Raw genomic sequence first — 72,089 nt, 5'->3', positions numbered from 1 at the left:
TTAATAGAAACTGCTTGGCTCTTGCACATGAGCCTCAACTCTTCCAATTCAGATTTTTCATTAGACTATTGCAGCTGGAGTTATTGCCTTGGTGCATATTGCGGTTGCTGAAAACCAGGAGGGTTGTACTACTTTGCTGGATATTGCTGATAAAGCTGCTGAACCGCATTCTGAGTGTTGCTCTAGCTAAATTTAGGATGATTACGGTTGTTGGGATGATAGGTGGTTGGTACAGGTTGCTGCGACCTATGAAAGTTGCTCACAAACTGAGCTGATTCACTAGAAATGGCACACTGGTCAGTCTCATACGCACCAGCACAAAGCTCACAGACACTAGTGATCTGATTAACTCCATAATTAGACAGAGAATTCACATTCGTCGTCAAAGCCTTAAGCTTAGCAGCTATAGCAGTAGCTGCATCCAACTCCAGAATTTCTGCTACCTTGCCCTGAGATAGTCACTGAGTAGGATTCCGGTATTCATTAGCAGCCATCAGTTCAATCAATTCATAAGATTCATCGTAGCTTTTACCCCAAAAGGCTCCTCCCGATGCTGCATCAAGCATGGGTTTAGAAGTAGCACCCAAACCATTATAGAAACAGTTAATGATCATCCAGTCAGGCATCCCATGACGAGGACACTTCCTAAGCATCTCGTTATATCGATCCCAAGCCTCACATAAAGATTCTCCAGATTGCTGAGCAAATTGAATAAGTACGTTTCTGATTACAACAGTCTTCGCCATAGGAAAGAATTTAGTTAAGAACTTTTGAGCAAGATCCTCCCATTCGGTGATAGACCCTGGTGGTAGAGAATGTAACCATCACTTCGCATTATCTTGCAGAGAGAATGGGAAAAGCTTCAACTTAATAGCATCTTCAGAAACTCTATTGAACTTGAAAGTGTCGCATATCTCGATGAAATCTCTGATGTGCATGTTGGGGTCTTTTGTCAGAGAACCCCCAAACTGAACTGAGTTCTGTATCATCTGAATCGTGCTCAACTTGATCTCAAAGGTATTAGCCGAGATGGCTGGTTGAACAATGCTAGAATAAATATTATTGATCTTCGGTTGAGAGTAGTCCATCAAAGCCTTTGGATTTGCTTCTGGTTCTCCCATTGCAAGCAGAACCTCTTCTTCTTTCTCAACTAAGATCTCTTCTTCAACTTTTTCCTCTATTATAACTTCTTCCTCAGCTTGATCCAGTGTTCTCTTATGAGACCGAGAACGCGTATGCATACACGCTCTCTAGATTACCTGAAACACGTCAAGGAAACAAGTAACAATGTCTGAGTCACTGAACTTTAACGACCAATGATGACAAACACATAAACTAAAAACTAACATCGATGTCCCCGGCAGCAGCGCCAAAAACTTATTAGGGCTAGAACACGCGGTAATATTCACGCAAGTATACATGATCGCAATTAATATAGAATAAATTCTAGTTTATTCCCACAAGGACTGGTTTAGGTTAATTCCAATCAATGTATCTATGGAACACTAGTATGGTTATTATCCAATGCTAAGACGAATAATAAATTGAGGTTGTTTATAACTAAGATTAACTAAGAATTATACTAAGAACACAAACTAAGAGATTAAAGAGAGTTGAATAATATATGACACAAATATGGGATTCTAACTTCATTAAATACTTCATTCAATAGCCTTTTCGTTCTTAACCTTAGCATGTAATGGTGATGACACTAATCAGATAACACGAAACTGATAAACACCAACTTTTGTTATACGAATACCATACTACCAGACATCCACAAAAGAGATAGAAGCTGAAAAGACACCAATTATATTGAGACCCTATATGTCTATATACTTTGACAACATAACGGTTTAATGCACAAGTTATCTATCGTGATTACATAGGGCAAGTAAGATGGTTAAAATTACCCACAAATCATGCATATCACATACATGAACCTATGCTAGCATGGCAAGTTCTAAACCCTTAAATTCACTTTTTCTTCATTAAAGATTAACACACTATCTTATAAGTTCGCGATGCTCATAAGACGAATAAGCACAACCAAAACTAGGTTATCATACAATCACCACACACTAAGGTATCAAAACGAATTAACTAAAGAAATCCATAAATAAATCCGTTAGAACCCCACGATAACGATTAGCCCATAATCGGACTCATCATCAATGTGGGTTCCGATGAAAGCATGGTATAATAAATGTAGTCTTTATACTGAATAAATAATAAACCAAGTATGAAACAAGAGTATAGGTTCATGAATAAGAAAACTAACATCCAAAGTTACAACTTAAAATAAAGAATCACAGGTATAAACTAGATCTTCTTCGCCTTGGTTGAATTGTGCTCTACGGTCTTCTTACGCCTTCTCCTTAAGCTCTAGTACATCTTGTTATGTAAAAAGAACATAAGTGATGTATATATAGCAGCCCATGCAGAGTAGAAGTCCAAAATTTCAAAATTCTAGAAGAAACAGGATTTTATTTTCTCCACCTGGCGCGGCGGCGCGCTTCAACAGCGCGGTCGCGCGGACATTCTGCTCTTTGGGCGCGGGCGTGCGCTACTTCAGCGCGGGCGCATCGTCTTTCTAAAGAAATTTCTGCCTTCTTTCTTTTCTTGCTGATTTGAGCTGGTCTTTTCATGAGCTTTTATTCTAGACACCATCCTAGTACCACATTAGCATCCAAACAATGTTAATTCACCTGTATTCCTGAATAATGCCTGAAATGCAAAAACACTACAAACACGTTAAAAACACCAATAACTTGAGTACAGAACACAATTCAAAGCTTCACGGAGCGTTATAAAGTGTCATAAATTCCACTCAACACCTACTATCATGTACTCTAGCCTCAAACCCTTGTACTTCTTTCTAAGTACTGTCACTTGAATATGATGTACTTGCCTCCCCCATAGCAGGATCATTGGAAATTGAACTCCTAGATTCAATTGTGAGAGCAATTTCAGCTAGGGTTTTGAGGGGAGTTGTTCCTGCAAGAGGAACCTCCAATTAAATTGGAGAGGATTTAGATAGCTCCCCCTCAGGAGTACTACCCTCAAACCTTGTAACATGTGAAGGTTGATTTGCACATGAAGGTGCATTTGAAACTACCATAGGGTCTTTAGTAAAAACTGATGAAACCCTTGTGTTTGTGTCGGTGTCATCAAGGTCTACCCTAGTATGTAGCCTCCCATCAACTAAATTTGGGTCCTGGGTGGTGAGCACAGTTTCATGAACCATGTCATATGATATTGGTAACACTTGAGATTCAGATTCAAGTATTTGATTGAATGAAGAAGAAATTTGAGAAATTAGATTTTGAATTTCAGAATTGAGTGTTGGCAGCTCCACCTGAGTAGATAAGGAAGCTTCAAAAGATGTGCTCTCTTTGTGTGTGACATCCTTATTTCTTCTTTCATACACTTGAATTTTGTTCAAGTGTTGGTGCAGACTCTTTACATGGTGCACTAGGGAGAGTGCTCTTTTCAATAGAGATATCATGTTGAGAGGATGCCCCTAGAGTCTGTTTTAATCCCTCTTTTTCAACTACATCCTTTTGGGAGGATACAGAGGTAGCTTGAGTGGTCAACTAAGTTTGTTTTGCCTTGTTTGGTTTCTTGACCAAGGTTGACTTTAGTTCTGTTTGATCCTCACCCCTCTCATTTATTACAGTTAATGGTGCCTGCTTTCTCTTCTTTTTATTCACTTCACCCTTTTGAGAGGATTAAGTCATTGGTCTAGGTAAAGAAGAAAGGGTCTCAGCATGGGAAGGTCCCTGTTGGTGTTCATGTATTTGTACTTCCACAAGGACATGAGCCATTACTGCACTAGATTCAATATTAGACCTCATGCCAGGCATATGGTAAGGGTAAGTACTGAATCTCTCCAGCATAAATGGAGTGATTCTAAGACTTACATGTACCTTGTTCTTTGTAATGAGTGAACCAAATAGAAATTTGGACACTTGTTTACAATTGCCTATTTTAGTTCTATCTATATCATTAAGCATATGAATGTCATGCACTTTATGATTTAAAGCAGACATTATAAATCTAGGAAGACAAATTTCTTTACCTCTTGATGTCAAAGGCATTATGAGCCTGGTGCTGAGCTCCCCCATTATCAGTTGTCCTACATTAAGCTGTCTGTTGTGAGCCATAGAAAACACCAGCTTTTGAACAATACTTTAAATATTGTCATATCATGTCTTCTTACAGGTGAATGCCCTCACAATAGAATCAAACAAGAAAGACCATTCCCTCCTTATGTACTTCTTGTTCAGGCTAGCCAGGTTGATTCTTTCACTGTAGTTGATGAAGTCCATAAACTCAGCCATCTCATCTTGTGTTGGAACCTCCACCAAATTGTCAGTTGGGATTCCAAAAGCTACATTGACATCATCTTCAGAAAATTCCACCTATTGGACTTGAATGGAGCAATTAACCATAATGGACATAGTTTGGTTCTCATGCACCACTGTTCTTATCACATCTGTGTTCCAAAAATCCCTTAGAACATCTAAATACAGTACTGGTTTTGCTGTTATAGCATCTGCAAAGTAAGTTTCAGAAAGAAACTTCATAAAGCTCTTGAATGTCAGGAGCATGATTTGCATCAGTAAAAGCAAGATAATTGGTGCTCTCTTTTGGGATGAAAGGTGTAGCTGTGTTTGATGTCATTGGAATAGTTTGAATTTGAGTGGGTAAGAAAAATTAGAGAGAAAGAGCTTGAAATGAGAGAAAACGGTTTGGATTTGGAAAAATTAGGTCACTTAGAGATCTCGAAGCCATAAAGAGGTGTATGTCGAGATGTTTGGGTATTTATAGTAAAAGGTAAATGACTTATCGAAAACTCAAAATAAACATTTGGAATTTGCTTATCGAGAAGTCATATTAAGAGAATATATACATATGGATCTGTCATTTTCCTGATTCTTATCGAGAACTAGAAAATGACTTATCGAGATGTCAAACAAATATCTAGTTTGTCCAGAATAGACTGAAATATTCCAAATTTTGATTAATTAAATCAATATAGAATTAGAACGAATTTATTTCAAAAGTATCATACTGAAAATAATTTATTAAATAAAATTATATCTGTCTGAGTTAAAGATAAGTGTAAATTGTACTTGTAGAGAACTCAAGATAATTCACTCGAGATTTACAAAGCTTATCGAGAAGTCATAGAATGACTTATCGAGATGTCCATTCGAGAAGTCTGGTAATAACCTTATTCGAGAAGTCATTCGAGAAGTCATAATAACTTATCGAGATATCCACGAGAAGTCTAACAAAGACTTATCGAGAACTCTATCGAGAAGTCAAAATAACTTATCGAGATGTCCACTCGAGAAGTCCAAAACTGACTTATCGAGAACTACTTCGAGAAGTCTCAAAATGACTTATCGAGAAGTCATTTATACTTATTGAGAAATCAGTCCCTATGTACTTTTGCTGTTTTTTAGGTCTGTCTTTATTAACTTCATATATTGAAGATATGAATTAACAAAGAGACAGTTTACTTAGAATTTGAAAAATTCTAAGTTAACAAAAATAAAATGAAAAAATAAATATGCAGAAAAATCTAAAATATTTATAATTCATATTCTAGTTAATTTACAATTAATCGAATGGAATTTGATTTATCAGAAATTAATCTGCTGTAAAATATTAGTTGAGTTCTTTCCTTTAGGATGAAGAATTTAACATTCCAATTTCACCAACAAGTCTGGTGAAAGTTGCTTCATCCAAAGGTTTAGTAAAAATGTCAGCTAATTTTTTTCTGTTGGAACAAAAATTAGCTAACTGGTACCATTTATAACATGTTCTCTAATAAAATGGTACCTTACATCAATGTGCTTTGTTCTAGAATGATTAACTGAAATAGCCACAATAGCACTAGCACTAGTATTGTCACACACAATTGGAATTTTGTGTAACACTAGGCCATACTCTATTAGCTCATTTCTAATCTAAAGCACTTGAGCACAGCAACTTCCAGCAACTATGTATTCAGCCTCAGCTGTGGAAGTTGACACATATTGTTGTTTCTTGCTATATCAGGATACAAGTCTTTGTCCAAGAAAATGACAGCTTCCACTAGTGCTCTTTCTGACAACCCTGCATCCAGCAAAATCTGCATCTATCTATCCAACAGCTTCAAATCCAGTTCCCTTAGGATACCATAATCTCAAGTTTAGAGTCCCCTTTAGATATTTGAAAATTCTCTTCACAGCCATCAAATGTGTTTCCTTTGGATTGGCTTGAAATCTTGCACACAAACATGTTGCAAACATCATGTCTGGTCTACTAGCAGTCAAATACAGCAAATATCCTATCATTCCTCTATAACCTAAAATGTCTACACTTTTCCCTTTTTTATCATCATCTAACTTTGTAGCTATAGAACAATCAACCATACCAAACTTCTTCAATAAATCCTTGACATATTTATTTTGGCTGATGAAGATTCCATAACTTCTTTGACTGACTTGAAGTCCAAGAAAGTAACTCAACTCTCCCATCATACTCATTTCATATTCACTCTGCATGATCTTTGAGAATCTTTGACATAGCTTTTCATTAGTTGAACCAAAATTAATATCATCCAAATAAATCTGAACTAGGATCATATCACCACCATGCAGCTTGTAGAAGAGAGTCTTGTCTATTGTTTCTTCTAGTGAATCCATATTTAAGCAAAAATTCCAACAGTGTGTCATACCAAGCCCTAGGTGCTTGCTTTAGTCCATAGAGAGCCTTGAGTAATTTGTATACGAAGTCTGGAAATTTTGGATCTTCAAAGTCAGGTGGTTGTTGCACATAAACTTTTTCTTCCAACTCACCATTAAGGAATGCACTCTTTACAATCATTTGATACACCTTGAAATTTGATTCTGCAGCAAATGCAAGAAAGATCCTTATTGCTTCAAGTCTTGCAACTGGAGCAAAAGTTTCATCATAATCAATTCCGTATTCCCGTGAGTATCCTTTTGCAACCAACCTTTCCTTGTTCCATGTTACAATCCCATTTTCATCAATTCTATTCCCGAACACCCACTTTGTTCCAATTACACTTTTGTTCTTTGGTGGAGGAACTAATTCCCAAACTTTGTTTCTTTCAAACTGATTTAGCTCCTCTTGCATAGTAAATATCCAATCAAGATCAAGTAGAGCTTCCTCAGTTTTCTTAGGCTCAACTTGTGAAAGAAAACATGCATGAAGACATTCATTTATAGTTGCACTTCTAGACCTCACTCCAGCAGTTGGATCACCAATAATTTCTTCTCTTGTGTGACTCATATCCCATTTCCTAGTTTGAGCTTGCTGACTTGAGTTTTCTGCATTTTCTTCACCATTGGCATGACTTGCAGAACTTTCTCCTCTTTCTCCCCCTGAGTTTGTGCTATCAAATTTAGGTGATTAAGATGAGTTTCCATTCTCATGATTCACTTGTTTAGTTGACTCTTCATCCATTCTGTGATTTGTGTTGATTTCATCTTCATCCTCAGAATCACTATCAATGTTGAGATTTTCAAAATTTCAGGGCCTCAACTTCACTTTCATCAAGGCATTCCAAGCATGGACACTTGTCATCATCAAAAGTTACATCTGTGCTTTCCATAATTTTATTTTTTTCAAGTACATAAACTTTATAGGTAGTTCTCTCCAATGAATATCCCAGAAAAATTGCTTCAAAAACCTTAGAGTCAAATTTTCTCACATATTCAGAGTTGTCTTTCAAAACATAACACTTGCTTCCAAACACATGAAGATGCTTCACAATAGGCTTTTTTTTACATAAGATTGAGTAGGGTGATTTTCCAAGAGTTTTGTTGATGAGATCCTATTTTGAGTATAGCATGCAGTGTTGACAGCTTTTTCCCAAAAAATTGTTGGCAGTTTGGCATCCTGCATCATTGTTCTAGCAGCCTCTACTAGTGTTCTATTCTTTCTCTCAACTACCCCATTTTGCTGAGGTGTTCTAGCAGCTGAGAACTCTTGAACAATGCCCTTGTCTTTGCAGAATTCTGTTAAGGTTACATTTCTGAATTCTGTGCCATTGTCACTCCTCAATCTTTTCACACATTCCTGATCTTCAGCCTGCTTCTCAATCTTCTTGATGTGTTCAATTATGATGTGTGGAGTCTCATCCTTAGAATACATAAATTTTACATATGTGTACCTTGAGTAGTCATCCACCTTCATAAGTGCATACTTGTTTCTTGAAATTGATAAGACATTTACTAGTCCAAATAAGTCCATGTGAATAAGTTGCAAAGGTGCACTTATAGAATTTATAGTTTTACTCTTGTGACTTGATTTCTTCATTTTTCCTTTTTGACAAGCCTCACAGACCTCATTCTGAGCAAACTCCAAATTTGGCATGTCTCTTACCAACTCTTTTTTACTAGAGTATTGATTGCCTTGTAATTCAAGTGATATAGCTTTTTATACCACAACTTGATTTGTTCTTCAGATGCCTTGGTGTAGAAGCAACAAATTCTATCTTCATTTACTGAGTCCAGGTCTACAACGAATAAGATTCCCTTCCTTGCTCCTTTCAAAGCAGTTTCACCAGTCTTTTTGCTGATAATTTTGCATTCTCCTTTGTCAAATAAAACATTGAATTCTCTATCTGTAAATTGGCTAACACTCAGAAGATTCACCTCAAGACCAGCTACCAGTGCTATATCTTCGATGACAACATTTCCAGACATTATCTTGCCATATCCAATTATGAAACCTTTGTTGTTGTCTCCAAAAGTCACTAATGGGCTAGCCATCTCCTCAAATTGTCTATGATTCATATGACCTTCTTCACTTTGACCTGCACACAATGAGGATTAAGTGTGTTTAGCAACCCAAGCAGTGTTTGGTACTTTCTTCTTGTTAACAGATTTGGTAGAAGTAGAATTTGATAATTCAGAAAGAATAGCATTCATTGATTGATGTACATTTTCCTTTCTAGCTGAGGACTCAATATTGACTTCCTTAATATCTACTCTCAGCTTGTGGCAACTTGTTATTACTTTCATATTGCAAGGTACGCAATCAAACTTGTCACAAAATGAGTAGGGACCATCAGGATTTGCTTCATTATACTTGCATGCTCCCACTCCTGGCTTGCTAACAACCTTTTTATAAATGTGAGTAAAATGATTATCAGAGCCACACTTTTGACACTGTTTCCTGGGAGCATCTACAACAAATGTAAAGTTATTCCTTTTGTTTATTCAAACTTTCCCATTTCTATTTTTCTTCTTCTTTCCTGCATTCCCAGTCTTAACCTCCTTGATTGGCTTCTTGGGGATTTGATCCACCATGGGTTTCTTCTTAGTTTTAGAAGGTGGAGTTGTTTCTGTGCAATTCTTTTCTTTTTCCTCATCAGCAAGTTCTTGCTTTATGATCAACTCCTCTTAACTGAAATTTACTTCACATGCTTTGAACAGTGGTAAACCAACCTTTCTCAGCATAACTGGGACATCTTCACTTGCAGTTGATTTTCCTTTGTCACCTTCAACTTTCTTGTTGTTGTTCAATGTATCATAGTCCAAGACAATAGCTATATTTGCAAAAGGCTTGTTCTTCTCATGGTACTGACCAACTAGCTGAGATGCATTCCTGAATGATTTCAGTCTCACCTCATTCTTTTCTAGTTTTTCTTTTAACATAACTTCTATTTCACTAGCACACTTCAGCTTGTTCTTTAGATATTCATTTTCTTGCTTGACTGTCTCAAGCTCCACAAGCAGTAGCTCAAACTCTTGTTTCTCATTCTCAAGCTTCTCATTAGCTTTTGATAATCTACTGACCTCTTCAGTAGCTGCTACCATGCCAGTGTGGATGTGGAATATTTCTATGCTCATCTTTTCAACAGTTTCCTTATATTGACTTTCATTTAAATCAATATTGGTAAGAGTTGGTACCTGTGTTTTTGATGATTATGACTCTCCTTGCTCCAAGGCCATGAGTGTATAATTTCCTACTTCCTCATCATCATCATCATTATCTGAATCATCCCAACTTTTTCCTTCTACAATATAAGCTTTACCCTGTTGCTTTCTTTGAAGAGCCTCATACTTTGCCTCCAATTCAAGATAGGTCGTCCTTTTTCACTTTCTTAGGCTTCCTACTTTCTGTAGCAAAATGGCCCAATTCATCACAATTGAAGCACCTGATCTTTGACCTGTCAACAGATCCTGTTTTGTACCCATTTTTGCTACCAGAGTTGTACTCTACTTTTGCCTTCCAGCTGTTGTCCTTGTTGGATGTTTGTCCATTGTTTTTGAAGAACTTTGGCTTCTTTACTCTAATTTTAGAGAATCTCCTTGCTAAGTAAGCCATGGACTGATCTAACTCATCCAGTTCATCCAAGGTATAAAATTCAAAGTTCAAGAATAACTTGCTTCTTTGTTTCCTTGTTCTTTTGCTCATTACTTGAAGCAACTGGAGTCTGGATTTCTTGTTCATCATCAGATGACTGGCTGTCATTAACAATTAGTGCAATTGATCCATCAACAAGGTGCCCTTGACCATCTCTTAAAGATTTTCTTTGGATCATTTCCAGTTCATAGGTTTTTAGAATACCATACAAAACCTCCAGTGTCATTTTGCTCAAGTCTCTCCCTTCTCTTATAGCTGAAATCTTCTGTTCTAGATGGCCAAGAAGGGTGAGCAAAAACTTCAAGTTAACCTCCTCAGCTTCATAGTATTTGTCATGAAGCTGCAAGTCATTAATCAGCTTATTAAATCTTTCAAAAACATCAGTTATAATTTCCTTTGGTTTAGCCATAAAACCCTCATACTAGTATACCAGTATTCTCCTTTGGTTGGATCTAACTTCCTCTGTACCTTCACACAAAATTACTATTTTCTCCCAGATCTATTTAGCTGTGTCACAGTTGAAAATATTGTTGTACATGACATTGTCAAGTGACTCTATCAGAATTAATTGCAGACCACTGTTAAGAGAGACCTTTTCATTTTTAGTTTTTATATATTTAGAAGGATATTTAGGAGCATAATGAGCTGGGATGACCATATCTCCATCTGTAGATTCCTCAACTCTTTCCATGGGAGTGAAAGGGCCATTCTTGAGAATCTGAACAAATAATAGGTTGGCCATCTTTATAAAAAGTAACATCTTCATTTTCCATAATGTATAGTTAGTCTTATCAAATGCTAGTATCTTTATACTTCTAATCTTCTGTGTATTCATTCTTCCAAGATCTTTAATCTGTTTACTTTCATATTTTGCTCTGATACCACTTGTTAGGTAATGAATACAACACGAGGGGGGGTGAATGTGTTTTGGATATTTTTAAGGTTTTTTGAATGTTTGTTACTTGGTTAACAAAACAGATTAGAAATGCAGTATTATTATGTTAACGGAAATAAAATAGTGCACATATTACTTCAAAACTCACTTAATTTTGTATTAAAATCAAGCTAGTGTTTTGCTACAAATCCTGAGTTCTTTTTAAGTAAAGACCTCAGCTTCTTCCTTGAGAGCGTTACAAGAAAAACTAGATCTCTTTAATTCAACTAAAACAAAGGACCAGTGTTTACTTTATAGATTAGTAAACACGGGTTTACACAACATGCAATAAGATATACTAAACCATACTTTAAGTTATCTCTAAAGCTTTCCATTTCTGGCTTAGTGTATCTTTGCAAATCATGTAGGTCTATGACTTTCCTTTGTCAGTTAATCTTCGCCTTCGATCTTGCACTCTTCAAGTTACTTTTGTAGAATTTTCAATCTTAGTGATTAGTGTTGGATTTTAATCGCAGCGGAGGCATGGTAAAACACTTTTACACATCTAAAATCCAAATAAAAGCATATAAATCGTGGTAAAAAATGTAGGGATCGATTACTAACCTTTAATATGCGATCCAAGAGGAACGATCGGAGATCCTTAGCAGCTGCTCCTCAAATGTGAAGTACTCCACCTGTATTTACCAAGAAAATGACGTTAAGGAGGAGGAGGAGGTGGAGAGAATTAGGCTTTTCTAAAAATTGGGGTTCAAATAAAAATAGGGTTTATAATAGTATATTTATAGGCAAAATTTTCAGCTAAAATTTTCCCATAAAATATTATTATTATTAACCCATTTATTATTCTCATTAATAATTAAAACACCTTTTAATTATTAATCCTTTTTCTAAACACTTTAGAAATAATTCTCTCTCTTGATTTAATTTCCAAAAATTAAATCCTTTAATTAATAATATTAAGAACTTTTCTTAATTAATTTATTATCAATTAAATCTCATTTAATCAATTATTAAATTTGCCAATTAATTATTTATTTCATAAATAAATAATTATTAGCCATTATTAATTAATTCCCCCACCATTAAATCATTCTCTTTGTATGGTGTGACCCTGTAGGTTCAATATTAAGCCGGTAGTAGAAATAAATAATAATAAAACTATTTTATCATTATTTATATAAATTCTCTAATTTATTAAATATGATTAATTAATTAAATCACATTTATTCTACATCGTGAGGGATACTTCTCAGCATATCGCGACTATCCGGATAATACGAATTCACTGCTTAGAATACCAAGAACCTATTCAGTGAATAGTTACCGTACAATAAACTCCTTCTACCCTACAATGTCCCGATTAAATACAAGGCATGGATCTCGTGTCAAGCCTATCTAATTCAATCACTTGCTTACCATTTACTATGCCTAGTTCTATGCAAATTAGAAACTCCTTTCTAATTTCATTCACTCTGGCCAGAGATTCCTGAACTAGCATAAGTGGATCAGCCTTGAACATTCGCTTCCTTCACTGGAAGGGGTAGATCCTTTATTGATCATACACTATCTTCGTGTACAAATTCCTATACCCAGTAGAGCCCTAATAATTGTCCCTGGAGACTAAGAACTAAACCAAAGCATAGTTCAGTGTACACAAGATGACTATGATGACCTCAAGTCTAAGGATACTTGTACAACTATCACTATGTGAACAACTGCTGACACGTGAGTGAACTCCATCAGTTGTTCAGCTGTGCGAGTCATGTTCAGTGAACTTATTTTATAACAAGCACCTACAGACTAGCTATAGTGTCACCACAAAAATGTCTATGAGAACAGACATCCTTCATAATGAAGCAAGCATAGTATGTACCGATCTCTGCGGATTATTAATTACCAGTTAGTAATCCTACGACCAAGAACTATTTAAGTTTAGAGTTATCATCTTTTAGATCTCACTATTATGATCTCATCATAATCCATAAAAGGCTTTACTCTAAACTATGGTATATGTTATTTAAACACTTAAATAGATAAAGCCCGTAATAAAAACAAAACAAGTCTTTTATTAATATCAATGAAATCAAAACAGATTACACAGGAAGTTATTCCTAAATCCTAATACATGATTGGACTTAGGACATATTCCTTTCAATCTCCCACTTGTACTAAAGCCAATCACTCTGGTATCTAATACCCATCTAGTCTTTATGACGATCAAAGTGACTTTCAGAAAGTAGCTTTGTGAGTGAGTCTGCTATGTTGTTATGTGTGTCAACTCTATTTCAATACAATACAAGAAATGTTACCGCGCTCCCACTAACCCTTTTGTAGACGCATGGTTCATCTACATTTTTGATAAAATCAAACTCTTTGATTGTCTCATCAAAATGGATGTTCCATCTACGAGAAGCTTGCTTTAAACCACATACGGTTCGCAGCAGCTTACACTCTAGGTTTTCATTTCTCTTGGAAAGAAAACCATCTGGCTAATTGCCAGATCTCATAGTCGTAGTAAGCAGCATTTGCAAGCAAAATCCGAACTGATTTTAACAGGGCTACAGGTAAAAGGTTTCATCAAAGTCAATCCATTGCCTTTGTTTGAATCCTTTTCCCAAAAGCCTGGCCTTAAAGGTCTCCACCTGGCCATCTGCTCTAATCATTCTTTTGTATCCCATATACATAGATTTCATTCCGGATTTCATGGCACTATGCCATTTCTCTGAGTCAACACTACTCATAGCCTCATTATAGGTCACAGGGCCGTCATCATCAATGATCGATAACTCATTGTCATTCTCAATGACAAGGCCATATTACCTCTCAGGTTGGCGAGGCACTCTCCCTGACCTACGAATGGGCTGTTCCACAGAAGGTTGTTCAGTCAGAACAGGTGTTTCCACTTGATCCGTAGTAGTTTGTGCTTCTTGAACTTTATCAAGTTCAAATTTTGCTCCCACTGTTTCCTTCAAGGATAAACTCCTTTTCCAAGAAGGTAGCATGTCTGGAGACAAACACCCGATGATCGGTGTAAAAGTAATACCCTAAAGTCTCTTTAGGATATCCCACAAAACTACATTTTACGGATCGATATTCCAGCTTATCTGGGTCAACTTTCTTGACATAAGCTGGACATCCCCAAATCTTAACGTGTTTAAGACTCGGTTTCCTTTCTTTCCATATCTCATACGAAGTCTGAGGAACAGATTTTGGAAGGCACCTTATTCAGTAAATATGCTGAGGTTTCCAATGCATAACCCCATAGGAATACTGGAAGATTTGCATAGCTCATCATGGACCGAACTATGTCTAACAAAGTTCGATTTCTCCTTTCAGATACCAATCTGGAGGAGTCCACTGGGAGACTATACCATTTACTTTGAGATAATCTAGAAACACTTCATTAAAGTAACCACCTCGATCTGATCGAATAGTTATAATACTATGTTTGGTTGTTTCTCCACTTCATACTTATATTCTTTGAACTTTTCAAAGGCCTCAGACTTGTGTTTCATCAAACACATATCTGAATCCAGATCTATCATCTATGAAAGTAATGAAGTATGAAAATCCACCCATGGCTTGCGTAGACATTGGTCCACATACATCTGTGTGTACCAGTTCTAGCAAATTTGCAGTCCTCTCTCCATGTCTACTAAATGGAGACTATAGTGCCACTATAAAGTGAGATTTTCATCATCCCTTTTCTTTTATTAGTTTGTTCAATCTGAAGTAAATTATGTCACATATATACATACCATTATTTAAAGCACCACGTCCATAAAGAATATTATCTCTAAGAATAGAATATTCATTATTCTCGATAATAAATGAAAATCCAGCCAAGTCTAACATGGGAATAATATTCCTCACAATCGAGGGAACAAAATAACAATTATTTAAAATAATAGTCTTGCCCATAGGCATATGTAAATGAAATGATTCTACATCTTCGGCAGCAACTCTTGCTCCATTTCCCATCAGTAGAATCACCTCCTCTTCTTTAAGAGTCCTACTTCTCCTTAGTCCCTACAACGAATTGCAGATGTCAGAACCATAGGCGGTATCTAATACCCAAGTAGAAATTTGATTTAATGACATATTCACTTCTATCATGAACATACCTGAATCAGAAGCGGTAGTCTCACTACCCTTCTTCTTCTTCAATTCTGCAAGGTAAACCTTGCAGTTCCTCTTCCAGTGCCCCACCTTGTTACAGTGAAAGCAAACAACTTTGCTCTTGGGGTCTTCAGCTTTTGGTGGAACCGGCGTTTTCTCACCTACTTTCTTCTTCTTGGAAGGGTTCCTCTTCCTTTTCTTAGAATTGGAACCTTCACCAATTAGAAGAACAAAACTCTTCTTAGGGGAAAAATTTGATTCCGCAGTCTTCAACATGTTGTGGAGTTCAGGCAGGCTGACATCCAACTTATTCATGTGAAAGTTCACAACAAACTGCGAGAACGGACTCGGAAGCGATTGCAAGACCAAGTCTTGGCTCAGCTCCCCATCCATGGCAAAACCAAGTTGTCCAAGACGTTCAATTAAATTGATCATCTTAAGTACATGGTCATTCACAGATGATCCCTCAGACATCCTACAACCGAACAGCTCCTTCGATATCTCATATCGAGCTGTCCTCCCTGCCACATCATACAACTCTTGTAGATGCATGAGGATAGTGTGAGCATCCATATGCTCATGTTGTTTTTGTAGCTCAATGTTCATGGAAGCTAGCATGATGCATTGAGCAACATTTGCATCATCTATCTACTTACGATACACAACATGTTCATCATTATGTGCATCACTAGCAGGTTCAGTAGGCTTAGGTGAGTCAATCACGTATTCCAGCTTCTCAATCCTGAGAACAATTCTCAAGTTTCGAAGCCAGTCAGCATAATTAGGACCAGTCAATTTGTGAGCATCCAGTATGCTCCTGAGTGATAGTGCAGAAGACATAATGTATATTATAAATCTATAAATGATAAACAAATAACAACACTTAGCAAATATTTGATTTCATTTTAAAACACTATATGAATCGGGCCTTTATTCATAAGTGGCTCCCACTAGTTTACCTAATTTATTCAACCCCCTACGTGAAAAATTAAGCATTCATAATGCTAGTGGGAATAGGGATCCTACATTCCATTACACAACCCCGGCTGTGGCACGAAACACCATGTAATGTTCAATAGGCAGACAACTCTTGTCAATTACATCTAATGTTATTCCCTAATCAAACTTTAGCCTCTTGAATAATTGAGTCACGGCTGTGGCACGACAAACTCAATATTCTAAGTCAAGTCTAACCCAACATTCCGTACAATTGAATCAGTCCCCAAAGGCCCACGGCTGTGGCATGTAACGACCTTTAGATTCTTATTCAATGTACACATCTCTATGTAATAGACAAGTATTTCTTATTTCGAAATCAAAGCCCTCGGCTGTGACACAAAACGATAATGATTTAAAAATAAGAACTACTTTCTATAATGTTGGAAGGCTATGACCGACACAAGCCCGTTGTGTCATTGGCCAATTACTACTTGATATTATTTAATTTTAGAGGGATTATATTACGTTACAATCATAATCATATTATAAAGAGATTCTTCCTTTTAAATTAAATATTTCAAATCAATAATCAATAATCAGATGATTCCCAGATCGGGTGGAGCATTGTCAAGAGACGTCACTTAATAACCCTTTCTTACAGATATAAATCTGTTGTTGACAGAATCATCCTTTCTCTCATATCCAAAATTCATATTCAATTACGTGTTTCATAAACACAAGAATCTCATGATTATATTCATAATATTATTCTTAAGGTTATGAAACAATTTCACTATACTAGGTTGTCTAACAAACGCCTTATGTTCATTTAAGTTCACCTAAATCTATCATCACATGATAAACTAAGCATATATCACATATATCAACATGAATAAACATCAAGGTATGCATGTTACATCATCAAGCATATTGGTCTAAGCATTATACATCTCTATGTATCACATTAAGCATTTAAAAGCAATTAAAACGGTCAAAAATAGCTTAAAAACACTTATGTCAGCTATAAACAGTTCGAAACAATTTCATAAAATATCATATAATATACCATTAGAAGCGTCTCGAAAAGACGAATCCAACGACACCAAAATCACGTAATTCTGAGCTTCCACGCGCCCGCACGCGCCGAAAGAAGGTCTCCCACACGCGCACACGCGCCTGACAGCGCTTGTCTGATTTTCCTCCACGCGCCCCACGCGCCACACGCGCTCCACGCGCCCTAACCCCTATGCTGACGTCAGCATGACGTCATCTGATGACGTCAGCAGATGACGTCAGCATGACGTCAGCACGACGTCATCAGCGCGTGTCTACCACGCGCCGCGCGTGGCATGCCAGCGCGTGAGCCCCATGCGCGCGTGGTAGACGCGCGGTCCTATGCCCCTCTACGATTCGCCGCCGACTTATCTTTCTCGGTTGTCGCGCCTGACATCTATTCTCTGTCTGCTTTTCTTTCTTTCCGTGCAGCAGCATACAACACAGCAGCAGTACAGATATATATATACATACTAACAAATAAAATATATATATATATATATATATATTTATTTAATTACGAATTTAATTGCAAGAACTTTAAAAATTCATAATAAAAAATCTATACATCATAAAAATATAAGAAAAATACCCAGACGATCTACAACACTTGTAGAACCCAGATCAACATTCAAAATTATTCTGAGAAATGATTTCTCATCAGACATAATTAATCCATGATATAACTTGTAAAAATCATAATTAATTCATACAAGCACATAAAATTCTGAAATTTTTACCACAGATCTATATGTATACAACCTAAGCTCTGATACCATTGTTGGATTTTAATCGCAGCGGAGGCATGGTAAAACACTTTTACACATATAAAATCTAAATAAAAGCATATAAATCGTGGTAAAAAATGTAGGGATCGATTACTAACCTTTAATATGCGATCCAAGAGCAACGATCGGAGATCCTTAGCAGCTGCTCCTCAAACGTGAAGCACTCCACCGGTATCCACCAAGAAAACGACGTTAAGGAGGAGGAGGAGGTGGAGAGAATTAGGTTTTTCTAAAAATCGGGGTTCAAATAAAAATAGGGTTTATAATAGTATATTTATAGGCAAAATTTTCAACTGAAATTTTCCCATAAAATATTATTATTATTAACCCATTTATTATTCTCATTAATAATTAAAACACCTTTTAATTATTAATCCTCTTTCTAAACACTTTAGAAATAATTCTCTCTCTTGATTTAATTTCCAAAAATTAAATCCTTTAATTAATAATATTAAGAACTTTTCTTATTTAATTTATAATCAATTAAATGTCATTTAATCAATTATTAAATTTGCCAAGTAATTATTTATTTCATAAATAAATAATTATTAGCCATTATTAATTAATTCCCCCACCATTAAATCATTCTCTTTTTATGGTGTGACCCTGTAGGTTCAATATTAAGCCGGTAGTAGAAATAAATAATAATAAAACTATTTTATCATTATTTATATAAATTCTCTAATTTATTAAATATGATTAATTAATTAATCACATTTATTCTACATCGTGAGGGATACTTCTCAGCATATCGCGACTATCGGGATAATACGAATTCACTGCTTAGAATACCAAGTACCTATTCAGTGAATAGTTACCGTACAATAAACTCCTTCTACCCTACAATGTCCCGATTAAATACAAGGCATGGATTTCGTGTCAAGCCTATCTAATTCAATCACTTGCTTACCATTTACTATGCTTAGTTCTATGCAAATTAGAAACTCCTTTCTAATTTCATTCACTCTGGTCAGAGATTCTTGAACTAGCATAAGTGGATCAGCCTTGAACATTCGCTTCCTTCACTGGAAGGGGTAGATCCTTTATTGATCATACACTATCTTTGTGTACAAATTCCTATACCCAGTAGAGCCCTAATAATTGTCCCTGGAGACTAAGAACTAAACCAAAGCATAGTTCAGTGTACACAAGATGACTATGATGACCTCAAGTCTAAGGATACTTGTACAACTATCACTATATGAACAACTGCTGACACGTGAGTGAACTCCATCAGTTGTTCAGCTATGCGAGTCATGTTCAGTGAACTTATTCTATAATAAGCACCTACATACTAGCTATAGTGTCACCATACAAATGTCTATGAGAATAAACATCCTTCATAATGAATCAAACATAGTATGTACCGATCTCTGCGGATTATTAATTACCAGTTAGTAATCCTACGACCAGGAACTATTTAAGTTTAGAGTTATCATCTTTTAGATCGCACTATTATGATCTCATCATAATCCATAAAAGGCTTTACTCTAAACTATGGTATATCTTATTTAAACACTTAAATAGATAAAGCCCGTAATAAAAACAAAACAAGTCTTTTATTAATATCAATGAAATCAAAACAGATTACACAGGAAGTTATTCCTAAATCCTAATACATGATTGGACTTAGGACATATTCCTTTCAATTAGATCATTTGTTGATTGATAATCTTTAATATTTAACCTGACTACATTCTGTACTTGAGCTTCATATCGAGATCTCTAGTTTGTTATTATAGAGAACTGACATCTCGATAAGTATAATGGCTTATCGAGATCTCTTAGTTCACTACAAGTGTTTTAACTTGTTGAGGTCTCTGAGTTCTCTATAAGTGAACATAATTTGTCGAGGTCTCTAAAACTCTGCATGTAGAAATGACTTGTCAATATCTTTGAGATCTCTATAGTCATTTTGACTTGTTGATATCTCTAAGATCTCTAATGAGAAAATTGATTTGTCGATGTCTCCAATCTTTATATCTTCATTTTAACTTGTCGATATCTCTGAGTTTTCTATATACAAAGTGACTTGTCGATATCTTCAATCTTCATATCTTTATTTGACTTGTCGATATCTCTGGGACTTCTCTATAAGCCAATTTAGACTTCTCGGCAAGTCATTCTGGAGTTCTCGAATGACTTCTCGATATGACTTGACCTGTGACTTATAGATATCTTGACTTAGAACATTTTTCCCAAAACAAATTTATTCAACTCCAAACTTCTTCACAATTTCTCTGAGGCATGATCTTTTTGATCTTCTTCTAGAGTTTATTCTTAGGCTTGAGACTGTTTACAGATTAATACTCCAGTCTAATCTTTCACATTTTTACAGACTCAAGTAATACAATACAAAATACAAATTTAGATTATCATACAACTAATTCTTAGGGCTGTCAATTTGACTTAGTTTTGTTATAGTACAGGCATGTCTTGCACAACACTTACCTTTTTTATAAATACCCAGACATCTCGACATAACCCCTTTTTACACTTTCGAGATCTCAAGTGACCTAATTTTTCCAAATCTTAACCGCTCTCTCAAATTTCGAACTCTTTCTTCTTCAAATCTCTTACCCAATAAAATTCAATCACTTCAAATGGCATCAAACACTGTTAGATCTTTTATCCCAAAGGAGGGCACCAACTATCTTGCATTCACAGATGATAACCAATCTCCTGATAACTTCAAGAGCTTTGTCAAGTTTCTTTCTGAGACACTTTTTGTAGGTGCTCTAACTGCAAATCTAATTCTGTATCTGGATGTTCTCAATGACTTCTGGAACTCGGCTATGATCAGGACAGTTGTTCATGAGAACCAAGCTATTTCCATGATGGTTAACTGCTCTATTCAAGGCCAACTGGTGGAATTTACTGAGAATGATGTCAACATGGCTTTGGGCATTCCTACTGACAATATGGTGGAGGTCCTAACTCAAGAAGAGTTAGCTGAATTCATGAACTTTATCAACTACAGTGAGAAGATCAATCTGGATAGCTTGAAAAAGAAAAATTTGAGGAGGGAATGGTCATTCTTGTTTGACTCAATTGTGAGGGCTTTCACCTGCAGAAAGACAGGCTATGACAACATCTCCAGTGTGGTCCAGAAGCTAGTCTTCTCCATGGATCATAAAAGACGCCTAAATGTGGGGCCTCTGATTTTATAGGAACTTAGCACAAGGCTCACAATGTCGTTGGCTACAAGAGGTAGGAAAATTTTATTTCTTATGTTTATAATGTATATTTTAAACTATAAAGTTCAAAACATTCGTTTACTTAATGATATTGATAGAACACGGATAGGCAATTATAAACAGGTGTCCAAAATTCTATTTGGCTCACTTATTACAAAAAATAAGGTACCTGTAAGTCTTAGAATCACTCCATTTATGTTGGAAAGATTCAGGACTTACCCTTACCCTATGCCTAACATGAGCTCTACAATAACTCTGATATCCCATATTTTTAGAATTATTATAATTATTATTTGAATACATATATGTGCTTTTATGATGTAGAAGGAATAAAATGGTGGATATTTTATTCCTGTTTGATGAGTTCATGTCGTTAAATGACTCAATATGCTAATTGTTAAATGGTGTTAGTCCCCGTTATTTTAAAAGCTGATCGTTTTATTGATAGCGGTAAAACTGAGTGTATTTTCCTGTCTTGAGGATCGAGTGGATATTTTGCTCGCCTCAATATTTTATCTGTGTTAGAAATATTATCTGGTATTTTAACCATGTTCACCCGGGTATAGGGTGAGGTTTGAAAACATTTAAAAATAATATTTTACGGCTATTTTGTTGTGTGTTAAATGAATTATTATGTGGTAATATTATTTAAAAATGTGTCTTGCCATGATTTAACATGCGGTAGATCTTTGTGTGGTCCTGTAAGGACCAACATATTTGTCGGGTATTTATTATGCGTTTAAAATGCGTTTATATGAGAGTATACGCAATCTGGACACGTGTTTATTTGCATCTTTATTGAGGTACTTGTTTTATCTCGTTTTAGGTGTGTTTGAATGTACTTTAAGTGTTTTCGGCATTTTCTGTTAATTTACAAACTATTTTTGTTTTTCAAAAATTAATGGATTTAGACCCCACCGAGACGTCAAAGCCCAAAAAATCTACGTTTTTATTTTCATAGAATCATTCGTATTTCAAATACCCTTTATTTTTATATATTTGGATTATTCGCATTTTTGGGGAATTTTGATATAAATTTTATATTTTATTGCTTTTAAAATTATTCCCCGTAATTATTACTTTTGGGCCTAATTATTTTAATTATGGGAATAAAAACACCTAAAGTTGATTTTTGGGATATTATTTTTGGCAAATATAAATAGCATATTGTATCATTTATTTTATTTTATTTTTCATTTTATTTTCAGAAAATCCAAGAACAAGTTTGGGGGTAAAACTTTGTTCCAAAACTTTGCCTCATGATTTCTGGAGCTAGAGATTACGGTTTTTGATGCCTATATATCAAAATCATCCTCTCATCAAGCTCTATCCATCCATACTAAAATCACGATCTGAGAGTAAGTATTGTGAAAAAATCGATTTTGTGTTCTTGAACATGGAATTCGTTTTTGACTCTTGGGTACTTGTTTGTTGTTTTTGTTAATTGATTAATGTTCCTGAGATTGCAAGGATAGTTTTCATATATAGGTTGTATGTTCCTGAGAGTTTTAGTTTTTTATATAATTTTGAATCGAATTTTGGAGTTATTGTTGAATTTGTGATTGTGTTTGAGGTTGTGAATAGATTTTAAAGATTTATGGGATTAATTTGAGCTATGAATCATCGGATTTGGTTCAGAAACGGAGGATTTGGGTGGTGGCCGGAGTTAGCCGGCGTTAATGGAGGTTGGGGACGGAATCGTTTGATTTCGAGTTGTGGATCGATGTTTCTGTGTTAGTCGAGTAATAGGAACGATTCAGAGCTGTTTGGCATTGAAATCGGGGGTTGTTCTATGTGTTTTAACAGCCGTCGAAGGTTGGCCGGAACCAGGCCGGTAAATCGACCGGTACTGGAATCTGCAGATTTCCGGCCGGTTCTTAGTTGACCCGGAATGTTCATCCTTGACCCGGTTTCAACCCACTTGAAAACCCAGATTTTATCCTCGTAAACCCTATTTCCCAATAGCAATTCTGTTTCTGCAGATTTTTAGTTAAAAATAAATCAAAATTCAGTTTTAATTCCTAAAAATCATTTTAATTTCCAAAATTAATTTGGTTAATTATTTTAATAATTAACTGAATTATTTTTAATTCCTAAAAATTATTTTATTTTATTATTTTAAAAAATCAAAATTTGATTTAATTTTTTATAATTTATTTAGTTTATTATTTATAGATTTAATTGAGTGATTAATTCATTTAATCAATTAATTTTACTTATAAATAGTTAAATAAAATATAATTATTTATAATTAAGCCAAATAATTCCTAAAAATTATTTTTGAGCTTTTAAAATTATATTTGAGTATTTAAAAATCAATTAATAATATTATAATTGATTTATTCTTATTTTATTCGTAATAAATAAACCGTTTGTCCGTTTAATACGAAATGAGCACCTCTAGACTCAGAAAAATATTACGCTTTCAATAAAAATACTTTAGAGACCCAAATATTTTTGTTTCGAAAGGTCGCTTGTTTTGCAAATCAATTCTAAGTCGCGTAGTGACTGAAAAGTCTTATTTTGACCAGGTTTGGATTTTAAACGTACCAAGTCGAATATGTTGACGAGACGAGCCATGTGTTATATGAATTATATGATACGTGGATTATGTGCTTATGTGCTATATGAATTACGTGCATATGTGAGTCATAATTCTTATGTTTGACTGTTTCCTTTATGTGTGGACTGTCGTATGGGTAGATAATAGGATTTTGACGCGCAGTTCGTTGAGTAATTATTATTTAGAAGACTAAAGTTGTATCTTTTAATTATAGATGCAGTTAGTCACGAGTGTGACTAACTGCTAAAAACCCAAAGGCAAGTATCCCAATCATCACTTATTTTTCAAGTGATATTTATTTTCCAACCCTATTATGCAAATTTTCTACGCTATTCTAATTCCAGAATAGTTAGATGGTGTCCATATCTCACTGAATTAAATGTTTATTATGCAAGTACTCTTCTGTTATTCTCTGTTCAAAATAGTTAAATGTTTTACATATCAAATTACTGGATTTATAAATGTTTTGGATTTTGAGAAAGATGATTTGGTTGCGAGTATTCCTACCCAAGTAAATGGGGGAATAAAATTATTTTGGGAGTCAATTATTATGACCCTTTTTCAATAAAAGGTTTTAAGATTGGATCAATGTGTAAGTGACCGGGGCAGGCGGTCCAGCGGATGGCTATTGCTAAGTATTATATGAAATATTATGACACAATTTATGCCACAGGCAGATATATTGCCTTTTTATTTGAGTACTCGTGTTTTGGGGACATATTTCTATGAATCATGACCTTATGCTATCACACGGGCTGATCAGCATGTGATAGTACATCCGTCGATGAAAGATCCCAATATAAATTATTATATTATTTTTTATAATTATAAAATAAATGATTTATTAACTGTTTCTATTTTGGATTAAAGGTGAAATGTTGTTTTGATTCAGTTTCTGATTTATGCTGATACTTTGTTGTTAAATATCAAATATGGTATTAGTATAGATGATTGATGTTGACTTCAGTATGGGATGTTGTGAGCAATAAAGTTCGTATTGATATCTAATTTGATATGACAACAAAATAAGTATTAATATCAAAAGTTCGGTTTTCAATAAGGTTTATAAATTATTCCATAATCATTGTTTTATGTTAATGTTGTTTACGATATTTCTGTAAAAACTGTTTTACAAGTTTTATTCTCGTCAAGATTCAAAGTATTGCTAAAGCATTTTGCTCGAAAATATCAAAAAGAGTTTTGAATACAGTGAGAAATAATTATCCGAGTCTTTAATAAAATTTCTATTTCAGCAATTACGATTTTAAAATGTTCTGCGCTATTGCAGATGTCGATTATATATTAAAACGACCATATATCGCTGAACATTTCTTTCGCTCATACTTACATGTTTTCAAATTTAACCTCCAGTGAGGATTAACTTGCGTTGTTTAGCCGCGTAATTCGAGGAAGTAAAGAAGAAGCTATTGGAAGGTGATTGGTCCAGGGTTTGCAAACTAGTGTAAGTTTTTTTGTGTAAAGTTGTTTATATTATATTATATTATATTTATGTATTCAATAGTTAGGTCTAGTATACATTTTTTCGAAGTTATATTAGCGGGTTAAGTTTTGAAATTGAGTATTATTGAAAAGAGTTTTAAAAGAAAGTGAAAATTTGTTTATGGAATTTGGATATCTTATTTCTAGAACTGTAACCTTAAAAGATCTTGGATTAGTTTGGGGTCATGGATGCTAAATATCTTCCGTTGGCATTTGTTTATTAATTTATCAGATTATTTTGGATTGAGATTTCATCGTGACGACCAAATCTTCTGACCCCGGATTTGGGGGCGTTACAGGTTGGTATCAGAGCTGAGGTTATAGTAAACTAGATACGAGAATATGTATGAGTGTGTATAGCTATGTGAGGACGCTTGAGCTCATGTCGAGTTCGTGCTGGGCTATCGGATATAGTACCAACGATTAAGTTAAGATAAGGTGTATTGATAAGTGGATTTTATATCTACTTGGAACGTTTCATTTCAGGCTTAAGTTGGTGTTTTGGAATCAAGTTGTTGGTATTTTTGACGTGTTTTTGTGTTTGTGCATTTCAGGCATTAGTTAAATGAAGAAAGAAGCTTTTTAAAGAAATATGCTGAAAACAGATCATAATTGGAAGCCTAGGCCATTCTAAAGTTGTAGAAAATCTCGTTAGCTTCACGTGGGCAGTTGAATCGCCTAATTCTGACGAGCAGAACTCAAGATACGGCCATAAAAAGAATTGTCATAATTTTTTCAGAAAAGTCAGCGCGGCCGCGCCAGAACCAGCGTGCCCGCGCCGCTGAAAACACTATTCTAGCACGGCCGCGGCCGAAAACAGCACGCCCGCGCCCTATTTCTGCCCCCATAATCCTAATTTTAGTCGAAATTGAAGATTTTGAGAGTCCTGGTCATCCTGGAGCCTATATATACCAAGAAAAAGATGTTTTTAACAAGGAGGCCTGGGAGAGCAATAAGAAGACCTAAAGAGCACGAGACGGCTACAGAGAATAATACTTTTATTTTCTTTAATATAGTTGATACTTGGATGCTCATTTTTGACTTTGCTTTGAACCCTAGTACTCTTATATTATTTTATATCATGTTTTCATTGGAACCCATGGTAACGATGAGTTCGATTATGAACTAATCATTATCGTGGGGTTCTAACGGATTTACTTATGGATTTCTATAGTTAATTTGTTCAATATCTTGGTGTGTGGTGATTGATTGATATCCTAGTATTGGTTGTGCTTATTCGTCTTATATGCGTAACTAACATATAAGATAGCGTGTTAATTTCTATTGAAGCGACTGTGAATATAGAGATTTAGAATTTGCCATGCTATCATAGGTTCATGTATAATTGTATGCATGATTCGTAGGTAATTTTAACCATCTTACTTGATCTATGTAATCACGATAGATAACTTGCGCATAAAACCGTTATGTTTTCAATTCTTATAGACATATAAGGACTCAGCATAATTGGTGTCTATTCAACTTCTATCTCTTTTGTGGATGCTTTGTAGTAGGGTATTCGTACAACGAAAGTTGGCGTTTACTAGTTTTGTGTTATCTGATTAGTGTCATCACCATTACATGCTAAGGTTAAGAACAAAAAGGCTATTGAATGAAGTATTTAATGAAGTTAGGTTCCCATGTTTGTCTCATATAGTTAATTCAATCACTTTTAATCTTAGTTATAATTGTTATTTTAATTCTTAGTTATAAACAATCTCAACTTGTTATTTGTCTTAGCATTGGATAATAACCATATCATTGTTGCATAGGTGCATATTCTTAAATTAACCAAAGAGTCTCAATGGGAACGAATTTGATCTAAATCTTATACTACTTGTGAATGTGTATACTTGCGTGTATTATTAGCGCATGTTAACATCCTAACAAGTTTTTGGCGCCGCTACCGGGGACTCGGTGTTGTTAATTGTTTAGTTTATGTACTTGTCATCTGTGATCATTAAAGTTCAGTGACTCATATATTTTACTTACACGGGTACTTGTTTTATTTCAGGTACTCTAGAGAGCGTTGATAAGTGGCATTTTATACCACTTAGAACGTCTTAAAATGGCTTAAATTGGTGTCTTGAAATCAAGTATTTTGTGTATTTGATGCGTTTTTTTAGTGTTTATGCATTTCAGGGTATTAGTTGCATTTCGGAGAAGGAATCATCAAGAATAAGCCTTGGCATGTGTTCACCATTGCGAGAGGAAAAGAACGGGCAGATTACGGCGAAGAAACGGAGCAAACCTGGAAATTTTCCAGTAGGGTCCTGTGCGCCCGCGCAGCAATACTGAGCGGCCGCGCAGCAGCCTTGCGCGCCCGCGCAGAAATGCTGAGCGGCCGCGCAGGGTCGGGGAAAAAGATATATTATTTTAGACTTCTACTTCTGTTTGGCTTCCAACTTCTATGTAATCTGAGTTTTATGGGACTATTATATAAGTAGATTTGAGATGTTTTTCACAGTGTGTTAAGAGGAGATTATGTTTTAGATTGTGTTTTGCAAGAAGCGAAGGAGATAAGGAAGAAGACCGATTTAGCACACAGCAACGAAGAGGAAGCATATATTCTTGTGATTCTTGTTTCGTTGTAACGTTGGATGCTAGTTTTCTTGCTTTGACTTATTTACTCTTGTGACGTACTCTGTTTTAATATAATTAGTTTAGTTGTTATTTTCTTGTGTTCGTTTATCATGATTTCATATGAACCCATGATGGCGATAAGTTCTATTATGGGCTAATCATGATCATGGGGTTGCAACGGATTTATTATGGAATTCTTTAATTAATTGTTTAATACTTTAGTATGTGATGATTGCATGATATCTAGTATTGGTTGTGCGTATTCGTCTTATGTGCGTCGCGAACATATAAGATAGGGTGTTAATCTCTTGTGAAGCGACGGTGGATCTTGAGATTTAGAACTTGCCATGCTAGCATAGGTTCATGTACGTTGTGCATGATTAGTGGGTAACTCTAACAGTTTTATTTGCCCTATGTAATCAAAAGGAATAACTTGTGCTTAAATCGTTGTGTTGTCAATTTCTGTAGACATATAGGAACTCAACATAATTGATGACTATTCAACTTCTATCTTAATTGTGGATGTTTGGTAGAATGGTATTAGTACAATGAAAGTTGGCTTTTATCAGTTTCGTGTTATTCGATTAATATCATCACTGTCACATGCTAAAGGTAATAACTATGGCTATAGAAGGAAGTAATAATGAAGTTGTGATCTCATGAGTGTTTTATTATTGATAAATTGAAGTGTTAGTTAAGTGGTTAATTAAGTAGTTAATTATAGTTAATATTTAATCAACAATTTTAAGTGTTATTATCTTAACATTGAGAAGTAATCATACATTGGTGAGTGAGTTAAATTAGACAATAAATTAGTCTGAGTCTCTGAGGGAACGAACTAGAAAGTATTCTATATTACTTGCGAACGCGTATACTTGCGTGAATATTAGTGCGTGATTTCGCCCTAACAAGTTTTTGGCGCCGCTGCCGGGGACTCGGCGTATTTGTTTAGTTTATGTACTTACCATCATTGGTCATTAGGACTCAGTGATTAGGACGTAGTAGTTAATTACTCTTTTCGGTTGTGTTTCAGGTACTTTAGCAAATGTTTATGCAAACTCGTTCTCGTGCTCGCAAGAGGACCTTAGATACAGCTGAGGAGAAAGACGAAGTTCTTGATACACCGGAGAAGTTAGATTTTGAGGATTCGGATTCAGGAACTGAGCAGAAAGAACCAGTAAACATGGGAGATCATATTGTTCAAGCTGATCCAGCTCTTATGGATTTTTCTCGGCCTAAAATTGATGACATTCAGTCAAGCATCCTTCATCCGGCTATTCAAGCTAACACCTTTGAAATCAAGCCGGGCACTATTCAGATGGTGCAGAATTCTGTTTCTTTTGGAGGAGCGGCAACTGAAGACCCCAATATGCACATAAGGAATTTTGTCGAGATCTGCAGCACTTTTAAGTATAATGGCGTGACTGATGAGGCTATCAAGTTGAGGCTTTTCCCATTCTCACTGAGGGATAAGGCTAAAGACTGGTTACATTCTGAACCAGCTGGGTCAATCACTACGTGGCAAGATCTTGCGCAAAAGTTTCTGGTGAAGTTTTATCCAATGGCAAAGACTGCTGCTATGAGGAGTGCTCTTACTCAATTTGCGCAGCAACCTACAAAATCTATGTGCGAGCTTGGGAACGCTACAAGGAAATGTTGAGAAAATGTCCACATCATGGAATGCCGGATTGGATGGTAATCACTGGTTTTTATAATGGTTTGGGGGCCCAATCTCGGCCCATGCTCGATGCAGCAGCTGGAGGCGCCTTATGGGCTAAAAGCTATACTGAGGCGTACAATCTTATTGAGACGATGGCTGCAAATGAGCATCAAAACCCAACTCAGAGGATGACGTCAGGCAAGGTAGCAGGTATTCTGGAAGTTGATGCAGCCACAGCTATTGCAGCCCAGCTCCAAGCGCTATCAATGAAGGTTGATTCTTTGGCTACGTATGGAGTTAATCAAATAGCTATGGTTTGTGAGCTTTGTGCAGGTTCTCATGCTACGGATCAGTGTTCTCTTGTCAACGAATCTGTTCAGTATATGAATAATTATCAGCGACAACAGCAGCCTGTGCCAGCAACCTATCATCCTAACAACAGAAATCATCCAAATTTTAGCTGGGGAAATAATCAGAATTCTATTCAGCCACCATATCAGCAAGGAGTGAGTAAACAGTTTAACCCACCTGGATTCCAGCAACCACAGCAGTATGCTACAAGACAATCATATCCTCAACAGGGAAGTGCAGCTGCACCTACTAGTGCTGATTTTGAGGAACTTAAGCTGTTATGCAAGAGTCAGGCGGTTTCTATCAAGACCTTGGAAAATCAAATCGGTCAATTAGCCAATGCAGTGCTCAATCATCAACCTGGTACTCTTTCCAGTGACACGGAAGTACCAGGCAGGAAGGAAGCTAAAGAGAAAGTCAAGGCTATTACCTTAAGGTCTGGAAAAGTAGCTGATGCTGAAAAGGCAAAAGAAGTCGAAGCTGAAGTTAGAGATGAAGAATCTAAGCAAAGGGAGAACGCGGCGGAACCAAGGAAGACTACTGTTGAACACACTCTGCCTGAGGCTAATACAGGGGAGAAACAGCTCTATCCTCCACCACCTTTTCCTAAGAGATTGCAGCAACAAAAGCTGGATAGACAGTTCGGGAAGTTTCTGGAGGTGTTCAAGAAACTTCACATCAACATACCTTTCGCTGAGGCTCTGGAACAAATGCCTAGTTATGTGAAGTTTATGAAGACTATTCTTTCAAGGAAGGTGAAACTGGATGACCTTGAAACCGTTGCTCTCACGGAAGAATGCAGCGCGGTTCTGCAACAAAAGTTACCACTAAAACTGAAAGATCCAGGAAGTTTCACCATTCCTTGCACCATTGGCAATCTAACTTTTGACAAGTGCCTTTGTGATTTGGGAGCAAGCATTAATCTGATTCCGTTTTCGATCTTTAAAAAACTGGATCTGCCTGATCCAAAACCCACATACATGTCGCTACAATTGGCGGACCGTTCCATTACTTACCCAAGGGGCATAGTTGAGGATGTGCTCGTCAAGGTGGATAAGCTCTTCTTTCCTGCTGATTTTATTATTCTGGATTTTGAGAAAGATAAGAAGATTCCCATAATCTTGGGGAGGCCTTTCTTGGCTACTGGCCGTACCTTGATAGATGTGCAAAAAGGGGAACTTACTATGCGGGTCCAAGATCAGGATGTGACCTTCAACGTATTCAAGGCAATGAAATTCCCTACAGAAGATGAGGAGTGTTTAAAAGTGGATGTGATTGATTTTGCGGTTACTTCGGAACTCGATCACATGCTAATGTCTGATGCATTGGAAAAGGCTTTAGTGGGGGAATTTGACAGTGATGATGAAGATAACAACGAGCAATTACAATATCTGAACGCTTCTCCCTGGAAGCGAAAGCTAGATATACCATTTGAATCTCTTGGTACTTCTGACCTCAAGAACGCTGAAGGGAAGCTCAAACCATCAATAGAGGAAGCGCCTACCTTAGAGCTCAAACCATTACCTGAACACTTGAGGTATGCCTTTTTAGGTGATTCATCTACGTTACCTGTTATTATTTCAGCTGACCTTTCAGGTAGTGAGGAAGACAAGCTCTTAAGGATTTTGAGAGAATTCAAATCGGCTATAGGATGGACCATAGCAGATATCAAGGGGATAAGTCCTTCATATTGTATGCATAAAATTCTGTTAGAGGAAGGTAGTAAGCCAACTGTGGAACAGCAGCGAAGACTGAACCCGATCATGAAGGAGGTGGTGAAGAAAGAAATTCTGAAATGGCTAGATGCAGGCATCATTTATCCTATTTCTGACAGCTCGTGGGTGAGCCCCGTGCAATGTGTACCTAAGAAAGGAGGTATCACTGTGGTCGCAAATGAAAAAAATGAGCTCATCCCTACTCGAACAGTTACAGGATGGAGAGTAGGCATGGATTATAGAAAATTGAACAAAGCCACAAGGAAGGATCACTTCCCTCTCCCATTCATTGATCAAATGCTTGACAGATTGGCGGGACACGAGTATTTTTGTCTTCTGGATGGTTATTCCGGGTATAATCAGATTTGTATTGCACTAGAGGATCAGGAAAAGACTACCTTCACTTGTCCATTTGGCACATTTGCTTTTCGTAGAGTTTCGTTTGGGTTATGTGGCGCCCCAGCCACCTTTCAGAGATGTATGATGGCTATATTCTCTGACATTATTGGAAATAACGTCGAAGTGTTCATGGATGACTTCTCCGTCTTTGGACACTCATATGATGAATGCTTGAATAATCTGTGCGCCGTACTCAAAAGATGCGTGGAAACTAATTTGGTGCTTAATTGGGAGAAATGTCATTTTATGGTGCGTGAAGGCATTATCCTTGGGCATAAGGTCTCTAGCAAAGGTATGGAGGTGGACAAGGCCAAGGTGGGAGTCATTGAAAATCTTCCCCCACCTAATTCAGTGAAAGAAATCCGTAGTTTTCTCGGTCAAGCGGGTTTTTATCGGCGATTCATCAAGGACTTTTCAAAGATATCTAAGCCGTTGTGCAATTTACTTGAGAAAGATGTGCCTTTCAAATTTGATGATGAATGTGTGGCAGCATTCGAGACTCTCAAGGAGAGTTTGATCACGGCACCAGTTACTACAGCACCAGATTGGACAGAACCGTTTGAGATGATGTGTGATGCGAGTGACTATGCGGTAGGTGCAGTTCTGGGACAGCGCAAGAAAAATCTCTTCCATGTGGTCTACTATGCGAGTAAGACTTTAAATGGGGCCCAATTGAACTACACCACTACTGAGAAGGAGCTTTTGGCTATAGTCTTTGGCTTTGAGAAATTTTGATCTTATCTGCTTGGTACGAAAGTGACAGTATTCACGGATCATGCAGCTATCTGCTATCTGGTTTCTAAGAAAGATTCGAAGCCGAGACTCATTCGTTGGGTTCTTTTACTTGAAGAATTTGAGTTAGAGATCAAAGATAGAAAAGGTACCGAGAATCAAGTAGCTGACCATCTCTCTAGGTTGGAGAATCCCGATTCTACTTCACAAGATAGGACGTTAATCAATGAATCTTTTCCGGATGAGCAGTTGTTTGCAATTCAGGAGGAAGAACCATGGTTTGCAGATATTGTAAACTATCTTGTCAGCAATATAATGCCTCCTAATTTGACATCCGCGCAAAAGAAGAAGTTTCTGCATGAGGTGAAGTGGTATATGTGGGATGAACCATATTTGTTTAGACAGGGAGCTGACCAGATCATCAGGAGATGTATCCCGTTCTGTGAGACGGAGGGGATATTACGAGACTGCCATTCCACGGTTTATGGTAGACACTATGGAGGTGAGAAGACGGCAGCTCGTATTCTGCAAGCAGGTTTTTTCTGGCCCACCTTGTTCAAGGATGCTCATCAGTTTGTTTTAAGGTGTGATCGTTGCCAAAGAGTGGGAAATTTGTCAAGGAAGGATGAGATGCCATTAAATGTGATGCTTGAAGTCGAGGTCTTTGATGTATGGCGAATCGATTTCATGGGGCCTTTTATCTCGTCTTGCAATAATCAGTACATCTTGCTGGCAGTCGATTATGTCTCAAAATGGGTTGAAGTTAAAGCTTTACCGACAAATGATGCAAAGGCAGTGCTAAATTTTCTTCATAAGCAAATTTTCACAAGGTTTGGAACACCTCGGGTAATCATAAGTGATGAAGGATCGCATTTTTGCAACCGTAAGTTCACTTCTATGATGCAGTGTTATAATGTGAATCATCGAGTAGCTACTGCCTATCATCCGCAAACAAATGGTCAAGCGGAAGTGTCTAACAGAGAGATAAAGCGCATTCTAGAGAAGGTTGTTTGTCCGTCAAGGAAGGATTGGTCTTTAAAGCTCGATGAAGTTGTTTGGGCTTACAGAACAGTATACAAAACTCTACTTGGGATGTCACCATTTCAGTTGGTGTACGGTAAGGGATGTCATCTACCGGCGGAGCTTGAGCATAAGGCCTACTGGGCATTAAAGAAATTGAACCTGGATTTAGATGCAGCTGGTAAGAAAAGAATGCTTCAGCTTAATGAACTTGATGAATTTCGACTTCAAGCGTACGAGAATAACAAAATGTATAAGGAAAAGGTGAAGAGGTGGCACGATAGGAAGCTACATCCTAAGTTATTTGTGCCAGGGCAACAAGTTCTGTTATTCAACTCTCGGCTCCGACTTTTTCCTGGGAAGTTGAAATCAAGGTGGTCTGGACCTTTTATTGTCAAAACTGTGTTTCCACATGGAGCGGTGGAAATTTTTGAGAATGATTCGGACCAAGCATTCAAGGTTAACGGTCAGTGGTTGAAGCACTACTATGGGGACATGGCAAACCGAGAGGTGGTTAGTGCCATTTTGTTGACTACGTGAGAAAGGTACGGAACGTCAAGCTAATGACAAAAAAGAAGCGCTGCGTGGGAGGCAACCCATGAATTGTTGTTACAGGAACCCTTAGAAGTTAATAACCTATCCAAAAACACAAAAAAATCAGAAAACAGGGGCTGAAAAAAAAATCCAGAGACCCTCTGCGCGCCCGCGCAGCTATGCTGAGCGGCCGCGCAGCTTGCTGCGCGCCCGCGCAGAAATGCTGAGCGGCCGCGCAGGGGTCGAGTTCCAGAAAATTTTTTACAGTTCAGAAAAAGAAAAAAAAAACACAAAAACCCATTACAGCCCATAAACCCACAAATTTTTTTCCCATTAACCCATGATTTTATCCCTCAACCCCACTCCTAATCTAATTTAACCTACTCCACACCCTATATATACATACACCTATCCTACATATCTTCCACAACTTCCTACACTTAAACCCTCTCATAAACATCAAAAAATCAGTTCTTACACACTTTTATTCACAAATCAATGGCACCCAAGAGAGCACGCACTATTGACAGCAGCAGCACAGTTCCTACTGCTGATTCATCAAGGGGTACTGCTGCAAGGCCTCGGTTAACTGACAGAGCCGCGGAGGAGGAGTACACTAGGCTGTTGGGGAAGCCGATTCTGAAGGAGAGGGGGTTTTTACCATCAGGGAGGGATGGTGAGTTGTTGCCCATGATTGCAGAGAAGGGGTGGATAGCTTTTTGTGAGTCACCCGAAGCAGTACCGATAAGTGTTGTTCGCGAGTTCTACGCGAACGTGAAGGCTGAAAAGAATGGGTTTTCTGTAGTTCGTGGGCTGACGGTTGATTATCATCCTGCGGCGATTCGCCGAGTGATTGGACAGCGAGAGAGGAAGCCCGAGGAGGAGAACTGGAATGAAAAGACTGCTGAGGATTTTGACTTGGATTTGATTTGTGCGACTCTCTGTCGACCAGGCACAGTTTGGAACTGCAGTCCAGCCAATAATGAGTATCGTCACTTTCCGGTGATCGCCATGAACAGGTATGCCCGTGCATGGAATGCATTTATATGTGCTAATATTTTGCCTTCTTCACATGCACACGAGGTCACAGTTGAGAGAGCACAGTTGTTGTGGGGAATTCTGAATGAGGAATACTATGTGGACCTTGGTGAGTTTATCTACCAAGGAATTCTGAAATTTTTGAGGGGAGCAAAGCATATGAACATCCCTTATGCATCCACGGTTACAAAGCTATGCCGTGCAGTAGGAGTGAACTGGCCGGCTCATGAGCAGTTGCAGTTGCCAGCAGCTCCTATAGATTCTGGCACTCTGAATGGGATGCAGGAGTGGACCGGTGGTGAGCCTGAGGAGCATGGGTTGGGTTATCGTCTTCCAGGAGGGCGTCCAGCACGAGGTGCTACTATGGCCAGGCCAGGGCGTGGTGAGGCTAGTTCTTCGAGAGCTCAGGAGGGTGCTGGGATGGGTGATGCCCAGTATAGGAGGCTTTCACGGCGGATGGATGCCATGTATGAGACGCAGAGCAGGTTTGCTCAGGAGCTCACCCTTGCGTTAGGGACTGCTTTTCGAGGCCTTGGAGCTGATATCCAGTGGCCAGTTTTTGGTGAGGACTCTGCATACCCGCCGCTTGATACTCCACCCACTGAGGGTGATGATGATGATGACTCCGAGTAGGTATACCCTGTGTTCCTTTCTACTACCTTCACTGGGGACAGTGAAGATTTTAAGTTTGGGGGTGGTAGTTAAGGAATATTTTGTGTGTGTCATATAGCTGCATATTCATGATAGTTAGTTCATATAGTTGCATAATTTTTGCCATATAGTTTTTTTTTATATATAGCTTTATTTGTTTGTCATATCATATAGCTCATGCATATACCATGATCCCTTTTGCAATGATTTATCGACTGAATTGTGATATTGATGCGAGTGTAGTGATAGCATTAAAGTGTTATTAAGTTGTGTAGGTTGATATGCATGCTAGAAGCACTTGTATTTTCACTAAGTCTTAGAGAATGCTTAAGGACTAGATTGTTGTTATGATCTGATTATTTTCAAGGATAATCTATTTATTATGCTTAGAATTTAATAATAGGTTCTTAGTGGTAAAGGCATGAAAAAGAAAAAAAAATGGAGTAAAAATGGAATTTTGTTGCTAGTTGTGGCTAGGCGTCAAATGGCTAGTAGCCGGCTCGCATGTTATGCGAGTAGTCTAGGGTTGAGCAAGATGGAGTGAAACGCACTTGCTCAGAGTTATTAAAAAAAAATAAAAAAAAAAAAAATTTTGCATAATTGATCAAGAGTGGGCTCTTTGGTATTCGAGTTATTAAGTTCTTAGGGGACTTTGTGCCTAGTGACCTAAGGCTTTTAGAGTCTGGGATCCGCTAACCTAACGCTCGTTACATGGATACCATTGTATAAGTCTTTTGTGGACCTCACTCATTGCACGGTCAAATAAGTATTTGAGTTGTAAATAAAAAGCACGATTCCGTAGTAAGCTCCAGAGTTCTTGTAGTGTTGTATATCACTTTGTGCCTAGAATTTTTATTCTTTGTATAATCGTAGGATTGTCTTGAGGATAGTCTAGTCATAGTAATTGGTCTAGTTCCGAAGCATATCTGTTAAGCATTTGCACGCACCACGTTTCTGGCGGTATGTCCGTTTGTATGAGTTTCTTGATCTTTAGTGTCTAACTGCATTCGTTGAGACGTGACAATTTGGTTGGTTAATTGTAGTAAGGGGGATCGTTGCATTTTCATATAGATTGCATTCATGCATATTTTTATTTGTTTTTGAGTCTGTGACGCTTGAGGACAAGCATCGATTTAAGTTTGGGGGTGTGATAAGTGGCATTTTATACCACTTAGAACGTCTTAAAATGGCTTAAATTGGTGTCTTGAAATCAAGTATTTTGTGTATTTGATGCGTTTTTTTAGTGTTTATACATTTCAGGGTATTAGTTGCATTTCGGAGAAGGAATCATCAAGAATAAGCCTTGGCATGTGTTCACCATTGCGAGAGGAAAAGAACGGGCAGATTACGGCAAAGAAACGGAGCAAACCTGGAAATTTTCCAGTAGGGTCCTGCGCGCCCGCGCAGCAATGCTGAGCGGCCGCGCAGCAGCCTTGCGCGCCCGCGCAGAAATGCTGAGCGGCCGCGCAGGGTCGGGGAAAAAGATATATTATTTTAGACTTCTACTTCTGTTTGGCTTCCAACTTCTATGTAATCTGAGTTTTATGGGACTATTATATAAGTAGATTTGAGACGTTTTTCACAGTGTGTTAAGAGGAGATTATGTTTTAGATTGTGTTTTGTAAGAAGCGAAGGAGATAAGGAGGAAGACCGATTTAGCACACAGCAACGAAGAGGAAGCATATATTCTTGTGATTCTTGTTTCGTTGTAACGTTGGATGCTAGTTTTCTTGCTTTGACTTATTTAATCTTGTGACGTACTCTGTTTTAATATAATTAGTTTAGTTGTTATTTTCTTGTGTTCATTTATCATGATTTCATATGAACCCATGATGGCGATAAGTTCTATTATGGGCTAATCGTGATCATGGGGTTGCAACGGATTTATTATGGAATTCTTTAGTTAATTGTTTAATACTTTAGTATGTGATGATTGCATGATATCTAGTATTGGTTGTGCGTATTCGTCTTATGTGCGTCGCGAACATATAAGATAGGGTGTTAATCTCTTGTGAAGCAACGGTGGATCTTGAGATTTAGAACTTGCCATGCTAGCATAGGTTCATGTACGTTGTGCATGATTAGTGGGTAACTCTAACAGTTTTATTTGCCCTATGTAATCAAAAGGAATAACTTGTGCTTAAATCGTTGTGTTGTCAATTTCTGTAGACATATAGGAACTCAACATAATTGATGACTATTCAACTTCTATCTTAATTGTGGATGTTTGGTAGAATGGTATTAGTACAATGAAAGTTGGCTTTTATCAGTTTCGTGTTATTCGATTAATATCATCATTATCACATGCTAAAGGTAATAACTATGGCTATAGAAGGAAGTAATAATGAAGTTGTGATCTCATGAGTGTTTTATTATCGATAAATTGAAGTGTTAGTTAAGTGGTTAATTAAGTAGTTAATTATAGTTAATATTTAATCAACAATTTTAAGTGTTATTATCTTAACATTGAGAAGTAATCATACATTGGTGAGTGAGTTAAATTAGACAATAAATTAGTCTGAGTCTCTGAGGGAACGAACTAGAAAGTATTCTATATTACTTGCGAACGCGTATACTTGCGTGAATATTAGTGTGTGATTTCGCCCTAACAAGCGTGTATGCGAACACGTTCTCAATCTCGTGTCTTTGTTGAGGAAAAAGTTGAAGAAGAAGTTTTTGTTGCAATAGGAGAACCAGCAGCTAATCCGAAGGCTTTGATGGATTATTCTCAACCGAAGATCAATGTCATTCAGTCTAGCATTGTCAGACCAGCCATCTCAGCTAATACTTTTGAAATCAAGTCTAGCACGATTCAATGGGTGCACAATTCAATCCAGTTTGGAGGTTCTCCAACGGAAGATCCCAATATGCACATTAGGGATTCCATTGAGATCTGCGACACCTTCAAGTTCAACAGTGTTTCTGAAGATGCTGTGAAGCTCTATTCCCATTCTCTCTGAGGGACAAGGCTAAGAGTTGGTTACACTCTCTACCAGCTGGTTCGATTACTACTTGGGAAGATCTTGCTCAAAAGTTTCTCACTAAATTCTTCCCTATGACAAAGAAAGCTGCAATCAGGAGAATCTTTATATAAAGCTTGGGAGTGCTACAAGGAGATGCTTAGGAAGTGTCCTCATCATGGAATGCCTGATTGGATGATTATCAATTGTTTTTATAATGGTTTAGGAGCACGGTCCAGACCCATGCTCGATGCAGCATCAGGTGGAGCCTTATGGGCCAAGAGCTATGATGAAGCTTATGATCTAATTGAACTGATGGCTGCTAATGAATATCAGTATCCAACCCAGAGATTGCCACAGAGCAAGGTAGCAGGAATTCTTGAAGTGGATACAGCTACGGCTATCACTGCTCAACTAAAGGCGTTGTCCTAACTATGGAGTTCATTAGAGGACGTGTTTGTGATCTTTATGCAGGTTCGCATGCGACGGAGCAATGCGCTATATCTAGTGAATCAACTCAGTTTATGAGCAACTTTTAGAGATCGCAACAACCAGTTCCAAACACTTATCATCTTGAAAACTGGAATCATCCTAACTTCAGCTGGAGCAACAATCAGAATGCGGTACAACAGCTTTATCAGCAGTTTGGATCCAATCAATTCAATCCTCCTGGTTTTCAGCAACAGTATTCACCAATTCAACAACTCCAACTTCAACACTACCCGCATGGAAGTGTCGGTCAATCTGCTAATGAAAAATCTGAATTGGAGGAGTTGAGGCTTATGTGTAAAAACCAGGCTCTTATATGCAAAATCTAGGCTGAGTCTATCAAGACTCTGGAGAATTAAATTGGACAGATTGCCAATGATGTGTTGAATCGACAACCTGGTACACTCCCTAGTGATACAGAAGCCAATCCAGGCAAGAGGGAAGTCAAATAACAGGTGAACGCAATCACATTGAGGTCTGGAAAGGTCTTGAGCCCCCAAATTCAGTAAGATGAAGATTCTGAAAATTCTGTCCAGAATGCAGGTGCGTCTGCATCCTTACCAATTCCAGAAAATGAGATTGTAGCTGAAACAGTGGTGCTGAAGGATGCTGAGGTGGAAACAAGGAAGAAAGCTGTTATCAACACTCCTCCTGAGGGTGATACAGGTGAAAACCAGTTCTATCCTCCACCTCATTTTCCTAAAAGGTTGCAAAAGCAGAAGTTGGATAATCAATTTGCTAAGTTTTTAGAAGTTTTCAAGAAACTTCACATCAACATACCTTTCGCTGAAGCTCTTGAACAGATTCCTAGCTATGCAAAGTTTATGAAAGGTATTCTCTCTCGGAAATTGAAGCTCGATGACTTAGAGATTGTTGCTCTAACGGAGGAATGCAGTGTGTGCTGCAACAGAAGTTGCCTCCGAAGTTTAAAGATCCTGGAAGTTTCACTATTCCTTGCACCATCGGAAACTTGTCGTTCGACAAGTGTTTATATGATTTGGGAGCTAGCATCAATCTGATGCCCTTGTCTATCTTCAAGAAGCTTGGTCTACCTGATCCAAACCTGATATATATGTCCTCGTAGTTGGCCGATCATTCTATTACATATCCACGAGGCATTGTGGAGGATGTGTTGGTCAAGGTGGACAAACTTATCTTTCCTGCTGACTTTGTAATTCTTGACTTTGAGGAGGATAAGAAGATTCCCATTATCTTGGGGAGACCTTTTTTAGCTACTGGCCGAACTATGATTGATGTGCAAAAAGGAGAGCTTATGATGAAGGTTCACGATCAAAAGGTCACTTTTAATGTGTTCAAGGCAATAAAGTTACCCACATCTAAAGAGGAGTGCTTTAAAGTAGAGTGGGTCGACTCTGTCATGAATTCAGAGCCTGAACAATTGCCAAAGTCAGATACCTTAGAGAGATCCTTAATAGGGAAATCAGTTATTGAAGATGAAGAAGGAGAAGAGCAAATACAAGTTTTGAATGCACCTCCATGGAAGAGGAAGTTGGATATGCCATTCTATTCTCTTGGGTTAGCAGAGCTGAAAATTTCTCAGGAGCGTTTTGAACCATCTATTGAAGAAGCTCCCACACTTGAGCTCAACTGACTGCCAGATCACTTGAGTTATTTATTTTTAGGTGCACCCCATGATAAGGGGTTGGGATATATTTTTAACGATGTAGAGAGTGGTTGGACGGATCCTCCCGTGCCTACATAGGGTTCTTCTCATGCACAACAATTAGTTGATAGGACTGGTATTGGTGATGAGCAGTACAGGCGAGTGACTAGGCGTATGGAGGCCATGCACGACATTCATTATCGTTTTGCTGCAGATTTGACACAGGATTTGGGCACTATTTTCCGAGCCACTGGTGTCGAGGTTGATGGGTCACCTGATCCTCCACCCGAGGAGGGTGATCTTCCTGACAACTAGGTATGCCTGAAATCCTTATTATTACCATCAATGAGGATACTGAAAATTTTAAGTTTGGGGGTGATAATGTAAGGATTAGTAGTGTGTGTTGTGTCCATATAGTTCATATAGATTCATATTGCATGTTTAGTTGTAGTTCATTCATATTTTTGCATGATTTTTCATTTAGGACATATTTGTTTGCATTTTTGTTTGTGTTATTATGTGAGTCCATGTAGTTGCATTTGCATGCATATAACATGATCCCTTAGGTTGAGCAATTTCTGATTGATAAGTTGATGTTGATTTGAGTATGGTGATGACGAATAAAGGGTTGATTAAGTCTAATGAATTGATTTGCATGCCCAAAAACAAAAAAAATTCACAAAGTCTTATCGGATTTCTTTAGAGCTAGATCATGGTCATACTTGTTTGTTGTTGAGATTTAATCACTTGGTTATATTTAGAATTTGTGATATTCTCGTAATGACAAAAAGAACACTGAATTTTTAAAATGGAGAAAAACTTAGATTTCATTGCTAGTTGTTGTAAGGCTAGGCGTCAAATTGTCACACCCCCAACTTAATAACAAAATAGATATAACTATTACAATATTTAAAAGGAAGTAAACATAACCGAATCCAAGATCTTACAGTTTAGGGTTTGGAACAGCCTAACACTACCATTTATTACAACTAATTTTAATATCGAGTCCTCACACAAAACTATCTCTTATTCTACCTGAGCTAGAACATACGCATCAACATCACAGGTCTTACGTGTTGTCTGCTTGGATCTAACCATAGCTGCTAGCTATAATATCAGGGTAAAGCAAGGAGTGAGCCAAATGCTCAACAAGTGCTAAACAATCCGATACAAAACATAAATCGAGATATATATTAAAGAATGACAATGTGAAGACATAACCAATAATAACAAGAGATAAAACTTTGGGTGATGGCATCATTTGCTTGTATCAAAACATTTTCAAAATCATATCTTAATCAAAATTATTTTATGACGCTACGGATTACAGCCGGTGATCAGCCGCGAAGTAATCCCGAACCTCGATGGGTTCTAAAACATTAATGGGATCCCTAGGCAACTTTAAAGCCTACAATATAAGCGTGGAAAGGACTCGCGTCTCAGTCCAGATCCATTATTCAAAGAAAACATTTATCCCCCTTTGGGACTGAAAATCCACATTTTAATTATTTCAGAAACTGATGACGATTTATAACAAAATCTCTTTAAACAGTAAACATTTTTATCAAGGGATTATAGATCAACTTGAAACACTAGAAATATGATACTAAATCTCAGGGCCATGATCCACTAGACTTTACTTATAAGGGCAATTGAAAAGTTTCCATATATAAGAACTTTGACAAGGTGTTCTAGCAAGGATATTGGATCATAAGAAAGAGTAAATGTCGAACTAGGCTTAAAGCAAGGATTTTAGACAAGGTATAGGTATTGTAACATCAAAAAGATAAGCATCAAGGGTTACAAGAGTACCAGAGGTGTTAAGGTATAAAGAAAGTGATCATTAGCTTAAGGTATATCAGGATGTCAAACTTTAGGGTAAGAAAGAGGGTATCAAGTAATTAGGAACAACTTTAATGGATATCTGGCTTTTAGGTATCAAGGTAAAGTTTTTATAGGAGTTCATGCAGCAGGGTGAGATATCAATACTTTACGAATCATTAGCATGTTAATCAGGAGGATCAATCAAGTATTATAACAACTCCTTATTTTATCAAGGCATTCCAATTACTTTACTATACTATCGTGATAAGACTTTTGATCTACTTGCAATACGTACTTGACGGTTCATGGCATTTCTATATAATTCGAAGATAGACTTAAGAATCGCTTGATTCAAGTATAACAATATGACTCAGGATAATCGCATCAATATATATGACTTAAATATTACACATAGTGAATACGAAAGACAGGTTGGATCACTTGCCTTGAGAAAGGCTGGTCTGGTCTGGCTGGTAGGAGCAACTGGAAGCTTTACTCGACCTTTATGGCAATTTTACCCTCGTCTCGAGATCCTACATAAATAATAATAACCTTATTATAATATATTCTCACCAACTTAACCTATTTACAACCCGAAATTAAACACAAATGGCACTTAGGCCTATATGCACTCAATTAATAATTAACCTTATAAATATAATTGCACACTTAGACACATACACTTACATATCATATTTTAATACCAAATAATATCACACACACCAAAATGCAACACTAGGATTGGATGATCTCGACTCACAACTTAAGTCACTTGGTCGCTAAACTAGACAAAGTCTCCAAATTTTGGCTTCCTTACTCAATGTGCCTTTACTAAACTATCCAAAACCTATTAACCCTCACTTGGGCCTTTCACTCTAATGGCTTTATACTATCTTACAACCATAGTGGTCAACCTAGATCTCACTCCTAAGTGTTCTAAAACTTTGTGATAAGTGAAAGTGCTTACTGGAGTAAATTTCAGAATGACATCTATGGCTTCTTGAGTGCATTAGACACTCTTAAACTACAAGTTTTCCTCCAAACCTTCTACACTAGACTCTTCTGACCATAAGGCATCTCCAAAACTTGATGTAGCTCAAGGGCCTAGCTTGGTCCATGGTTCCCCTGTTTTTCTGGGCAGAAAACGCCCTGACTTGAATTAACTTGTGACACATGGTTCTAACTCAAATCCTATGGACTATGGTTGGAAAAACTCCTCTGACACTCCCTCTAACTAAGGCCCAATAGGGCCTAATGAGAGCCTACCCATGACATGGTCAAAACTTCCTATTTCTAAGTTGCAACAAAACTGTCCCCTGCTGGACAGATTTTGTGATTCCACCTGTGCACCTAACCAAACGACTTGCAAACCTCCAACCAACACCTAAAACCTTTTATATACTCCTAATTCTAGCTTCTGGTGGCTTGGGCCTCAAAGTGCACAACAATGACATGGTCAAAACTCACTCTACACCTCAGGGTACTAAACTGATTTTCTGCAGAAACTAATACTCTCCTTTCTCCAAGGTTTTTACTTAACAAACTCAACCAACAACCAAAAACCCAACCCAAACCTTAACTAAGGTGTTCTACTGAACTAACTCCCTTACACTCAAAATAATCTTGGTGGAGATCATCCTTACCTAAGGTGCAACATAGCAAAACAAAGGAAATCACATTACACAATTTACAAGTCATCAAGTTTTTTTTGAAAACAACAAGTTGTATATTTTTTTATAAAATATATACGAATTATTACCACCTATCAAGGATCACTAATCAAGATTAATATCTTATCCCTACTGAAATTAAAGCTTACTAACAAAATCATTCCAAATGATCAAAAACTTCCAAAGTTTCAAGAGAAATTTACATGCATGCATGACTTCGAGTCTTATAAACCAAAACAACATACTTTCCAAATATATTTTACCATGAAATTGACATGCAAGCCTAGCATAAGCTATAACTAGATGATCACTTAGCATGCAAAGGGTTTATCAAGTTTTTGATACAAAATTTATGTTATCACTACCAAAAACACATAGAAATGGAACAAGGCAACAAGAATAATCTCAAGAACCATTCATTCGGCTCCCTCAAGGTCATGGCCGAATGAAGTGGAAGGGAAATGACCATTTAACATCAAGAGTCTCTTTCTCATGACTTGGCATTTCACCATTCCTTGTAGTCCTCTCAAAAACAACCTTAAATCTATAAGAATCAAGAATGTACTTTGAGTTCCAACTAAAACTTTGACATGCAAACTCAAAACTTAAACTTTTCACTCAAAACTCTTTGAATTATACATGATCATAATATAGGAAGTAATATTTAATTGAATGGGAGGTGGGAGCTTGAATGAAGAATGAAGAAAAGGGGAGGGAGTAGGGTTTCGGCCAAAAAGCCGAGAGGAGAGGGGGAAGGCCGAGAGGAGAGGTGGGAGGAGGGAGGAGGAGTGTGGAAATGGTGGAGTGATCATCATGTTTGTTTGGTTTTTATTTGCCCACAAGTGAGTGGATGAGAGAAATTACAAGAATAACCTTCCAACATAGTTAGGTAGAGTTGCATGCAAGGACAAAATGGTAATGTGGCTAGTAGGATGAAAGTGAGTGGGGTTGAAAATGCCTTCCTTACCCCTTGGTTGAATAGAAGAGAATTTGCATGAAAGGGTAACCATGTAATTTGATAATTATTAAGCAACTAATTTTCAAAGATTTATTTTTATATAATACAATAAAAGTTCAAAAATTATAAAATTTATACCATAAAATAACTTGGATTTTTAGAGATTTTATAAAATCACTTTCAAAATTTGTGAACAAAATATCTTTTAAAGAAAATTTCTCCAAGGCTTAGAATATTCCTTATAAATCAAAAATAAAGGAAATAAATAAACTTTTGCTTTGAAAAATCATGTACTACACATAACAATTTTATAATGCAGAAATTCTCGCTTACACAATCGTACAATCATTGAACATATTTTTATTCAGCTTTAATATTATACCAAATCCACAAATAATATTACACGAAAATACCGGTCGTAACATCCTCTCCCCCTTAAAGGATTTTGTCCTCAGAATCTAAGAGAACAGATGAGGATACCGGGAACGCATATCAGATTCTAACTCCCAAGTTGATTCTTCGACCTTGGGGTTTCTCCAAAGTACTTTCACTAACTCTACTGACTTATTTCTAAGACTCTTTTCTTGCCAGTCGAGTATTTTGACAGGTTGCTCTACAAATGACAGGTCCGCCTGAATTTCTACAGGTTCATATTCTATCACATGGCTGGCGTCAGGATTGTACTTCTTAAGCAACGACATATGGAACACATTATGCACATGCTGATATTGAGGTGGTAAGGCTAACTCGTAGGCTACCTTCCCCACTTGACTCAAAATCTCAAAAGGACCTATATATCTAGGTGCTAACTTCCCTTTCTTGCCAAATCTAGACAACCCTTTTCTTGGTGACACCTTCAACAAAATGGCTTCGCCAACTTGTAATCGAACATCCTTTCGCGCTGGATCTGCATACTTCCTCTCTCTATCTTGAGCAGCAAGCAACCTTTTCTGAATTAACTTGACTGTGTCATGCAACTGTTGTACCGATTCCGAGCCTAGAATCTTTCCTTCTCCTACTTCATCCCAACTTGTCGGTGATCTACATTTTTGTCCGTATAAAGCTTCGTATGGTGGCATACCAATACTGGAGTGATAACTATTGTTGTAAGAGAATTCAATTAATGGCAAATGGTCATCCCAACTTCCTAAAAAATCAATTGCATAACTGCGCAACATGTCTTCGATTGTTTGAATTGTCCTTTCGCTCTGACCATCAGTCTGCGGGTGGTACGCCGTACTCATGTTCAACTTCGTGCCAAGACTTTCTTGAAATTGCTTCCAGAATCTCGAGTTAAATCGGGGACCTCCGTCTGAAACTATCGATACGGGTACTTCATGCCTTAGTACAATTTCGCGCACGTATAAATGAACCAATTTGTCCTATGACGACTTCTCATTAATTGGAAGGAAATGCGCCGACTTCGTAAGGCGATCAACTATAACCCAATAGCGTCATGTCCGGATTTCGTTCGCGGTAGTCCCACTATAAAGTCCATAGCAATATTTTCCCATTTCCATTCTGGAATCTTTAAGGGCTGAATTAATCCGCTTGGTCGTTGATGTTCTGCCTTCAATCTCTGACAAGTATAACACTTCGCAACCCATTCAACCATGTCTCGCTTCATATTTGGCCACCAAAAGTTCTGCTTTAAGTCCCGATACATCTTGGTGCTTCCCGGGTGGATTGAAAATCTTGAATTGTGGGCTTCTTGCAGAATTTCATTTTTCAATTCAGGAACATGTGGAATCCAAATTCTTGAGGAAACCCTTAGTATACCTTGCTCATCCTTTTGAGTGCTAATCTCTTCCCCAGTTAGCTGATTCTTCTTTTTCTCCATTACTTCTTCCTGACATTTCCTTATCTTTTCCACTAGTGTCGGCTGAAAAGTCATTGCACGACAAACTTCTTCAACTACTCCATAATTACACAGTTCTAATCCAGATTTCTTAATCTCTTCAGTCAATTCCTTTGGTGTTGCCATCATATTTAATCTCTCCTTCCTGCTTAAAGCATCGGCCACAACTTTGATTAACCAAAGTGTCTCTGGGGGAACAAATTTGATCTAAATGTTATACTACTTGCGAACGCGCATACTTGCGTGTATTATTAGCTCGTGTTAACGTCCTAACACGTATTTGGTTGAGTTGGTTGTGCTGAGCTGGATAGAACTCGTAGCAGCTGCAAACTTCTATTGTGGAATTTTCCGAGACTAAGATTCGACGACGATGGAGATTATCGATATCCTTGGAACGTGAAGAAGTGTCTAAAATTGGGTGACGAGTCAACAGAAGAGTTCAAATAGAAGATAAATATTAAGATCTTGGCAATACCTTCTCTTTCTATAACTTCTTTTTACCTCTCTCAAAAAGCGGTATCCGTTTGAGGATATATTCCCTAACACTCGTTTAGTCATTTTGTGCCAGAATTTTGTTCTTTGGATTTCATTTCCTCCAGAAATATCAGCTTTGAAATCTTTTCAGTTTTATTCATTTGAGTTTGAATTCCTTTAATACTCTTTTATTCTGACTGAGATGAACAACTCTAACTATAGAGGACACAAGGTATACATGTCTGTGTGATAGGAGTTGGATGGGACGCCATCACTTGTGTGTGTTATGACTACAAGAAGGTTAACAACCTTTAGTAGTGTCTTAATTTGGGCACGCAACACCAGGTTCATTTGATCATATTGATCTCTCAATTATTCTTTTATTTCAACAATATTTTTTTCACATATTCAGATTTTGGTCCCGTTATGATATGAAATTATTTTCTCTTTGAAATTCCATGATTTTATCAAACATTCGTAGGTATGCCAATCAAGTTAAGCTGAGTTATCTTTATCAAATCCAAGTAAGGCTATATGATGGGATTACCAACAGCAGTAGTGAATTGCAATGCGATGAAAATATTGGTGGTGTATAACGAAATCAGTTTGTTTCTTTATTCTCTATCTATTTATCTCTTTATCTTTCCTTCTATTCTTCTTTCTCGCAATCAGTAAAAGTAATTTCATTGAGGAATTGGTCAAAGGATGTGGGAAAAAAGGGTGTGAAGTGAAGCTCCCGTGATAATTGTGTGGTATAAGGAATTGCCGTGTTATTGGAAATTTTGAGAAAAGCTGTGTATGCAAGATTGAAAAGTTGGTGAGAAGATCCTTAGTGCTCTCTTCTGTTGATTCCGAGGACGGAATCCTTATAAGGGGGTAGATTGTGATATCCCGTATTTTTAGAATTATTATAATTATTATTTGAATATATATATATGTGCTTTTATGATGTAGAAGGAATAAAATGGTGGATATTTTATTCCAGTTTGATAAGTTCGTGTCGTTAAATGACTAAATATGCTAATTATTAAATGGTGTTAGTCCCTATTGGTTTTCTGAAAATATTTACTTAAAGGTATTATTTTCAAAACGGTTAGTTTAAAAGCTGATCATTTTATCGATAGCAGTAAAACTGAGTGTATTTTCCTGTCTTGAGGATCGAGTGGATATTTTGCTCGCCTTAATATTTTATCTGTGTTAGAAATATTATCTGGTATTTTAACCGTGTTCACCCGGGTATAGGGTGAGGTTTAAAAACATTTAAAAGTAATATTTTACGGCTATTTTGTTGCGTGTTAAATAAATTATTATGTGGTAATATCATTTAAAAATGTGTCTTGCCATGATTTAGCATGCGGTAGATTTATGTGTGGTCCTGTAAGGACCAACATATTTGTCGTATATTTGTTATGAGTTTAAAATGCGTTTATATGAGAGTATACGCAATCTGGACGCGTGTTTATTTGTGTCTTTATCGAGGTACTTGTTTTGTCTCATTTTAGGTGTGTTTGAATGTATTTTAAGTATTTTCAGGGTTTTCTGTTAATTTAGAAATTTTTTCTGTTTCAAAAATCAATGGATCGGGACCCCACCGGGACGTCAAAGCCCACAAAATCTATGTTTTTATTTTTATAGAATCATTCGTATTTTAAATACCCTTTATTTTTATATAGTTATTCGCAATTTTTGAGGAATTTTGATATAAATTTTATATTTTTTTGCTTTTAAAATTATTCCCCGTAATTATTATTTTTAGGCCTAATTATTTTAATAATGGGAAAAAAACACCCTAAGTTGATTTTTGGGATATTATTTTCGGTAAATATAAATAGCAGATTATATTATTTATTTTATTTTATTTTTCATTTTATTTTCAGAAAATCCAAGAACAAGTTTGGGGGTAAAAATTTGTCCCAAAACTTTGCCTCATGATTTCTGGAGCTACAGATTACGGTTTTTGATCTTCTATATGTCAAAAGCATCCTCTCATCAAGCTCTATCCATCCATACTAAAATCACGATCTTAGAGTAAGTATTGTGAAAAATCAATTTTGTGTTCTTGAACTTGGAATTCGTTTTTGACTCTTGGGTACTTGTTTTTTGTTTTTATTAATTGATTAATGTTTCCGAGGTTGCAAGGATCGTTTTCATATATAGGCTGTATGTTTTTTATTAAGATTTAGTTATAATCGAGTTTTAGTTTTTTATAAAATTTTGAATCGATTTTTGGAGTTATTGTTGAATTTGTGATTGTGTTTGAGGTTGTGAATAGATTTTAAAGATTTAGGGGATTAATTTGAGCTATGAATCATCAGATTTGGTTCAGAAACGGAGGATTTGGGTGGTGGCCGGAGTTCGCCGGCGTTAATGAAGGTTGGGGACGGAATCGTTTGATTTCGAGTTGTGGATCGATGTTTCTCTGTTCGTCGAGTAATAAAAACGATTTAGAGCTGTTTGACATCGAAATCGGGGGTTGTTCTGTGTGTTTTAGCAGCCGTCGGAGGTTGGCCGGAACCAGGCCGGTAAATTGACCGGTACCGGAATCTGCAGATTTCCAGCCGGTTCTTGGTTGACCCGGAATATTCATCCTTGACCCGGTTCCAACCCGCTTGGAACCCAGATTTGATCCTCGTAAACCCTATTTCCCAATAGCAATTCTGTTTCTGCAGATTTTTAGTTAAAAATAAATCAAAATTCAGTTTTAATTCCTAAAAATTATTTTAATTTCCAAAATTAATTTGGTTAATTATTTTAATAATTAACTGAATTATTTTTAATTCCTAAAAATTATTTTATTTTATTATTTTCAAAAATCAAAATTTGATTTAATTATTTATAATTTATTTTAGTTAATTATTTATAGATTTAATTGATTGATTAATTCATTTAATCAATTAATTTTATTTATAAATAGTTAAATAAAATATAATTATTTATAATTAAGCCAGATAATTTTTAAAAATTATTTTTGAGCTTTTAAAATTATATTTGAGTATTTAAAAATCAATTAATATTATTATTAATTGTCTTATTCCAATTTATTCTTCTTTTATTCGTAATAAATAATCCGTTTGTCTGTTTATTATGAAACGAGCGAATCTAGACTCAGAAAAATATTACGCTTTCAACAAAAATACTTTAGAAACCCAAATATTTTTGTTTTGAAAGGTCACTTTTTTTGCAAATCGATTCCATGTCGCGTAGTGACTGAAAAGTCTTATTTTGACCAGGTTTGGATTTTAAACGTACCAAGTCGAATGTGTTGACGAGACGAGCCATGAGTTATATGAATTATGTGATACGTGGATTATGTGCTTACGTGCTATATGAATTACGTGCGTATGTGAGTCATAATTCTTATGTTTGACTGTTTCCTTTATGTGTGGACTATCGTATGGGTAGACAATAGGATTTTGACGCGCAGTTCGTTGAGTAATTATCATTTAGACGACTAAAGTTATATCTTTTAATTATAGATGTGGATCACTCGAGTTGATCTGGACATGATATTGGATAAAGAGTGAAATGGAATGGTGTTGGTTATCAAGCTTTTAGCAATTGGGGAGCAGTATATCAGTGAATTGTTGGAATAAATAACGGTGATGCCTTAAGATGCCAGACTGAGATAATTGTGTTTCTACGAGTGTGACTAAGTGCTAAAAACCCAAAGGCAAGTATCCCTATCATCACTTATTGTTCAAGTGATATGTATTTTGAACCTTATTATGCAAATTTTCTACGCTATTCTAATTCCAGAATAGTTAGATGCTTTCCATATCTCGCTGAATTAAATGTTTATTATGCAAGTACTCTTCTGTTATTCTGTGTTCAGAATAGTTAAGTGTTTTACTTATCAAATTACTGGATTTATAAATGTTTTGGATTTTGAGAAAGATGATTTGGTTGCGAGTATTCCTACCAAAGTAAATGAGGGAATAAAATTATTTGGGTGTCAATTATTATGACCCATTTTCAATAAAAGGTTTTAAGATTGGATGAATGCGTAGGTGACCGGGACGGACGGTCTAGCGGAGGGCTATTGCTAAGTGTTATATGAAATATTATGACATAATTTATACCACAGGCAGATATATTGCCTTTTTATTTGAGTACTCATATTTTGGGAACATGTTTCTATGAATCATGACCTTGTGCTATCACATGGGTTGATCAACATGTGATAGTACGTCCGTCGGTGAAAGATCTCAATCTAAATTATTATATTGTTTTTGATAATCATAGAATAAATGATTTATCAACTTTTTCTGTTTTGGATTAAAGGTGAAATGTTGTTTTGATTCAGTTTCTGATTTATGCTGATACTTACTTTGTTGTTAAATTTTAAAGGTGGTATTAGTATAGATGATTGATGTTGACTTCAGTATGGGATGTTGTGAGCATCAAAGTTCGTATTGATATCTAATTTGATATGACAACAAAATAAGTATTAATATCAAGAGTTCGGTTTTGAATAAGGTTTATGATTCATTCCATAATCATTATTTCATATTAATGTTGTTTACGATATTTCCGTAAAAACTATTTTATGAGTTTTATTCTCATCAAGATTCAAAGTATTGCTGAAGCATTTTGCTCAAAAATATCAAAAAGAGTTTTGAATACAGTGAGAAATAATTATTCGATTCTTTAATAAATTTTCAGTTTCCGCAATTATGATTTTAAAATGTTATGCGCTATTGCAGATGTCAGTTTTATATCAAAACGTCCATATATATATTATAATGATCTTGCTGAGAATTTCTTTCACTCATACGTTCCTATTTTCAAATTTAACCTCGAGTGAGGATTAACTTGCGTTGTTTAGTCGCGTAATTTGAGGAAACAAAGAAGAAGCTATTGGAAGGTGATTGGTCCAGGGTTTGCGAACTAGTGTAAGTTTTATCATGTAGAGTTGTTTATATTATATTATATTATATTTGTGTACTCTATAGTTGGGTCTAGTATACTTCTTTTCGAAGTTATACTAGCGGGTTAAGTTTTGAGATTGAGTATTATTGAAAAGAGTTTTAAAAGAAAGTGAAAATTTATTTGTGGAATTTAGATATCTTGTTTCTAGAATTGTAACCTGAAAAGATCTTGGATTAGTTTGGGGTCATAGATGCTAAATATCTTCCGCTGGCATTTGATTATTGATTTATCAGATTATTTTGGATTGAGATTTCATCATGGCGACCAAATCTTCTGACCCCGGATTTGGGTGCATTACAGTAACAATTAGTACAATTATGGTTGTTGTACCTGTGGAAGAACAAACACAGGAACACCAATAGGGGCCTTCCTAAACTGAGACCCTTCCTTCTTTACCATTGAAAGCTAGAAACCAACTACTTCATACTCTCAAAAGGGTGAGGTGAGTAAAAAGAAGAGAAAGTAGACACCCTTGACAGTTGTAAATGAGAGTGGTGAGAATCAAACACAACCATAGTTCACCTTGGTCAAGAAGCCAAAGAAGGTTAAGCAAACTGAGTGACCACTCAATTAGCTACCTATGTATCCTCCCAAAAGGATGCAGTTATAAAAGAGGGATTAAAACATATTCTAGAGGTATCCTCTCAACAGGGTGTCTCTATTGGACAAAGCACTCTCCCTAGTGCATCTTGTAAAGAGTCTGCACCACAACTAGAACACATTCAAGTTTATGATAGAAGGAATAAGGATGACACACAAAATGAGAGCACATCATTTGAAGCTCCCTCATCTATTCAAGGGGAGCTTCCAACACTCAATTCTCAAATCACTACTCTTATCTCCCAAATTTCTTCTTCATATAATGAGACACTTGAAACCACTTCTCAAGTGTCACCAAAATCAAGTGACACAGTTCAAGAAACTATGCTCACCATCCAGGAACCACATTCAGTTGGTGAGAGGCTACAAGCTGGGGTAGACCTTGATGACACCAACAAAAACATAAGGGTTTCATCAGTTTTTACTGAAGACCCTGTAGTAGTACCCAATGCACCTTCATGTGCAAATCAATCTTCACGGATTGAAAGGTTTGGGGATAGTAATCCTGAGGGGGAGCTATCTAAATCCTCTCCAATTTAATTGGAGGTTCCTCATGTAGGAACAACTCCCCTCAAAACCTGGCTGAAATTGCTTTAGAAATTGAAGCTAGGAGTCCAATTATCAATGATCCAATCGTTGGGGAGAAAGTCAAGCACATTCAGGTACCAGTTCTTTGCAAGAAGAACAAGGGTTTGAGGCCATGGTACATGACAGTAACCTGGTCAAATCCCCTCCATTCAAATGGAGGTTCCCACTCTTGGTGAACAACACACTGTCACAACCACAATTTCTATTGTGAGTTCAACTGTGAGTCCAATCACAGGGTTACCTATCACCTCTCAACCCTCCACCTCAAACCAAACAGATATACCATCTACCTCCAATCCTACACAACACCCCTCACACCTTATCTCATAGTGGCTGCAGGATGCTCAAGCTCAGCCAATTTTAATGAATGGCCTCTTATGGATCAACTCTCTGGCCTTGCCAACATAACCCAACAGCTACTTACAACTTATATGTCCAATCAGGATTATCAAACAATCTTGTTGTCCTACAAAGAAGATGTTGCAAAAAAAGCAACAGAAGATTGTAAATAAATGAGCAGGATGGGAATATTGATGCTTGGTTAGACAAAGACTTCAGTTGGAGATGGATGAGGTTTTGGCTAGGTTAAGCGAAGAGTATGTAACTATCCTAGGAAGCAATGCCAAAACTCCCAGTCCACTGGGAGTTTATGATGCTATTACAGAAGTCTACAAAGCCCAGCTCAAAGTTTTTCACCTCATTGGTAAAGAATTACAACAGACTATGAATAGTCATCAAAACAAAATTAGAAGATTGGTGAAAGACAAGTTGGATGACCTTGTGCCGATTCAAGTAGAGATCAAGAATAAATTCACCAAATTTTCTGATCAAATGGCCAGGTTTGATATGTCCACTATGGAGGAAAGCATCAAGAACCTAAAACAATCATTTCTGGCTCTGCATGAAGTTGTCCAAAATCAAATCACAAATATTAATGACACAAGGGTCAAATTGGATCAACTATATCAGGCTAGATATGAACCTTCAGCTCTTTTGATGGAAGGAATCAGGGAATCAATTCAAGCCACATTTGGTGCTCCTTCTTCATCAAGCTCCCAACAACCAATCTCTACATCCGCAAACCTCCAAATTCAATCTATTCAACATCAAGTCTGTAATCTGCAAGCCTCCAATGACTCACTCACAGCTCAGGTCATAGCTCTCACTACTCTGGTACAGAGTCAACAAAATGACATCAGGGCCCTAGTGGAATCTCATAAACATCTCCAAATGCAGAATTCTATCTCGTTAGGAGCTATTATGAGTGCCTTGAATGTTCCATTACCTGCTCTACCTGAAGCTATGAGGCCAGAAATTCCAACTCCACTACTCGTGCCTGCTACCAAGACTAAGGTGAGATAGAAGCTAGAATTCAACAATCCAAGGAAGCTGGAAAATCTACACAGTTAAAGGAAGCTGGAAAATCTACATCTCACTCTGGTAAAAGCTTTACTCAAATCAAAATTTCTCAAGATGTTAGTAAAGACAAACTCCAGAAACCTGCAGTAGGACCCTGTCAAGATAAGGAGTTCAATGAGCTACTGGATGTGCTAAGAGTCTCTCTCCATAACAACTACATCATTTACAAGAGAGCTTTGGCCAACAACATCAATTTTTTAAGAGTGGTGATTGTAATGGTTGATAACTTTTTGGAGAAAAGGATAGAGGCCAATGTCAATGACTGTAGTTTGGACAGGTGTCTACAGGCGTCTCTCTCAAATCTTCAAACCATGAGAGCATCTGAGCTGGATATAATAATTGATAGAGTTAATCCAGTAATTCTAGAGGACACCCAATTGCTCAAGAACTCAGATAGCTGCTTAGCCTGAAGCCTATACATCCAAGCAAGGGGGTGGCCTATATCTGTCCACAAACCAAACAGTGCAGATACTTTACAGTTCCCAAAAACTGTGTTAAGGGAAATACGAGATTAATTATGACATTGGAAACTGACTTAAAGAGGAAGAAGAACAAAATAGCTGAAGATAAGGAGATGATCAGGATGCTGGGAAGATACCTAAAAAATACTGAGACCATGTTGCCAACTACTCAATTCAACACAACAGATGACAAGAATGATGATGAGCAAAAACCTTCTGGATTAAATTCAAGTCAATCTTCTAAAATAATTAGAAGCAAAGTAGAAGAAAAGAAAAGAGATAAAAAGAAAAGGGGAGAAGATAGAAGAAGGAGGAGAAAGGGTGGAGAAGAAGGTGTCAAGAAAAATGTCCTACAAATCCAAATCTCACAAACTTAAACCACCAAGCCTAGCCAAACACTATCCCGATTAAACTTACCTCAAAAGCCAAAATACTTATACAAACAAACTGCAAACACCCCACTCAAGTTACCAATCAAGTCAAGCCATGTCATATTAAAGAAAATCACAAACCTACCTTCATTCAAGCCTCCAACCATAACTCACTTCAAGACTGTTGGAAGAAAACCAAAGAAAATGCAAGCTGGTGTTGGGGTCATCTAGAACTGCTTCAATCAAACTGACTTTCTGCCTCTAAATATGTGCACCAGAGATGATGAATTTTTCCAACAACAAGCTGAAGAAATTGTCAAAGTTTGTGTAACACCCCCAAATCCGGGGTCGGGGATCCGGGTTGTCACGAGTTCCATTTCCCTTAATAACACTTAATCTTAATAAAAAAACCAACTACTGCATACTATGACCCCATAATATACACACACACACACATTACAAGTTATAGTCTCAGAAATGAATACCAAAAAAAAATAGTACAAGTTATTTTATTCCACAATTGTAAGTCATTACACCTCGAAAGAGTTTCTGAATAAATTTACATATTCTTTGCCATTTTTACAATTCATAAATATACATAAGTCTGGTACATCAAAAGTTGAAAGCCTAGCCTATTGGTAGTTCCTACCTCAGCTACAGCGGAATCAACGCCTACAGGAAACTGCGGAACATTTCCTATCCGCCCGCGAATTGGGAGCTTAGTCATGTTCATTTTGTCTATCTGTTGTTGTGTGATGAAAGAAGAAAGCAAGGGTGAGCAACAAGCCCACCAAAATAACATGTATAGTAATTAACAATATATGAGCATTCTCATAGTACTCATGAAAGTCTTGGTCAAGCAAACATGAACCAAGTTTGATATCTTAACGCGACGAAGTCGCAAAATATTCATTATATATATATATATATATATATACTTTTCAAAATATTTGAAATCCTCTGACATGCATAATATACACAGAGTTCCAGTATATAACTGTATAAAAATATCGTTGCAAGGTGATCTCATATATAACCTTGTCTCAACATTTTTCTGAAAATCTTTGTCATGCATAAGATAATCATTTACTAGATATAAGTTGAAAAGATGAAGTTACAAGATACTCCAATATACTTATATCTTTTCCGAATACTGCTTGAACTACCACCGTTTAAGGTATAATTAGTTTTAAAAGTTCACCACATAGATGTGACTACAAGATAAAACTTGAATAGAATCAATCTTTGAAATATCATCAAAATGAAATAAAGTTACAAGATACTTCATTTGATGAAAACATCATTTTGAAAACTCGAACCTGCCAACACTCAACAATCGCCCAGCCGTAGCCTTTCTATCGAAGTGCTCTGGGTAGTGTTGCAGAAATATCCAAACTGGATGATGAACTCATTACGGGAGTTTGCCGCGCCAGGAAGACCACGTACGATGATCAGTCGCAGTAGTACAACCCCACAATTTTCTACATATAGAGGAGAACAGTTGGATTTACTTGTCGACCGAACGCTGGAACGTTTCCTATCCGCTCACGAATTGGGAGCTTGGTCCTGTTTATTTTGTCTAGCTGTTGTTGTGTGATGAAAGAAAAAAGCAAGGGTGAATGACAAGCCCACCAAAATAACATGTATAGTAATTAACAATATATGAGCATTCTCATAGTACTCATGAAATTCTTGGTCAAGCAAACATGAACCAAGTTTGATATCTTAACGTGATGAAGTCGCAAAATATTCAGTATATGTATATATATACTTTTTAAAATCTTTGAAATCCTCTGCCATGCATAATATACACAGAGTTCCAGTTTATAACTGTATAAAAATATCGTTGCAAGGTAATCTCATATATCTAACCTTGTCTCAACGTTTTTCAGTAAATCTTTGTCATGCATAAGATAATCATTTACTATATATAAGTTGAAAAGATGAAGTTACAAGATACTTTAATATACTTATATATATATTCCGAATACTGCTTGAACTACCACCGTTCAAGGTATAATTAGTTTCAAAAGTTCATCACATAGATGAGACTACAAGATAAAACTTGAATAGAATCAATCTTTAAAATATCATCAAAATGAAATGAAGTTACGAGATACTTTATTTGATGAAAACATCATTTTGAAAACTCGAACCTGCCAACACTCAACAATCGCCCAGCCGTAGCCTTTCTATCGAAGTGCTCTGGGTAGTGTTGCAGAAATATCCAAACTGGATGATGAACTCATTACGGGAGTTTTCCGCGCTAGGAAGACCACTTACGTTGATCAGTCGCAGTAGTACAACCCCATAATTTTTTACATGTAGAGGAGAACAGTCGGATTTACTTGTCTACCGAACGCTGGAATCCTAAGGAATTGATCGTCTTAACGAAACTTCCGGGCCATTTGGGCCAATATAATAAGGCTGGGCCAGCGCCACTCGACCACTTAAACCACTCCTAGTTCAGATGAAATCCATGACTCTGAAATATAAAGCTCGTTTCCCCTTTACCCAAGTAGAAACTTATTGATACAGCTCCACCAAGAAGTCGTATCTAGTTGGAAAGGAAAACTCACCGATCTTTCCCAGGCGATGCCTGTTAATGGATTGAACTCATTCCAAGAATTTTACTTCCCGATTATTGGGTAAGTAATCAAAAACTCTTTTACCAAAATAGCAACCGTGTTGCGAATATAAAAATACATCACGGAGCCGAATCCCTCATATTTTAAACGAGTATTTAAATCTCCTTCGAAAGGAAGATCTTAAATTTAAAAACGGGTTTCAGGATTCTCTCTAGTTTTAAAAAAATAGTTTTGATAAAGTTTAAAAATAATCTCTAGGAATATTTAAAGTAAGAATAATTTGATAGTATCAATCATTTCCCGAATACTTGGCGAATATTGAAACATTATTCTTTAAGAAAATAAAGAATATTGTTTAATAAAATAAGTGGAGTCATAAATCCTCAAATGAATATTCAACTAATATTCATTTATAAAAAAAATAAAATAAGTTTCATAAGTAGAAACTTTATTCAAATAATTAAAATAGTCTTTGATCGTAATAAGAATCTTAAATGAATATTCGAACAAAATAATATTCACTTATAATATGAAACTATCGAATAAACATTATTCGATTAATAGTTTTGAAAACTATTTATATATATAATAAACTCGGAAACATCGTCTCTCGGTTTAGAAAAATATTCAACTCTGGGTCCCCTATACTAAGGGTATACGCAAGTACTGCTTATCTCTAGCTTATGTATTATGTAATTTATAATCAATTGAATCGACAATAAAATATCAAGATTCCGAAATAGGCATGCATATATATATATAAATCATATCAACATGCTTCAATATATCGCAAGATTTGCTAATAACAATCATGCATTTATCTCAAGATAATGCATATATATATTTACATCACAACAACAGTATAACGGGTAGAAAACTTTCCTGAGTGTTCCGGGGTAGACTTAAGCTTAGAGTGGGTCCGGTAACCATAAACAACAACATAAGCCGGAATTAAACCACGGTCGCTTAACAAACTAGACTTTATCCACTTAGACCCTAACATTCGCTTTTGCGCTAAACGATTTACATTAGTCGCTCGAGTACCCTCGGCTCCACCATTTTTATAAAATTAACCATTAAATAATGTTTTAAGGCGACTCTTTCGTGAGTATTTTACCAACTGCCTAATACACCTTACATAATTGTTTCATAATTCAATTAGTCTTTAAGGGCCTTAAACAAGGTTTCAAATTTAAGCGAGGGGTAAAGGTTCGTTCGCGAAACACCGTAACTTAAAACGGTTGTTGCCAGTGAAGATACAATTGTTTAAGGGGGGTTGGATACAATTGTATAAATGTTTCGAACAAGTAATAAAATATAACAGCTTTTTATATATCTAATAAAAACTGTTACAAAACTCTCTCAAGAAATACTGATGTTCTTGAGAGCTGTTAGGTCGAATGATACTCGAGATCGATACACTAAGTGATGACCTAAACTGTGTTTATATACTACACAGCTACAACAAATCAATCTAAGATATGCATTATCAAAAGCTAACTGAAACTGATACATATCTTCAACTGAATAGATAAAGTCCTATAACTCAGACGTAAAAGATATATGCTCCACAATACAAGGAACAAAACAAATCTTCTAAGATGACTGTCTTCAAATACTGATGACATCCAAATGCTGATGATGTGTCAAATCCTGACGACACATCAGATACTGATGACACCCGAACAGCCAGACAGCCAGATCCTGAGCTTCTTCTGATCATCGAGAATTTAATATGTGACAATTTCCCCCAATTTATGCTTAATATAATGAAGCACAAATTCCATTCTCAATGATACCAAAACCGATCTACAAAATGTACAAGGAGTTAAGCTCACTTCAGTATCTTCAGATAACTGACAGTTATTTCCAGAAAGTTTTTCAATCTTCCTTCTTCCTTGTCTCGTAGGACTTTAACAAGCTTTTTCTTCAACTCTCTCTTCTCTTCAGTGTCTTCTCCAAGCTAATAGATGGCTGATCTTAACTTAGAAATTGAGTTTTTGCTTATCTCAAGATCACCAATCAACATGTAGCTTAAACTGACATCTTCATGATCAGGATTGAAGGATAACCGAGGACTGTTGAGAAAAACTTGTAGCACTGCAACTCCCTTTTTCATCTTCATTTCTTGACCAGTATAAGTTCCTTACTCAGGAACATAATCACCATTGTATTTATCATCTTTTGTCATGACTTTTCTTTTGATGACTTCAAGTATCATAGAAGACCAATTTCTGGTGACACTATTCTCAACTCTAAGAAGATAGTGAATGTATTTCAATTCTGGCACAGTCTTTATTAAGAGTTACTGCAATGTAAAGCTCTTTACTTTACCATCCCTGAAAAAATACAGAATCTCTTCTATGACATCATTATCATTTATATTTTTATAGACGATCTTCACAGCTTCAACTTTCTCAAGATGTGAAGGAGAAACTCTTTCACCAAGATTCTCTGTCAGAGTATTTGTATCCAGCAGTTCAGATCTTAGAATCTCCATATCAGAATAACCAATGCCTCCTCTGGTTCGAGATTTGACAAGTTTCAGTTTTTCATTATATTCCACCCAAAAAGTTTTCTTGATGGAATTATCAACATCTTCCTGTTCTGGAATAGAATCTCCTAACCCTGCTGACACAAATTCAACATGCTTGAACCCTTTAGGATAATCGAATGTATAAATATTTTTCCATCTTCTATCCTTCTTGCTGTGAGGAGCATAACTTGTAGATAGATCATGAATCTTCCCTTTTGCTTTATGCCATAGCTCCCTCTTTGATTTTAAAACTCTCTACAAATATTTTTTGCATGCTTGATCAGCTTTCCTCCTATTAACCTTTTCTTTTTCATCAACCTCTGAAGTATGAGGAGTGACTACTGGAGTAAGGGCTGAATCATTTAATGCTTCGATCACTTTTTCATCAGAGTCAAAATCAGCTATCAGGTTCATAGCATCAGGTTCTGCTTTTACCTCAGGATTTGTGTCTACATCAGGAGTTATATTCTGATTTGTTGTATCAGCTTGATCAATGTCAGTGGTTGATCTTTTCTTCCTTGGTATAATCAACTCTTCTGGCTTCTGAACTTCTTCATCTCCTTCATGTCCTTCATGTCCTTGTACAGGAACATAACCTTCTCTGGATAGAAAATTCAGAAAAGTAGAGTTAAATGCAGTCACTTGACTTGATTTAGAAGTTCTTCCTCCTCTTCCTCTTTCTCTAGCTCTTGTAGATCTTCCACCTCTTTTTCCTCTTCCTTTAGAAGTGTTAGCTTCAGCTTCAATTTGAGCCATTAGCTCTTTTTGTTGCATAACTGCTTCTTCAGGTGTTAGATCAAGAAATTCTTCAGTTATATACCCAAGAGCACTCCTAGCATTCTTTTTCTTAAACCTCTTATCTTTGTAGTAATAATCCCTTAGCATCTGCTAAATTTGAGATTGTAACATCATCATCCTCAGGAGCACTAGCAGTAGTCTTGTGCTTGGCTTTGTGAGCACCAGTAGACTTCCTTTGTCCTGAAGGATGAGTCTTCTTGGAATGTTGAGGTTGTTGAGCAGTAGAAGCAATTTGAACATCTATAACTAGATCTATAACTGGGTTATCCTTATCACCATCATCATTAATATCTTTATCCTTTGTCTGGATAGAATCTGGTGTACATTTTGTAGCAACTATCTTCTCCCCCTTTTTGGCATCAGTATTTGAAAGAAGAGAAAACAGAGAATCCAGTTTGTCACCTATAGAAGAGACCTTATCTTCTAAGGAGGAAATTCGAGAGGTCATGCTGTGTTGAGATTCAACAACATCTATGATAGTATTTTTTACACTTTTGAATTCAGCTGAGGTAGGTATGTGAAGCAAAAATCCATCAATTTTCTCCTTGACAGCGGCACGAGACTTCTTCATTTCATCAAGGTCAGAGTAAATTCCTTTAACAGAAATAGTGGAGGCCTTAAGATGCAACTTCAGATCAGGAGCTTGAATTTCATCATAGGCACAATGAACATGTTGCAGGCCAACAACAGATGAGATGGAAGTATTTTCAAGTTTCCATTTATAATCCCATTCTGTCTGTCGAAAATGTTCAGCATCAACATTGTAATAAGAAGGATTTTTATTGAATTGCGAAGAAGAACCAACATTGGACTTCTTAGATGCATCAATTGCAGACTTAAGTTGAGCCATGTCAGAATCATCTGCATCACTGTCATTATCAGTATCAGATAACCCATCAGAAGAATTTGCAGAATCAGGCCGAATTGCTTTGCCTTTATCGAAATCCTTAGCAAGAGGTGCCTATGCCTGATGAGATCCTGAAACAGAAACATGGTAACACCTAAATCTCTCTGTTCTTTTCAACTGATTTCATCACTTCTCACACAATATATTACTTTTAAGAGTAATATTGTTCTCACAGAAGAAACTTTATAAGTAAAGAAAAACTTATAAAATTCTTGTTTCAAAGCTACCTCTCCTTTTTCCAGTACAGGAGACTGCCACTCAAATTTTTTTTTTAATCTGATATTTTCACACAGTCTCACAGAAAGGCTCAATCACACATTTAGCAAAGAAATAAGAGATGGCTGAGAAGAGTTGTATGATTGTCATATAAATAGAGGTAACCTCAAGGAAGAGACTATTTATAATCATACAAACATGAGAATATATGAATAAGTTAGCAATACCTGAAGGTGAGTCCTCAAGTGGAAGTGATGAAAGTGGAGGAACAAATAACACATCAGGATGCTTCTACAAACTAGCAATCAGTATTGGATCATCAATAGTAGCTAGTGCAGTTGAAGGATGATTCTCAGTAGGAGCTGTTGTAACATCAGGATTTGGTCTGTCAGGAGAAAGTGAGAGACCAGCATCAGTACTTTGAACTGATGGTTCTTGTGGAGCCTGAGAAATATGAGCTGCTTCAGCAATGCTTGGTGAAGGTTCTTGTGTGCTCTTCTCAAAAATAGGATCATTTATGATTGCATCCACCTTTGACAGTATTTCCTGATGAGTTTTCTTTTCCTGTAGTAGTTGAATAGAGTCAGCAAGAAGATCACTCTGAGCAATATTGAAAATGATTTGTGCAGCCTCGGTGTCTACATCTTCCCGTTGAGAAGATGGTTCTTGTGTGACTGGATGTGTTGCAGTTGCTAAATCCCTTTGAGACTTAGGTTCTTGTGTACTGACATCCTAGGTAAGAGGCTGAGTCTTCTTCTTCTTTCTGATGTATCCAACTACTTCTTCACTTTTTCTTTTCAACTGGCTCCTTGCAGTTTTCTTGTGTTCAGCAGTTGCTTCAATTACTGGAAGCTTGTCGAGCAGAGCACTAGCATCAGTAGTTGGCTTCTTGGTTCCAGTAGTGTCAACAGAGTCAACAGGATGTTGATAAATGGATTTCCTGATTTTTAACAAAGACCCTATTGGCATCTGATCATCTGAGTCAGAATCATCTTGTATGATCAGTCTTCTTTTCCTGACTGGAAAGTAGTCTTCTTTCTTTTCACTCTCACTCAGTGAGGCTTATTTAGCTTTTTGTCCAGATGTGACAGATTTCTTAAATAGCCTTTTCTTTGTTACAACTGATGTCTTTTGAGAGACAGCAAATGAGGCTAATTTAGAAGCTGGGTGTGTTTGCTGTTTGGAAGAAAATGTGCTTGGGTTAGAAACAAGTTAGGCGGTTTCTTGATTCTCAGCATCAGGAACTGTGACAGAGGTGCCAGCATCAGGATTTGCAGGCACTTGTGTAGGATTAGGTCTATTTCTTAACAGAAATTTCCTGACCTCTCTAGGAAGAAAGGGAGGTCCTGCAAATTTATTCTTTTCATCCCTTTTAATATGATCGGTGATAACCTTTTCAGAAATTTGAAAAAATAGGGGGTAATTCATCATCATCAAAAATAACATTAGGGCATAGGAAATTGAAAATCAGTTGTAGAAATCTAGTATACCCTATTACTCCTGAAGCATCTGCTCTCCTAGAAATTATGAATTGTAGTATAGTATTACCATAATCAAAATTACCAGAGTAAAGAAGACAGTACCCAATTTTCAGAGAAGTGGATGGAAGAGCATCAAAATTTGTTGTCTTATTCAAGAAACACCTACTGATGCAATCAAAGAAAAAATTCCATTCTCTTTTCAGTTTGGTCCTTGCCAGTTTTCCAATGGTTGTGATTTCTCCATGATTGCCTAAAATCTTGCACACAAACAGGTGGCCTGGCCTACTAGCAGTTAGGTATAAAAGAGAACCAATCATACATCTATAGCTTATGACATCAACTGTTGTACCTTCATGAGGATCAAGTTTTGTAGCAGTTGTCATAGGAGTACTTGCAGTTGCACTTTCTTGTATATTAAACCTCTTCAGTAGATTCCTTGTGTACTTGGACTGATTGATATAGATGCCATTATCAGTCTGTTTATTTTATAAGCCTAGGAAATAGCTCATCTCTCCCATCATACTCATTTGATATCTTGATTGCAACAACTTTGAAAATTTATCACACAGTGTTTGATTAGTTGATCCAAAAATAATATCATCCACATAAATTTGAACTAAAAGCAAATCTTTACCTTTATTCAGATAAAATAAGGTTTTATCTATTGTACCTCTTTTGAATCCACTTTCAAGTAGAAACATACCATGCTCTAGGTGCTTGCTTCAGTCCATAGAGTGATTTATCAAGTCTGTAAACATAGTCAGGATGTTTAGGATCCACAAATCCTGGTGGTTGCTCAACATAGACTTCCTCTTCAAGTTCTCCATTGAGAAATACAGTATTGACATCCATCTGGAAGACTTTGAACTTCTTGTGAGTAGCATATGCCAAGAAGATTCTGATTGCTTCCAGCCTAGCAATAGGAGAAAATGTCTCATCATAGTCAATACCTTCCTGTTGGGAATAACCTTTAGCCACCAATCTTGCCTTATTTCTGATAATTGTTCCATCAGAATCAGTCTTATTTCTAAAGACCCACTTTGTGCCTACAATTGACATGTTCTTAGGTCTAGGCACCGGCTTCCATACTTCATTTCTTTCAAACGCATTCAATTCTTCTTGTATAGCCATGACCCAATCTGCATCCTTAAGTGCATCTTCTACTTTCTTTGGCTCTTCTTTTAAAAGTAGATTATGATATAAACATTCATTCTGGGTTGCACTTCTTGTCTTTACACCATCATCAGGATTTCCAATGATCAGATCAGAAATATGATCTTTAGTCCATTTTCTGGCACTGGGAAGTGTCCTTCTAGAGCTAGATGTTCCCCCTGAATTGTATGCCTCATCAAATGCATTTGATGCTCTCCCTGAATCTGTTATGTTATCTCCTGATGAGATATTAGGATTTGACTCATGTTCATCTGATGTTGAATCAGCATTAGATTCTGAGAGATTAGATTGAGCAGAACCTTGAGATGATTCTTCAGTGTTAGTACCATCAGTTGATCCCTGTTGTTGCTCCCCCTCAACATGTGCAGGTTTATTAGTATAATGATTATCTTCAGAATCTGAAGGAGTATCAGGATTTGAATCATCGGGATTTGATAGTTCATTAGAGTTTGATCCAGATTCCAACAATGCATTTTCATTTGCAAAGATTAGTCTTTCATGATTATCTTCTGCAAAACCAGGAATCTTCTTATCATCAAAAGATACATTGATGGAGACAACTACAGTGTTTGTTCTCAGATTGAAAACTCTGTATGCTCTTAATGGTGAGTATCCAACAAAGATTCCTTCATCAGCCTTTGATTCAAACTTTCCAAGCTGATCAGTATGAGTTCTCAAAACAAAGAACTTACATCCAAATACATGAAGATGTTTGAGACTGGGCTTCTTCTCTTTTAGCATTTAATAAGGAGTAACACCATGTCTGTTTATCAGCGTGATATTCTGAGTATAACATGTTGTGTTTACTGCGCCAGCCCAAAAGTAAGTGGGTAGTTTTACTTCTTCTAGCAGAGTTCTGCCAACTTCAATCAAAGTTTTGTTCTTCCTCTCAACAACACCATTTTGTTGAGGTGTACCAGGAGCTGAAAATTGTTGTTTTGTGCCTTTGTATCTGCAGAATTCCTCCATTTTTGAATTCTTAAATTTAGTATCATTATCACTTCTCAGAGTTTTCACTTTATGGGTGGATCCATTTTCAATTTGCCGTATATGGTCCAGAAGAATTTCTGGAGTTTCATCCTTCCTGTGTAGAAAATAAACCCAAGTATATCTAGTGAAATCATCAACAATTACGAGTGTGTAGCTTTTCTTGTTGATGGACATTATGTTCACTGGTCCAAAAAGGTCCAGGTGTAGCATGTGATATGGCTCAGAAATAGAGAATTCTATTTTGCTTTTGAAAGATACTCTTCTTTGTTTAGACTTTTGGCAACCATCACAAAGACCATCACTTGAGTATAGCATGTTTGTTAATCCTCTTACAATCTCCTTCTTGGCAAGTTCATTTATTGAATTGAAATTGAGATATGAGAGCTTCTTATACCAGTTCCAGCTCTCATCTACTGATGCCTTAGAGATAAGGCAAGTAGCTTCCTTTTCAAGACTTTCATGTAGCCTTGCTTTATATATGTTACCATGTCTGTATCCTATCAAGACAATTTTTTTTGACTTGTTATGAACAACTTCACAGTGTGAGTCATAGAATACCACATGATAACCTCTGTCGGTGATTTGACTGATGCTCAGAAGATTATGCTTCAGTCCATCCACCAGAGCTACATTCTCTATTGCTACCTTCCTAATTATCAAGTTGCCATATCCCACAGTGTGTCCTACATTTCCACCTCCATAAGATACATCTGGGTCAACCTTCTTCTCAAATTCTGACAGCAGGGATTTATTTCCAGTCATGTGTCCTGAACATCCACTATCCAAGACAAGTGTATTTTTCTTGTTACCCTGCAATCAGAAGAATAATTAATTAGAAGGATTTTTAAGGACCCACACTTGTTGGGCCCTCTTTTTGGACAACTTAAGCCTTTGTGTGTCAGGAGTACTTCTGACAGTTTTTCCTTTGTCAAGATTTGTCTTGTCAGAACAGATGTAGTAGAACCAAGAGAATTAAGTAGACAAGCAACTTTATTAAATTTAGGCAAAGGTTCATAATAGTTGTGATACATCTTGTGATAAGAACTACCAGTATAAATTGAATGCAAACTACTACCATAATGAAAACAAGGATTTTGTGGTTTATAAAATACTAATCCACCCCTAACATCAGACTCAGGAATAGAAATTTTCAATTTCTTACTCCTCCTGCAATCAATAGCAAGATGATTAGTATTTCCACAGTTAAAACAAGTTTTTCTAGGAGCATTGGGAACAACCTTGTAATTTGAATCCTTAGAAATACCTTGCTTACCATTCCTGTTTCTTTTAGGACTTTTTACTTGAGGTTTGTCAGTAACCTCAGATAATTTCTTTTTCAATTGTTTTGCTGACAAAAGTCCTATATTTCTTTGTTTCTTAACAGTCTTAATAGTTTCCTTGCTCTCCTTTCTTTGAGATTTATCACTTAACAATTTTTCTTGTGATACTGATGTTGAACCCTTTTCAAAGATGGATTTGGGTTCATCAGCTTCTGAAGAAATAAACTTAACAGGAGTTTTAAGGGAAAATTTATTTTCAGTGTCAACATCTTTAACTCCATCTTTATAGCCTAGGCATTCTTTCCAGTTTTACTTTGAGATCATCTCATGAACCTTTTTGCCTGAATCAGTCCAGGCCTTAAGGGTTTTTCTTTTTCATTTTCTAAATCTATCTCTAACATACTGTATCTAGCCTCAAGAATCTTTATTGTATGTTTAGCTCTCTCACATTCTTTCTTCAAATCTATCTGATTTATTAAGTCAGACTCTAACTGTTCATCCTAGATTTCAGGATCTCAATTTCAGTTATAAGTCTATCATTTTCTAGAGTCTTATTCTTAAAATTACCATGCAGAGATTTAAGAATAGATTTCAATTCATATATATCTTCAGTATTAAAAGAGAAGAAGGAAGTTGGTACCTTTGACTCAGAGGAAGCAGGATCATCAAAGCTATCCATCAGTGCATAGCTTGTGTCTTCATTTTCAGAATCAGAGGAGTCCATCCAATTCTTGCTTGATGTGATCAGGGCTTTGTTCTTCCCTATATAATGCTTTGTTTTCTTGCACTCTGTAGCAAAGTGACCAGGTTCATTACAGTTGTAGCACTTGATCTTTGTCATGTCTACCTTTCCAGCTTTAAAATCATTTCCATCTTTTCTTCCAATTGACTTCCTTTCACCTCCAGTGAACTTCTTCCTGAAGCTTCTATTGTTCTTAGACTTCCTGAATTGCATCCTCCTGAATCCCTTAACCAGTAATGCGGCCATTTGCATGACATCAGAATCTGTCATGTTCTCATCGGTTTCAGAATCAGTATCATCATCAGGATTTGATGATGAATCATCAGTATCTGATTCTGGAAAATTGTTCTTCTTTCTTACAACTCCAACAGACTTTTCTTTTGAAGCTTTATCATTTACTTTCAAAGCAACATATTTCCCTTTGCTGCTTGTCCTCTCCTTCCTTTGCTGGACTTCCAAATCATGAGTTCTCAGCATGCCTAGACTTCATCCAGAGTAATTATTTCCAAATCATACTGATGTCGTATGATTGAAGTCTGAGTCTCCCATTCTTCACTTAAGGCTCTCAGAAACTTGGTGTTTGAATCCTCTCGATCATACACCTTTCCCACCAAAGAAAGATTGTTGAGCAGGGTCAGAAATCTGTCATATATGTCAGTGAGACTTTCATCAGGCTTGGCCTCAAAGTGTTCATATTCTTGAATCAGAACAGCCCTTCTGTCCTTCTTGATGGCCATGGTTCCTTGACATTGAGTTTCAAGAGCATCCCAGATCTCTTTGGCAGTCTTGTAGGCTATCACCCTATTTGACATCACATAATCAAGACTATTATGCAAAATGTTTCTTACCTTTGCATCTTTCAGCACATCTACTTTCTCTTCTGGTGTCCACTCACCCTTCTTCTTTAGCTGATAGTGTTCAACAACAGGAGGAGTTGCAGGCACCAGTTTTGTTGGCTTGTATGGTCCATCATTAATCACGTCGAGATAATCAGGATCTGTAGCTTCGAGGTGCATGAGCATCTTTACCTTCCATGTAGGATATTCATTCTTTTTCAGAATGGGAATTTTAATACTTTCATACTTGTTCAGAGACATGTTTAGATCATTTCTGATTGTAAGTTTATCAGTGAGCTCTGATACCAATTCTTGCCCAGTGAAGATACAATTGTTTAAGGGGGTTGGATACAATTGTATAAATGTTTCGAACAAGTAATAAAATATAACAACTTTTTATATATCTAATAAAAACTGTTACAAAACTCACTCAAGAAATACTGATGTTCTTGAGAGCAGCTAGGTCGAATGATACTCGAGATCAATATACTAAGTGATGACCTAAACTGTGTTTATATACTACACAGCTACAACAAATCAATCTAAGATATGCATTATCAAAACCTAACTGAAACTGATACATATCTTCAATTGAATAGATAAAGTCCTATAACTGAGACGTAAAAGATATATGCTCCACAATACGAGGAACAGAACAAATCTTCTAAGCTGACTGTCTTCAAATACTGATGACATCCAAATGCTGATGATGTGTCAAATCCTGATGACACATCAGATACTGATGACACCCGAACAGCCAGATCCTGAGCTTCTTCTGATCATTGAGAATTCAATATGTAACAACGGCTGTTTCTCCTAAACCGTAAATCGGATCTAAGTGAACCACATACCAAAATGAAGCTTACGACACGATCTAGCTAAACATGGCAAAGGTCAGAATCTTACAGTGAGTTAACGGGTCCTGAAGCTAAGCACAAAAACAGTTTACGGTAAATCGGACATTACGACAGCTATAACTTAATGATTTCCAAATTTTAAACTACACCAATCAACACCAAACCAACCACAACAATCCAAATATCAACCACCAACAAACCAACATCCTAATCCACCAATTTCTAAGTCAAAACATCCATGGATCATAATTTTAACACCAAGTATAATAATGGCTCAATATTCAACTATAATAACTTACATTCATAACTAAACATGCTTAATCTCCCATTCACTAATTCAACCATTAAAACATCCATTTACAATCTAAACTCATACAAACTTAAAACTTAAATCAAAGGGGAAAGCTTGGTTATACCTTCTTGGAGCTTCTTAATACCATCAAAGAGCCTTGAAATTCCTAAGAGAACCCTGATCTAAGCTTAAACAACCTTGAACTTCCAAAAGAAATCAAGAAATCAAAGTTAGTTATTGAAAGTTACTATTCATTACTATTCATCATCATCTTTGATGAATTAATTAGCTAAGAAAGACATGGTTTTTGAAGCTCAAACTTCTAGGATAACTAAGTTATAATATCAAGAAGCCATGGGAATTACCTTGAGAATTATGAATGAGCCAAGCTTGGACTTTGAATTTCTAAACCTCCATTTTTCATGAAAAAGTCGAAGCTACAAGGTGGGGAGAGAAGAAAGGAGTTTCTTGGTTGATTACTTGATTAAAATGGATTAGAATACTTGGTGGAGGTTTAATCTTGGATACATATCTTGATTAATGCTTGCATCACCATGCTTACCTCACCATCTAGCCACTTGTCTAATTCTTATGGAGTGATGATATCATCTAATTTATACTCCACTTGATTAATCTCCCTTGCTTCTTTTACAAGCTTGTTTCTTGACCGTTTATTATTTTACGGTTCGCTTAACTCTCGTTCCCGTTAATCATTTGGGGGATCATATTCGGGATCTTATTACTTGGGCTTCCTTAAACCTTTCTTAATATTTTATATTCCTTAAATGATCATCTTTTATAATCCTTAAATTGAAATCTTTTTCATCATGTTACCTTGTACTTAATTCTGTCGATATCTGGTGGATTTTCTGGAAAAATCAAAGTGTCCGAATTCAAATTCTGACGATCTTTACATACCCTCATATACATTATGGAGTGCTAATATGATCTCAGAATATCCATCAAAGAACCCCTACATAGGGTGGTCTGATAATTTTTATTAATCAGCAATATCAGCAAAAGTTACTATTGATCA

The 72,089-nt window shown here is 36.6% G+C and overlaps 1 non-coding gene across 1 annotated transcript; it reads left to right on the top strand.

The window, feature by feature from the left end:
- Nucleotides 1–624: 624 nt before the first annotated feature.
- On the top strand, nt 625–731 carry LOC141709381 (small nucleolar RNA R71). Its single transcript, XR_012569961.1, has one exon. It is a non-coding gene; the product is annotated as a small nucleolar RNA R71 (small nucleolar RNA).
- The last annotated feature ends 71,358 nt before the right edge of the window (nt 732–72,089 follow it).

Source organism: Apium graveolens, chromosome 2 (assembly GCF_009905375.1).
Source record: "Apium graveolens cultivar Ventura chromosome 2, ASM990537v1, whole genome shotgun sequence".
Taxonomy (NCBI): domain Eukaryota; kingdom Viridiplantae; phylum Streptophyta; class Magnoliopsida; order Apiales; family Apiaceae; genus Apium; species Apium graveolens.
Note: the sequence above shows the minus strand (reverse complement) of the source record. Positions and strands in the feature narration are given on the sequence as shown.